The sequence below is a fragment of the Capricornis sumatraensis genome, chromosome 10, assembly GCF_032405125.1.
Source record: "Capricornis sumatraensis isolate serow.1 chromosome 10, serow.2, whole genome shotgun sequence".
NCBI lineage: Eukaryota > Metazoa > Chordata > Mammalia > Artiodactyla > Bovidae > Capricornis > Capricornis sumatraensis.
The window spans coordinates 98,362,526-98,431,289 of NC_091078.1; the positions used below are offsets into that span (position 1 = coordinate 98,362,526).

Genomic DNA, 68,764 nt, shown 5'->3' on the forward strand with positions numbered 1-68,764 from the left:
CAGAAAACACATAAAGGACCACGATAAAGATACCAAACCGTACATCTAAGGCGGGTACGTCTTACTCTTTTGGATTCCCATGGATGCTACAAACTGGGAAGGCTGGTGACGAATTGCAGGCTCCTCTTGGGACCAAAGGCCATCATCTCTGAAGGCCAGCTCTCCCTGTGACAGACGGGCAAGTTCAAGGCTGCCCAATCCTGAATGACAAAATTAACTCCTTGAGTCTATGTTCCAGCCACTTGAAAATTGCCAGTGATCGAAAGAACAAAGTCTCTTACCAGCGACTAATCCCAGTTCAAGTGCTCTGGAAAAGGCCATGATCAAAATCACACTAGGAAGAGGAAATCAGACCTCCATTAGCAAAACAAAGCAAATAAAATCCCTTTGAGTTAACACCACAGGCCACTAGGGAGAGAAATCCTAGAGCACCACTTTCCTCCCCCCACCCCTTTCTTTTTAAATGGTTGATTTATATAACAACCCAAAGAAAGATGATGAGAATGAAGTCCAACTAATTTCCAGCTCTTTCCAATATGTATCCTCACATGCATATAATTTTAAGTGTCTTCTGCCTTCTATATCACATATTTTTCCCTGCACCTAGTTTTCATAGTAATTTTAAATGGCTGGATGACATTCAATGTCATTGACGAATCACATTTCACAAACTATTTCATTTACACCAGTCATTTAAAAGATGTTCAAGGTTAAAAAACATTTCCCATTATTCTTAACGGTTTCCAAATATTGAAAACCTGTCTATAACTTCAACCTTCTCAGAAGTATATTTTAAATTTCGTTGTAATGTTGACCTGTTCTTACAGAAGAGGAGGAAACCACTAGTCATGTCATAGGCAGAGCCAGTAACCTGACTGAAGATGTTAAAAGCCAGTAAAAAAGGTAGATGCAACTTTAAGTTCCAGGTCTTTTGGAAAAACGCAGCACTGTTGGCAGCTCTTTAAAGTTTGAATGAGATGAAATAGAACAATGCAGAGGTACAGAACACGTTTCCTAAGCTGGCAAACTCTAGTAATAAAAAGTTCACACTCAAGATCGGTATTCATACCTGTAAAAGAAGCGCTCCATCTTCCTCTGGTCTGTGGCCCCTAACAATTTAGAAGAAAAAAAATATTAACCCGGCTTTAATTCACAGTCATTGCCAAAACACCCAAAGGAAAATGTTAATTTCTTGACGTGAAAAAGAGCATTTTAAAAGAAAAATATCCCAGGTGAGAAATATGCTTTCCCCCAAAGTTCTTAGAAGCAGAAGTCGGGCCGTCCGGCGAAACTAGGGGCCTCCTCACGGGTCTGTCCTAACAAACGCTTGGACTATAATCTTCAGGGAGATTCGCCTTCCTCAGTCGCAAGCCCCGGGGTTGTGGGGACAACCCTCCGGTGGGCGGGGAGGCGGCGGCTCGTTCGCATTACAATGCTTAAACACTCCGGGGTGGAGGTGAGAGGCTGCGAGGCGGCCAAACAAAGAGAGAATGGAAAAGGCCATTCTTGTAAAACTGTTGCTAATTAGCCCTAATGTCTGTATCATTAGTTTCGGGTTAAAAATATCAGATTTGCTGTTCAAAAAAAAAGGGCCAACCAATTTCTGTATCGAGGTGGTGGGAAAGTATTGCTTTAATCAAGAAAACTGAAACACCAAGTTTGGGTCTCCTAAGGAATTGATGTTTTATAAGTTTTATTTCCCGAAATTTGCTTCCATTTTTGGTTTTCCCAGGAAAGGTGTGTTGAGCCCGTGCTCGAGAAGGGTGTGTCTCCGGGGGTGGGAGGGAAAGGTGAGGACTCAGGGAAAGTTAGGGTTAGGACAGAAGTTCAGGGTCAGGAAGGGGTTCCTGCCCCCGCTGGAGTGAATGGGTGTAAATTCCAGGCGCACCTGAATTGCAAGCGAGGCTGGAAGGAAGCACAGCCGGCGCCAGGCGGGTGGGTGGGCTAGGGGAGGCGGGCAGCGAGGCGGACGGGGCCTGCGCCTTCCTGGTGGACAGAAGGCCGGGGCGCAGCCGCTAGCGGTCTACACAAGGGGTGCCAGGCCTGCTCCAGGAAAAGGATGTAGAAACACGGCCGTCTAGCCTGGGAGGGCATTTCAGCTTTGCCACTGGGTTTCATTGCATTTTAGCAGTCTCCCAGGGCTCAATGTGCAGTCTCTTCCATCCCCTTAGTCTGCCCTGTCCTCCCTCCCCACCACGACCGGAATTAACCCGATTTAGCTGTGTCCTGTATTACCCTAAAAGTATTTATTTGGTAATTTCAGTAAGCTCCAGACGCTGCTGCTGGAGAGGCCTGTCCCTGAGCCCTGAGGCCTCTTGAAACAGAACAGGACTCTTTGGGGCCCTCCCAGGTATAAAAAGTCCCTCCGTGTCCCTTGTCTCCTGTTAGTCACACAGGAGCAGGCTCAAGCAGTTAATGATTAGGACAATAGAGTCACAGAATCTTTAGTTCCTCCCTGAAGGAGGCAGATAAGTGGTGCACATTCCTGAGCTGTGCTGCAGATACCAAAATTGCCACCAAAGGGAAAAGGCTAACTGCACGATGACCAGACTATAGCCATGACGTAAGCTGCTCCATCTTGAGCAGCACTGATTCTCTGAAAGTGAAAGTGGCTCAGTCGTGTCAGACTCTTTGTGACCCCATAGTCTATACAGTCCATGCACTTCTCCAGGCCAGAATACTGGAGTGAGTAGCAGTACCCTTCTCCAGGGGATCTTCCCAACCCAGGGATTGAACCCAGGTCACCCACATTACAGGTGGATTCTTTACCAGCTGAGCTACCAGGGAAGCCCTATGTCTGGCCAGCACGATCCCAAGAATTGGCCTCAAGAGAATGGGGAAAAAAAACTGACCCTGGAGTTGAAGATTAACTGGGCTTGAAACAATCAATATGATGCTGACACAACCTGCTACTTGGCTCCAACAGACCTTAGCCCACAATACTTCCCTATTTCAAAGTGGATGAGGGTTTATTAACCTACTTTCTTGAATTTCCTCTGGGAGTGGGTCCATGGTTGAAGGAATCCTTAAATTGGAATTTTATCTTCTAGTCAAGGGGATCATAATTGGCATGATGAGTCTTTGCAAAATGATTACTTAAAATGTTACTAAAGAGATGCATCTTTTGGAGTCTCAGTGAGCATGTGAGGGAAGCAGAGAATATTTCTTATACCATGTCAGATCCTTCCACTCTAACAATTCTTTGTTGCTCATGTACATGAAATTACAGAAGACTTCTTCACCCTTTTCCCCTGGACATGGAAGGAAAATCTGACAGTGGGGGTTGTCACTGAGGAATTAAGACGCTAACTAGGGACTGTCAGCAACTCAGCATTCCAAGTCTATTTCTTGTTCTTTCTTTCTTTTCTTGGGCTGCACTGAGTAGCTTTTGGGCCTTAGTTCCTGATCAGAGATCAATCCTGTGCCCCAACAGTAGGAGTATGAAGTTCTAACCACTGGACCATCAGGGAACTCCTCCAAATCTATTTCTTCATTTTTCACTATGCCTGACTTCTACCATTAGCTTGGCTTAGCTTGCTGCAGATAGAGAAAGCTGTTGATGCATATCAAAATTGAAGATTAGTTTTTCTATAGGTCTCACTTCTATTCCCTACTCTCCAGTACTAGCTGACCAAAGATTTGTTCCAACCGCAAGCAAGACCTGGTGGCTACCTGGAACCTTGTGACGGGGACAGTCATCTCTGGATATAAAAGACTGCCCCTTTCCCTGCACATAGCCCCTTCCTTTTTTCCCTGGGTAATCTCTGAGCAAACCTGGGGATTTGGTTCTTTGTGACACGAGTCTCTGTCTCTCCAGGGTTGCTGGCTTCCTTAATAAGGTTATCTTTCCTTTTACGTAACACTTGTCTCTCAGTATTGGACTCTAGAGCAAAGAGCTGCTGAGATGGACTTGGTAACACTTTCACCTAATACCTGAGCGCTCCAGATAATTTAATTTGTTATTAAATACATCCTAAGTCATGAGTGAAAGTGAAAGTGTTAATCGCCCATTTGTGTCCGACTTTTTGCGACCCCATGGACTATAGCCTGCCAGGCTCCTTGGTCCATGGAATTTCCCAGGCAAGAATACTGGAGTGGGTAACCATTCCCTTCTCCAGGAAATCTTCCTGACCCAGGGATTAAACCTGAGTCCCCTGCATTGCAGGCAGATTCTTTACTGTCTGAGCCACCAGGGAAGCCCCTAAAGTCAGGAGTAGTTTCTAAAAATCATCTATGCCCAATTTCTAAAGTGAAAGCCCTGCGCTTACCTAATATTGCCAGGCACACAAATGTGAAACTTTTATCTAGTACTAAAATGGCCCCACTCTTCTGAGGACTTAATGAAATTCAGGTTCTTTTTGTCTTGGTGCAGAAGGAATTCAGTAAGAGGCAAAGTGATGGGTAAGAAGTATAGATTTATTAATATACTTTGTAATGAAGTTGCAGGATAATGGAGCCTGAAAGGATGGTCATGCCCCAGGTCTCAGGTGAGTTCCTGGGATGGGCCACCAAGTGAAAGTGCTTGGCTTTGAGTAGGAAGGAATTCAAGAGTGAGCCATAGTAAAGTGAAAGCAGAAATACACATTCCACAGGCAGAATGCGGTCCATCTCAGAAGGCAAGAGCGGCACTGAATTGTTGGGGTGGTTAGTGGGAGGATTATCTCATCTATTTTGAGGAATTAGACCACTGCCTCCTTTTTGGCTTTCCCTCTCAGAACAGTCATGGTGCCACTGGATGTGTCATTTCGCATATGCTAATATATTTCAATGAGCTCATAACGAGGATGCTGCTGCTGCTGCTGCTAAGTCACTTCAGTTGTGTCTGACTCTGTGCGACCCCAAAGACGGCAGCCCACCAGGCTTCCCTGTCCCTGGGATTCTCCAGGCAAGAATACTGGAGTGGGTTCCCATTTCCTTCTCCAATGTGTGAAAGTGAAAGTGAAAGGGAAGTCACTCAGTCGTGTCTGACTCTTTGCAACCCCATGGACTGCAGCCCACCAGGCTCCTCCGTCCATGGGATTTTCCAGGCAAGAGTACTGGAGTGGGGTGCCATTGCATAATGAGGCTACTGGAAGTCAAATCTTCCACCATCTTGGGCCTAGTCAGCTCTAGCCAGTTTCTGTTGTCTGCAGTTTTTGACAATGGCTGTGTCATTCTTTAAGGACTATGCTCTGCCCCCTTCCCGCGGCAGAACAAATCACAGCATCTGAGACCATTTCAGCATCCCTGTCTACCTGTGTGAACGTGACGAGTCCACAGGTGCTAAAGAAGAGTGGTTATTTGCTTCTACACCAGCGCTTTAATTCTTGGGGGAATTAAATTTTAAATGATTTTTATTGGAAGGCAGGTCCCCATCAGAGCAATGGTGGAATGGGATGCAGCCTGTTTACTTAAAGCTGGTAGTTACTCCACAGTGGCTGACTAATTCCTGCTGGGCTTCAGCTCCCTGTATGGCCTTCCAACTTGTTTCATGTGTCACTCTGAGATGCCGAGGGAATGAGGAACTTGGCCTGAAGCTCTCGAAGCTGGATGTGGAGGAGGGCAGTGCAGAAGAGAAGGCTAACCATCTAACTCAGGAGCTGCCCGGAGGCTTACAGAAAGAACAGTACATTCTTAGCACACCTTGTGCTTCACAGTCTTCAACAGTCCAATGTGCTGAGCAGATAACAGCACTGGCAATGTTAGTCTCATTTTTTGGATGAAACAATGGCTCCCATCTGTGGACTTACAGGTCTTTTCCACAGAGGCTGGGCAGGTCTGTGGCAGAACTGGCAGAGGGACACCACCCCTGCCCTGACACTTCCTTGTTTAAATGGGCTCTTGTGGAACTTTTGGGACTTGGAAATGAATCATCTCTTCATTTTCAGGAGAGAATCAAGGCCCTGAGTCTGGCGATGTTTGCATGACTGGTGTGAGTTCAGCCTGCAGCCCACACAGGATCTCTGCATACCCCAAAACTGGAGCTCACTGAAAAGATCTGTGTTCCCCAGAGGGACAGAGGGCAGAGAAAGTCTAGTGTATGCAGTAGACAGAATCTGGGCTAAGTTTTAAGATAGGAAGAGGATAAGGGGAGGGGAGGGCTGAAGTGTTTGAGTGGCTAGATATTTGGTGTTGGGCTGGGGACCCATAGGCTGTTCATTCAAAAAGTATTTAATGAGGCTACCGTGTTGCTGGTCAAAGGCTGGGCTCTGGGGACACAGTGATGAAAGGTGACCCCACTGCTCAGTGGGGAAGAAAGGACAGTCATGACTGTAGTTGTGCTGCTGTCTCTGGGTGGGGAGTTGATTGACATCTGAGACAGTCACTGGACACCTCTGTTCCGTCACTGCTGAAATTGACAGAGGCCACCCAGCCTCTGGCCAGTAATTACTATGTTAGAGACCCATGGAGGGTCTGGGGTTAGGAGATCCTGGAATGGGGGTTCCCAGTCACTGGCAGCCCACATTCTCTGTCAGCGCCAGATGGCCCTGGTCTCAGGATGGTTCACTACTGCCCTCTTGTCGTCCAACCCAAGTCACTGTGCCGGTGCACAAGGAGGCCAAACAAACCTAAACATGTATTGGGCACGTGAACTTGGGTTCGACAACACTCTGAGTTGTCTTGCATTAAAAACTGGGGCAAAAGAGAGTTGTGTGTGTTTAAAATATACAAGTAAGAATTTGACTTAAAACCAATCAACCAACCAAGAGTAGTCAAAGCAAAATAATAATAATAATAATAATAATCCCAACAGAGATTTCCAGTGTCTGTCTCAGTTTCAAGGAAGAAAACACCTTTGGAGGTAGGATAAGTTTTTAGCTTTAAAAAGTCAATTCAACGTTTCAGTGGTTGAGACCGTTTAGAATGAAACCTTAACTGAAGTGAAGTTGCTCAGTCGTGTCCGACTCTTTGCGACCCCATGGACTGTAGCCTACCAGACTCCTCTGTCCCTGGGGTTCTCCAGGCAGGAATACTGGAGTGGGTTGCCATTTCCTTCTCCAGGAGATCTTCCCAACCCAGGGATCGAATCTGGGTCTCCCTTATTGCAGGCAGACGCTTTACCATCTGAGCCGCCAGGGAAGCTCAAATAGTTAATAAAAAGAATAGCCATTTCTGCAGCACGATGATGAGGTTTAAGGTCAAAGCCTACTTTTTCACAGGACTCCTAGGGACAGTTGTGTGGCCCTTCTGTCATTGTCTCCTCAGGCCAGAAGAACAATGAGCCAGGCTGGGGAACTTCAGCTGAGGGATGTAGAGGCTACCAAGCTCCGCACCCAGAGGCTTCCGATAAAACCCAAGTGACACTCTGGCAGGAGTGGAGCCCTTGCCCGTTCATCAGCAAGTACATGGCTTTCTCTTTTCACCGGTTAAGTTAGCAAATAGCCACTGGAAACCTCTTCTGTATTTGCACAGACCTCTGTGTGGGGTTCAGAAGAATAGGTTCTTGCTCCCAAATCTCTGCAGTCTCAGAGGGGAAGATTGTTCAAATGGGCCAATTTAATGCTATACTGTTGTAGAAATTGGGTAAGAGGGACAGAGAAGGCCTTAGGAGGAGACTCCTTGTGTGTGTGTGTACGTGTGCGGGGTGGAGGGTATATCATATCAATTTCTATATAGACATAAACTATCTCATCAAGAAATGCTTGCTGTGTTTCTACATTTACAGTGAGCTCCCTTGAATGTATATCCTGGTGACTTTTGGGGAATATTTCTAGCCAGTAAACTTCTAACATTGGAATTGTTTGGTTAAAGGGAGAACATTTCCAAATTTATTTTCCAAGAAGGTTGCGCTGGTTTCCTCTCCCTCCCTTTCCTTCCCTTCCCCACATATCCCCAGGTCCTTCACAGCTGGCTGAAACAAGCATCTTGTGCGAGGGTGGTAAGTCGCTTCAGTTGTGTCCGACTCTTTGCGGCCCAATGGACCATAGCCTGCCAGGCCCCTCTGTCCACAGGATTCTCCAGGCAGAACTACTGGAGTGGATTGCCATGCGCTCCTCCAGGGGATCTTCCTGACCCAGGGATTGAACCCAGGTCTCTTACATGTCCTGCATTGACAGGTGAGTACTTAATGACTAGCGCCACCTGGCTTGTACGACCTGCTTCCTGACTGAGGCTCAAACCCACACCCCCTGCAGCAGAAGCACAGTATCTTAACCCCTGGACCGCCAGGGAAATCCCACAACAAGTATCTTAATTTTTGCTGTATCTGTTTGTGAAAATAGTATCCCCTTGTTGTTTGGATTTGCATTGTTGTTTACCGGATGCTTGTATTTCTTTTCCTATGAACTAGCAGGTGGTGCTGAGAGGACATTTGAACTGGAGTTTCCCTCATTTTGTTAACTCTGTTGTTAACTACCAGTTTCCTTGTCTTTCACCAGCCCCTCTCCTTATGCCGATCCCCCACACCAGGGGATCCAGAAACCTAGTCTTCTGGAAATCTCACTTCTGCAACCTCTAGAGCATTGTCTGTCTGTCTGTGCTGGTTTCCTTTTGGCTAAATCTTTTTCCGTCTGCCGCATCTGTGGCTGACACGTTAACCTTTCAGCCTTACTTTCTAAATGAGAAGGTGGGGTGGGCATGGACTAGGTCTTTGAGAAGCTCCAAAGGAAAACAACTTGCGCCCCCTAGCCTGAGCTAGGAAATACAACAAAAAATACTCCCTGCCGACAACAGTGAAGGAAAAAATAAGTGAATCTTAAGTACTCTGCTGCTGCTGCTGCTGCTAAGTCGCTTCAGTTGTGTCCGACTCTGTGCGACCCCATAGACGGCAGCCCACCAAGGCTCCCCCTTCCCTGGGATTCTCCAGGCAAGAACACTGGAGTGGGTTGCTATTTCCTTCTCCACTCTGAGCAGTGCTGAATTCTGGGCAACTTATTCAAGAGAGGTCACAATGTACAAGACAAAATAGTCTTGATGCAGTTACCAGAAACCATGTTAGGGTAGGGGGAATTCTGATTTAGACTTCTAACCATGGCTATGGTTTAGAATTCTCACCAAAATTTTTCTCTTTTCAATCAAATTAGTCAAATAGTTACTCTGCTGAGCACACTAGAGGAGACAGGATCTCCTAGATTGGACTCCTGTTCCTTTCCCACTTCCCGCAGAAAAGATGAGCCCAGTAATGTATTCCAAGCACCATTTTAGTGTTATCAAAAAAACTGCTGATGGGGAAGGAGCCGTCATTTCCTGATGGCCCCCTGACCAGGTCGAGGTCAGTGGCCCCGGACAGACAGACAGATAGATGGGCAGACAGACTCTTTGAAGGGACTTGGGAAGGTGAGCTGGGGTCCCACTTGGTTTCGCAAGACGTGGAGGATCTCATTTTAAAGTGCTTCTTAAGTGGATTTTGTATCAGATTGCATTCAGACATTCTTCACAGCTCTTAATGGTTTTGAAATGGATGAAATGCAAGTGGAGGGACGGAGGGAGGCCAAAGTGCAAAACCCAGGCTGTATCAGAGACCCGTTAAAGTGCTCCAGGGAGAAGATTTCCTGTATGCAAATGACCCTGGGCACTTTGAGTTGCTCCCCACTCTGGAAACTCAGTTGATCCAGGATAGATATCTGAAGTACGGGAACTGTGAATAAATGATATTCTATTAAGCCACTGAATTTGTGAGAGTTTGATACAACAATATAAGATGAATAGGTAAAATTTTTTTAATGAAGTATGTTCTACATTGATAAAAGTCCACAAGTAATTAGGGTTACAGGTTAGTGAATTATTCCAAAGTCAGAACCATGGAACCACAACCCAGGTCAAGAAGAAGAATATTACTAGAACCCCAAAAGTCCACTTCCTGCTTTTTCACAACCACCACTCACTCCCTCTTCCTCAGAGCTTTTACTTTTTAAATTTCTAATCCCAAAGGTTGGATTTCCATGGTTTTGACCTCTTTATAACCATCAGTGTGCATGTATATCTGCTTCTTTTTGCTCTTCTTTGGTGAGAGTAATCCATATTTTTTGTAGAAGCTTGTTCGTATTCAATTGCTGTCTAGTATTCCATTGCAGCACCACTAATTGAAAAGATCATTCCTATAACACTGATCTATCACGTTATTTCATTAGCAATCAGTTGTTCATGTGTTTGTGTGAAGTGTTTTTTTTCTTTTCTAATGCCTTATTCTCTCTTCTTATACCAATATCCTTCTGTCTTTAATACTGTACTTTATGCTTTATAATTAAAAAGTCCTCGATATTCAGCATAGTAAGTTATCTCCCTTCCACACTTCAGCTTATAGCAACTATTCTTGGCCTTTTACATTTCCAATTAAGTTTTAGAACATTTTCTAAATTTCTAAAAATTTCTTCCAGGATCTTGATAAAAGCACACTGATCCTTTAGAATTACTATCTGTGTCATATTGAGTCTTCCAGTCTATGAAGATCTGTTTAGGTGCTGTTTAATTTCTTTAAGAAAATTTTTATTAATAATTTCTATAGAGAGATATTATACAGTTTTGTTGGATCATTCCTAAATATTTATTCTTTTAATGTTAAAGTGAATGGTACCTTTTACTTCCATTTTTGTGGCACTAATTTTTATATTGATCTTGTACCCAATGCTCTTATTTACTTATTATATTAGCTAGCACTGCCATAATACATACAGAGATAAAGGGTCTTAAACAACAGAAATTGATTTCCTCACAATTCTGGAGACTGGAAGTCCAAGATCACGGTATTACGAGGTTTGATTTCTTCTGAGTCCTCTCTTCTTGGCATGCACATGGCCATCTTTTTGCTGTGTCTCCCAGAAATTTTACAAACTAAGAAATCTGACAGATATGAGAGATCAGATCATCAGTGATTATTTCATTATTCTTTTTCATAACACTCAGTTTTTTTTAATTTATCGCATTAACCACAGTTTACCGTTGGATATTTAAATGCTTGTTTGGAGGACACTCTTCCAACAAACTGTGATATTCCAAAGGGCAAGATCCTGTTTAATTCACTACCAAATCCTTAATACCAAACATATTTCCAGGAATATAGTAGGCACTTAATAAATATTTGGTAAATTAATAGATGAATCCCTGTGGAAGAAAATACGTATGTATGAGAGATTTCTTTCAGCTGGTTTTATGATTGTAGTTTCCACTTTCGGTAATGATAGAAAAGGTAAATCAGATCTGCAGAAAACAAGTAGAAAGTTGGACAAAACAATTTTGAAAAACTGGCTTAATAATCGGTAGATCACTTGGATTCAATAACTAGTGCAGCCTTCCTGAACCCAGGGCGTTGAGCTCAGGCAGGACTGAGTGACTGTGTCAAGGTCAACTTAGTATACCATTTAAAATGGTAGCTTAATTAAAATGCCAATAAATAGAAAATGTTCCATATAGAAAACAGTCCCTCAGAAATCAAACTATTTTCGAGTTCTTATGTATATATTAGACGAAGGTGTTTTGCTGTTTTAGGGTGAAGGGTATGAGGAACTGTCGCCATGAAGGGGCACTGAGAGAGGTTGTCTTGGACATGACAACTGCTTATTAAGTGACTATCACATCGTCCCAATGTTGGATATCAGGAAAACATATTTGCCAAATTAGTAAAATCTCTAGACAGAACCTAAACTGACATATGTTTTAGGAAATTAATTTCTTAATTAAATTAAGAAAAAAATGTAACGTGAAACCAAGATTTTGGACATCTGTTGCTTCAAATACCCGGGAAGAGGGGTAGGGGAGACCAGCCCTTACATTTCCTTGGTTATATGGCTTTCTTATCCTGCTTTTTGTTTGGTTCCTAGTTTAGCGGGCTAAGAACGCGGCACCCACCCTTGGCCTTCACTGGCCTGTTCTATTTAACACGCTTCAGGATTTCCAATGTCAAAAGGCAAGGCCGACTGGAGGGAGGTGCAGATAATCCCGGGTTGTAGGGCTCAGATTGGCCAGCTTGTCGGCTGCCCCGTGCCAAACCCTCCCCTCCCAAGTCTGTTTTGTCTCATGCCGGGCTGAGTCACATAGAATAGATAGATAGTTTATCAGCACATGTCCTACAGATCATATTATCAGCTTACAAATATAGCCCGTTAGCGCACAGGCGGGCAGGCTCCCGTGGTCGGAGCGTTTCCGGCCGCAGCGTGTGGCTGCTGCGGTGTAAACAGACAGGCTCGGATTCCGCTCAGAGAGCCGCGGCAGGGGTTCAGGTTTGCAGTGTGATCACGGGTAGGTGGGCGTGGGGGGGGGGGGGCGGTCAGTGCGGCGCAGCTCCTGAAACTGGGGGGAACTGTGGGGAAAGCGAGGGAGAGGGTGTGTGGCACCTGCGGACGTCGGGCGGGGGCGGGGGCGGGGGGGGGGGCAGTGCCTCCTTGTTTATGTCTGTTCCTGCTGTGCCAAGGCTTGAATGTGGATGCAGGCAAAAGACTCCGCATCTATCTGCGTTTTACGCACGGCCTGGAATTGAAGGAGAGCCTGTGGGCCGGCCTGTCCAAGGCGCGGGTCTGCTGGCGCCGGCTCCGCACATTCCTGCTCCTGCTTAGTGAGTTACTCCCAGCGGCACCCTTGTGCCCAAGGGTGAACTCAAAGCCTGCTGGTCCAAAGTGCTGTCGAGGGGAGATAAATCATCTTTGTTTGTGCTTCTTAAGTGCCCGGGAGGGGATGATCAAGTGGCTGGGGAAGTCTGTCCTGCAGGAGAGGCTGGGGGTGAGGGTGGGAAAGTGACTGGAAACCCAGAGAACTGTCTAGTTTTGTAAGCAGTTCCACTGTCTTGGTGGCCCTTCTAATGACCAGATCCTCTCTGTTAACTCAGAGGCTGGATGTTCTCCCGAAGAACCTTCTGTTACCATGGCTGATAGAGAAAAATCCCCAGATGCTCACGTATTATATCTCTTGTGCTTATCTTATGTTTAATTGGGAACAATGTCTGTCTTAATTTCTTCTTTTCTTTAAATAACTGACAGCTTTTTGAGCTTTACTAGGTGCCAGGTACTGTCTTAAGCACTTGCCGCAAATGATCACTCGTGATCCTCCCACTAATCCTACAAGCTCAGTGCTGCTGTTACAGCGTGTCCGCATGAGAACACCGGGGTTCAGAGAGGTTAGGTGACCGTCTCAGGATGCAGGACTCCAGCCCTGCAGGCTGACTCTGAGACTGTCCTCTCAATCCTACCTGGAGCCTCTGCCTCCCATGGCCAGATTTTCTAGCCTAAAAAATGACCATAAAATAATGGGTGTCCCCGGGGGGAACGCTGATCAAGGGACATAAAACGTCTTAATTTAGAATTTGGCTGAAATAGTGTGACTGTTGTGACTGGCCTCGCTTGAAGATTTAGCCACTATTTCCCCCACTGTTTCTATCAGAAAACTCACTCTGTGTGCCAACCCTGGGGTCCAGGCCTTATGTGAGGATGGGAAAGAATTTGTGAGCCACTAAAGACCTCAGTCTGCCATATTATTCTCCCACTGTACCTTGGTCCCACTGGAAGTTCCTGTTGGTTATAGTCATTCCCTCGGATCCAGCAAGGCTGATGATAGGTGTTTTCTGCACACAGAGGATACACCTGGTTAAACGCTATGGAAAGCCTGATGCCGGTCAGTGCAAGGGAGGGTCCCTCGGGGCTCTGAGGGGCAGGTAGGGAGGAGGCAAGCCAGCCCTCTCTCCCTGTGTCTGGTCCAGGTGACCCCTGACACCTTCTCCCTCCTCCCCTGTTTGGTACTGTCCCCCCTCGCAGCCTCTCAGAGGCAGCATCAAGACTGGCTTGGAACCTGAATTGTGGAGGTGGTTGAGTCTCCTCCCAGACTCCCCCAGACCCCCTCCACTCTAAATTCTCTGAGAGGAAGCCCTGCCGCCTTCCAGCCCAGTCTGTCATTTGACGAAGAGTGAGAAGACTGGGTGACCGGTAAGCCTCCCTTCCCACCTGGAACCCTGGCCTATGACTCTAAATGGAGACTAGAGTTCTGGGCCACAGGACATGTTCTTCCATCACCCCTTGGCTTGGGATAGCGGACGGTTCTGTAAAGTGGTTTTGATATACCTGACTTGGGGAGGGAGCATGGAAAACCATTCAACTAAACCCAGAAGAATAGTCCTTTCCGCTCTCTCACAGTCCCTGTGGGACTATCCACCCTCCTCCCAAACATCCTTCAGGGCAGCCGTCCCCTTCTGGCTCCCACAGCAGCTCCTTCAGTCTCTGTTGTCGAGTCCACACGCCGCACTGAAATGTATCTCTTTAAACATCTGTTCATCCCTCCAGATTGAGAGCTCAGAGGCAAGGACGTCCATCTTTCTACATTTAATGAGTGTCCCTAAATGTCAGTTATTTAGGGTTCCTGGGAATCAACGAGCAGAAATATACACCAAGTAAACAGGCTGCATACCCAGGGTTTCTGTGTTGAGATTCAGAAGCCGGAGCCTGGCGCCTGTAGCCCTCTCTAGTTCCTGCGTCTGTTACTGTGTCTGTGAGTTAGCGTCAAGGGCTGACTTGAAGGGTCAGGCTCTGAGCCCCAATCTGGAGCCCCTTGGGTGGCAGCTCCTGTCAGTAAACCATGTTTCTGTCAGTCGACGGGCAGATAAAGTATAGTTGAACAAATGGTCGAATGATTCAACTTGTACGATATGCTGTGGAGTAAGTAAGGAACAGTCAGAGACAGAACAGCAGGGGGCGGTGCCTTAGACAAAGAGGCCAGGCTAAGGGGAGAACAGCAGAAGCTGAGTCCAGGGGCGTAGGGGTGGGGGGAGTTGTTTGGACGGGGGAAATGTCTAGGCAGAGGGAGCCGCGTGTGCCGTCTGAGGGGGTCGAAGCAGGGGGTGGACAGGCTCTGAGGAGCAGAGCAGTGGGGGCGAGTGGGGGGTCTGGCTGAGGGGAGGTCACGCCAGGGTCTTATTGGGCCCTGTGAGGAGCTGGGGTCTCCCTCTCAGCCTTCTCTGGAGGACTTGGGCCAGGTGGCAGCATGCTCTGGTTCTCCTCAGATGGTGATGCTCACCACTGTGTATCAAATGGATTGGACGCGGGTGAGTAGGAAGTCAGGAGACCAGCTGTGCGGCTTTTGCACAACTGGGGCCAGATGCGGCATGGATTGGTGGTGAGAAACGCACGCCCTCTAAGACCTACAGGGTAGATTGGATGTGTGTGTGTTTGTGTGTGTGTGTGCACGTCTTCATAGTGGGTGATCAGGGTGAGGAAACAGCATAAAGAAATGACCTCCAGATAAATATGAAGTCATTGTCAAGCTGGGGAATTAAGGCAGCCAGGGATGGGTAGATTCTAGATGAGTAAGTCTGGAGGGAATTGTGTTTCTTTTGAGATATGTGTGAGACGTGGATATGTCAAGGAAGCATAGGCACCAGATGTCACTATAAATTAAGACTGATTTTTATAAGTGCCTCCTTTTTACTATTTTACCATTCATTTATTGCTGTATAAAAATGATCTCAACATTTAAAAGGATAAACATTTGTTTTCCCATACTTTTGAAGGGTCCAAAACCAGGAGTGCCTTAGCTGAATGATTCTGGCTCAGGGTCTCTCATGAAGTCTAGATTTTGGCCAGGGCTACAGTCATCTGGAGGCTTGACGAAGACTTGAGGATTTGCTGCTAAGACAGCTTCCACTCACGTGGCTATTGGCAGGAGTCCTCAGTTTCTCTCACGAAATTTCTAACACAGAATTTCTCCATAGGGCTGCTGAGCACCCTCGGGACATGGTGGCTGGCTTTCCTTAGAGTGAGTGAACTGAGAGAGAGGGTGATAACTCATGTAAGAAGTCACACATCACTTTTACCACATTACAGTCATTAGAAGTGAGTCCATAAGTCCAGCCCAAGGTCAAGAAGAGAGGAATTAAGCTCTAGATTTTTAAAAAGAAGAAAGTCGACGCATTTGTGCGTGTAATTTAGAGCTCTCACATCCACTAAAACTTTGTGTCCAGGAAAAACAAAGCCATTCAGGGAGCAGAGAGGACGCCAATTCAGGGCAGGGGAGCAGGTGGCACTCAGCCAGCAGCCTGGGGGAACGAAAGCTGCTCTCTCTTACTGTTCACGAAAGCTGGGGTTGGCAAAGGACCACCCACAAGCTGGGCACAGGGGCACTGCCAGGGCAACGTGAGCCGTGGAGACCAAACTGGAGTAACGCCCTTTTTTCCCGTTCCCCCTAGACTCTCAGCACCTGTCTACCTGGCCAGCCATATCTCAGTGCTGCCCAGGGCCCACACTGGTTGCCATTCACATGTTTGAGACTCTACTGCTGGCAACTGCCAGGCCCCAAGCAGTCGACTCTCTGCTCGAGAGTTGGTGAGTTAGGGTTAGGGTGTCACTGACCTTCAGCCTGCTGTCCAGCTTGAGATGAGTGGGAGGGGAGGACACACAGGCATCACTGGGGCAGAGAGCGGGGCTGACTGTAGCTGGCCCCCCCTCCCCTGCCCCATGTTCGTGGCCTGCCTTTTCCCCTTGGGTCTGTCGCTCGCTCTGGTCCTGAGAATGTGTCCAGTGGGCAGCAACTGGGCCGAAGCATAGATGTGAGCTCGTTGCTTGGGCAGGCCCATGCCAGACAAGCAGGAAGACCAGGCATTTTCTCTTTTGTTATATAAGTAGTTTCATAAAATATTTACTATCTTGCCCTTTACTAAAAGTTTGCTGATGCTGATCTTGCAGTAAAGCAAATGGTTTTTCCAGGGAAAAAAAAAAAAGATTTGTTTCCACTGTGAATCCAACCTTTGAGCGTCTCTGAAGGTTGACATTGTCCCTCAGGGCCTGAAACACTGGAGGGGAGTGAACCTGTCCACACTTTGTACCTGTGTCCTTTTCTGTTGTAGTGAGGGACACAGTGGATCCCTCCTCTCTCACAGTCCCAAGAATTTTCTTCTCTGGAAGGTGCTCCGTGGTTGTAGACACTGTGGCCAAATCTAGGGAGACTTGTTCTCGTGATTCTGTGCTCACCTTGTGAAGCCAGCTCTCCAGCAGAGCACCGGCATGAGAGTCCTCTTGGAACCACAAATCCTTGCTGTTAAGTTCATTGTGGGCCCAGCCTAAAGCTCTGCCTTCTTATGCTGTCTCAGGAGAGTCTCCTTGGTTGTAGTGTTTTCTCTGAGAGGTTAACGTTTTCTTTGTGTCCAGGGTTTGAGACTGGACCCTGTAGAGGTTAACTTTTCTCTTCTGCTATGGTGTAGTATTGCTTTTGTTTAGTCGCTCAGTCGTGTCTGACTCTTTGCAACCCCGTGGACTGTAGCCTGCCAGGCTCCTCTGTCCATGGGATTCCCCAGGCAAGAATACTGGAATAGGTTACCATTTCCTTCTCCAGGGGATATTCCTGACCTAGGAATAGTGGGTTCTTTACCACTGAGCCACCCGGGAAGCCTTTGGTGTAGTATACTTTGGTGATATTTCTATAGCTCTGCAGAAAGTTCATGCTTAGAAAATTGCATTTTATGTAATTACCTGAAAGAGTGGACTGGATGGAGGTCATGGTACAAAGAAGAGATTAGCTTTGTGAATTTGCCAGGGGACTCTCATTCCCCTCAGGCTGCTAAGCAAGTGGCACCTGCGTCCTGGAATCTGTCTCCTCTCTGGCTCCCCCATCCCCTCTGTGGCTCCAAATGGCTTTTTATCCCTGGATGGAATGACTCATGGGCTCTTGTCATAAAACCACTTTTCCAGTCTCAGCCCCACCCATGGGGCTATGACCTCCTGGGTTAAGGTCAAACCTGCTCAATTGTCTAGGGGCCCCTGGACTTCAGCCCTGTCCTGCACAGGATGCCAGCAGCTGGGCTGGACCTGGGACTCGGGAGCTGGTGTTCCTCCGCTTCCCAGGATCTCTGCTTGTTACAGTGTAGATCCCCAGCATACACAGTCACCACTTACTGTTCTTAGAGTCTCTAGTTTTCATTATGCACATTTGTAAGCAGAACATCTGACAGGCAAAACTTTGACTTAAATCCTGGCACATTCTGAACCCCCTTAGTTGAAGGATAGCACCTCTTTTTCTGCTTGGCAGAAAATGAAAATAATGAACATGGTTAGATGACAGTCAGGATAGACTCTTTCCCACCAAAATACTGAGACTAATGTTGGTTTAGTGAAAAGTGTTAGTCACTCAGTTGTATCCAACTCTTTGTGACCACATGAACTGTAGCCCACCAAGCTCCTCTGTTCATGGACTTCTCCAAACAAGAATAATGGAGTGGGTTGGCCATTCTCTTCTCCAAGGGATCTTCCTAACCCAGGGACTGAATCTGGGTCTCCCACATCGCAGGCAGATTCTTTACTGTCCCAGCCACCAGGTTTACAACTATTTAAAAATGTAACACAAAGGCATCAAGAAGAGGCAATCTCTGTAATTCAGGGACTTTAATTACATATCTCTAAATGCATAGAAATTAATGTACAGATCTGGTTACTTTTTGTGGATTTACTGACCTAAGAAAATTAAAGAAATACCACAAAAGAATCGGAGCCACGACTGGCTGATCTAGAACACACACCCTGGACAGGAAGCGAGTCTTCCAGCTTTAGTGATTCTTGGATGACTGGCTGTCTACACTACTCAAAAGCAGTTCACTTTATTTTGCCCTTGTGGTTTGCTTTTATTTGTAGACTTGGATGATGTGCAGAGATTTCCTCAAAGAAACTAGGCCGCCTGATTCTTTCTCTTTTAACAAGTATTCTCCATTACTGGCTATAGTCTTTAATTTCTTATTTTCAAGCTGATGCTTGGCATTCCTTTATGAAAGCTTTTTTGTCAAAAGTCAAAGCCTTAAGACGTTTGCAGCTTAGGGGAATTCCCTAGTGGTCTAGCGGTTAGGATTCTGTGCTTTCACTGCAGAAGATGTGGGTTCAATCCCTGGTTGGGGAACTAAGATACCACAAGCCACAAGGTGTGGCTTAAAAAAAAAAAAAAAGTGCTCCTGAGCTAAAGGTAACAGAGTAAGGAAAGCGGTGAAAGGAAGATTAAATGCAGAGATTTCTGGTTTGGAGTAAGATGGAACAGGCAGATTCTTTACTGTCTGAGTCAGCAGGGAAGCCCAAGATGAGCAAGCACACTTAACCCATCCCTCCCCCTAAACGCAGCTTTAAAACCAGGACATACGGCACAGAACAGCAATATGAAGTCCCTGAAAAGTAAACAGTTGCAAGAGAAGAAGGGAAGGACACCAGGATTCAAAGTAGCACAGAACCTATGGTCTCTCCCCCATTTTTCCCCCTCAAGTATTCCCCAGCCTGGACTCAAGGTAGCCTGAAACCCAGAATTGAAGACAAAGTACTTAGTTTTTCTCCAGGAGTGAGAATGGGGCTCCCAGTGCTCAGAGACTGGGGGGTAAATCCCTCTCTTTTACCTTTTTCTTTTCTCCACTCTCTCATGCCTCAGCCTGCATAGGATTGTGTAGCAGGAGCTGTGAAGGGCGTTGGGGAGAAGATGGGTGGTGGAGGACGTCAGTCACCCAGACCATGAGAGAGAGGATCCTTCCTCTCTGATCGGAGAAACTGCGGTCCCCAGAGGGTGGAGGGAACTCTCACTGAGTTTTCGCCCTCACTGTCCTCCTGCTGCTTGAACCTGCAGTCATAGGACATGCACGGTGAAGCAGGGCAGCTGAAGTCTCAGGTCTCCAACCAGAGGACTGAAAAGTAAGCCCCAGGAATCTGGAAGGACCAGAGAGATCACCAAGAGGGAGGGGCTCTGGAGAACAACTCTGAAAGGTTGCTTATGAACTCCTGGGCTCATCCCCGAGCTGCACCTCTTCGGATCTGACCCTAAACAGCATGTCCAAGTCTGTTAGAACCGACCACCAGGATGGACCATCACACCGTCCCAGGTGGCCACTAGGTGGCACCCGTGGAGCAGCTGAATAGTGCTGCCAAGTCAAGAGGGCTCTGTTGCGTGAATCCCAACCTCAGGGAGCTGGTTGGAATTCGAGGTCTGAACCCAACCAAACTGATCACCTGCTGTGTGAGTTATCACCTTATTGCCTCTCAGCTCAGAGTGCATCCTTCAGTGTGAGAATTCTGTGGTGTACGATGGAATTCCTCTAAGTATTTGTCCTCTGACGTGAACATCATGTTAACCTTTCTCCAGAGAGGACACTGCAGGGACCGTGTAGTAGGAAGAGGTTTCCTGGTTTTCTCGTGGTGGGTGGCCTACAAGACGAGAGGAAGTTTTTTTTTTTTTTTGCAAATCATACATCTGGCAAAGGACCAGTATCTGGAATATGTAAAGAACTGCCACAACTCAACAATAAAAAGACAAACAGCCCAATTTAAAAAATTGAGCAGAGAATCTGAATAGCCATTTCTCCCGAGAAGGTATACAAATGGCCAATAAGCACATAAAAAGATGTTCAGCATCATTAGCTACCAGGGAAATGCAAACCACAAGACTCCCTTCACACCCACTGCAATGGCTGTGATACAAGGGGAGATGCTAACCATGTCAGCGAGTATGTGGAGCTACTGGGACCCTGAGACACTGCAGATGGGAATGTGAAATGGTGCAAGTGTTTTGGAAAACAGCCTGGCAGTTCCTGAAAAAGTTAAACATAGAATTGACATATGACTCTCCAGTTCTACTCCTAGGTATTTACCCAAGAGAACTGAAAACATATGTCCACACAAAAACTTGCACCATTTGCACCTTTGTGAAAAATTCCCTTTAGGTAAAAGAGTTTGAAGGGAGACAAAAGACAGTCCCAGATGTCAAAAAGGAAAGAAGGGAATCAGTTGAGGTCAGTATTTTCAGCTCTTCAGACTAAACTCACGGACCTCAAATGTTCAGCTGCACAAACTTAAGCCAATTCTCCCACTCATATTGGCAAGCCATTTGTGGAGAGCACAAACTTGAGGCAGAAGAGGAAATATTTGGTTTCGTATCCTCACACTGCTATTTAAAAGTGTCTGGAATTGGAACAGAGAGTATTCACAGCCATACTATTTGCCAGCTGATGCTCTGTGTATTTTGCAGATCAGGAAATGGATTTAGCCAGATTTCAATGCTGTAGGTAGGGGAAGTTTAAAACAATATCTAGAAACTTGTGTTACTTCAATAAGGGAGAAAGTACACCTTAATGGGATGAATATTGAAATGTACTTTTGATCTTTCTTTCTTTTTTTTTTTTTACAGTGAGCAAATAATTACTTAAACAGTAAAGATGAGGTGGGAAAATAAAAAGAAGAGAGAAATGTCATTGAGTGGGCTGAGAGTGAGGCAACCTGGGTGCAAATCTTTTATTCACTTTCATTCACTCACTTATTATTTCAATAAATATTTATGGAGAGCCTACTATGTGCCAGGTGCCATGCTTGGTCTCACCAAGAGGTGATGACCAAGATGTACCTGCGTCTGAATTTTCTTGCATTTAGAAAACCACATAAACAGAGATCAGCAGCTTGTGAGGGTTCAGGTCACAGGGAAAATCTGCAGGACAAGTGCCCAGGCTGTGTGGTTACTCCCAGGCAGGAAAGTGCTCAGTGGGGTTTGGTACAATGCTTGGTTTGTTACTTAATGGTGGTTGGTGTTTAGCCTCAGATAACTGGCATGTGTGTTTTAATTAATTCATCAAATTTATCTTTGAGCATATTACAATGTATTTAGAAGGTCAGATTCTAATAAATTTAATAGAATGTGGAACCATGAAGCTTGAGGAATGCCCAGGGGGCTTTGGGAACCCATGTTTCAGCTGAGGGGTAAAGAGATAAGTGTGATGTTCTAGAGGAGATGACCGCAGTTGAGTGCTAAATTTTGACTTACAGACAAGAGTCCTCTCAGACCTTAAGGACATTAGCAACTGCCATTCTGGAAGCAACAGGGCATTTCATCACTAGTGATAAAATTGATTCACTCATATTTTAAAGTTCAAGTTAAAACTGTTTTCTTCTCTGTGTGTATGAAGCTGACATATATGTTTCTTAAACAGGTAATTTCATGCTTCCAAAATGGGACATAAGGTGGTCGTATTCGACATTTCCGTCGTCAGAGCCTTGTGGGAAACTCGTGTCAAGAAGCACAAAGCCTGGCAGAAGAAGGAGGCAGAAAGGCTTGAGAAAAGCGCTCTGGAAAAGTATGTGTTCTCTGTACCTGCTTTGCACTGTCTTCAGCGATTGGGAGGCTGCAGTTATGCTGTGGAGGGGGTCCTCTCCTCTGAGATTTCTGCCTGTCAGTGACATGTGCTCCATGGACTTCAGAGTCTGTTGCCCACAATTAACGTTTGATTCCTATAACAGTAGCACACATAGCTATAAAGACCCACACGGATTGCAGGCACCGTGCTAGCCATGGAAAGAGAGCAGTGACACGATAAATGTCTCCTTAGTAAATTCTGAGAAGACTGCTCACCTCACCTCAGCAGGCTGTCTGACGCTCTCCCCCTGTGTGGCCACGTGAGGGCTGCTGTCTGTCCTGCACTCAGCCCTCCCCTGTTGAGCTGAACACTAGATAAGATTCATTGCGTCTATGCCGTGTTTACCTGGATTGGAATGATGTGGTTTGACTGCTATGACACACTCATGAAGTATGAGTAAAAGAGAGTTATTGTGTATGTGAAAACTAAGTTGAATGCTTTGGAAAAACTACGTGTGTGATCAGTCTGAACCACACAATTGAATTAACACTGTGCAAGACGGATACAAGTACAGTGAGCTAGAAAGGGTGCACATTCAGGTGGCTTTGCACATCTGTAATTTTTACTCCTTGTGAAGAAACTCAAAGTAGAAGTCTTGGATGATGTGTTATGGGTGTGGTTTATATAAGAAGGGCAGAGTGGGATTCTGATTGCAGATTCATCCTCAAAGGCAGTCCATGACTGCCGTATCAAGTTGGCAAATGGTGACATATGTTGATGCTTTAGGATAAAATCAAAATGTGTAGGATGTAAATGTCTCTTTATTCTTGGTTCTCCACTTCTCTGAACTATTTCGACCAAACAAATACTTATTCTGATCATGCTGGATAATGAAGCGGCTACTTGTAAACATCAGCGCGAGGGGCTCTGTTACCTCAGTTCATGGTGTTTCATTTTGTGATACAGTATTTGTCCCAACATTTAAATGTTATAAGTAGAGATAAAATAGAGAACATCATTCTACGTGAATGAAATTCAGTCATTTAGAGGGAGAGCTAAAGACGCTATTTGTTAGGCTTTAAGTGAGGAATTTTTCGTCCAGTGAGGCTATTGCCATCTAGGATAAGACTGTGGGCTCATTTCCTAAGGAAAGAGTTTTTATTTGCACATTTACTGATTTGATTAATAGAGTCCTAATGACATTATTTTGTATGTTTATATTGTATTTGAAATTCTACCAAAATTGACTCAAGGGGAAGATTATTCAGTTACATGGGTGATGAAGTATAAAGACAATGACATTTTATTTATGTTAGTTACTCTCAAGGAAGAGAATGGCATTGTAAAAATAGTTTATATTCTCGTCGTGACTTTCCTCTCATTAGGTTTCAAAGGGACTAAGAGATAAACATTTAAAAAAGAAATCCAAAGAAGATTTCGTATTTAAGTATTTTTAAAGTCGCATTTCTGATTTCCTTTTTTTCTCTGTTCTATGTTGACTACCAAGACATGTTAAATAGTCACATCAATTTGTAATTTGTGATATAGGAAAGATGTATTGGGCAGGACTGAATGGGTATCTTTTCATTGCATTGCCAGAATCTAATTTCAGGTTCAGTCTAAGAAATGAAGAAGGAAAAATAAGAAACATTTGTCTGAAAAGTGCTCAGTGACTAGAAGACCTCGCTGTGGCTGTGCTGTTGGCTGTGAAATTTCTGGAGGACTTCTTCTATTAGTTCAACCAGTATCTTGTATCTAGGGTCTGGCCTGAATCCCTGACTACTATTAGAGCTACAGCTACAGGCAAATATTTAAGTTCATGTTTATCAGATGGTATTAAAATATTAAAATTATACTGACAAACTAATAATGAAAAGCAAATCACCCCAAGCCCCTGCTAGTATTTCCCAGAGGAGTCCACTTCTAACTTTTTTCAGCATTTTCTTCTGGTATTAAGTTCCTATCTCTCCATGCGCTGGTATTTTTAAATGTATCTATTTTATTACGTTGTTTGGCCCAGTGGTAAAGAATCTGCCTGCCAGTGCAGGAGATGCAGGAGATGTGGGTTTGATCCCTGGGTTGGGAAGATCCTCTGGAGTTGGAAATGGCAACCCACTCCAGTATTCTTGCTTGGAAAGCTCCATGGACGGAGGAGTCTGGCAGGCTATAGTCCATGGGGTCACAAAGAGTTGGAGATGACTGAGCACGCACGACATTATTTGTAGACTTCATATATAGATCCCGAAGCACCGGCTATTCTCCAGCTCAGCTCCCTGTGACTAAGATCTTCGTAGTAGTGTGCTAGCCAATGCCATCAGCAAGATAGTTTTCTCAAATGCTCCTGTTCTCCTAGATGAATGACAAAGCATGAAACTCCACTGATACCTGAAGTGGTTTCTGAAGAGCAATAAGTCTGATTAAGGGGGAAACATTTGCACATAGTCCTGGGGAACCAGCCCTGCAGAGATAAGGGATCAAGAACTCCAAGCAGCCATAATAGCAAGTGCAAACACCCTCAGGCAGGGGTTTGCCTGGGTGGTTCAGGGAAGAGCCAGGAGGCTAGAGTGCCTGGGCCAGAAAAAGTAAGGGAGGGAGCAGAAGTGGATGAGGTCAGACAGGCAAGGGGAGGGCACAGACCTGCAGGGCCTTAGGCCATAGTGAGACAACTGCTTTGTTGGGTGAAACAAGAAACCAGTGAAAGATATGGCCAGAGGCATGACGTGGTGTGGTTGACACTGTCACAGGTCCACTCAAAATGCTGGATGAATGTAGACTGTCGGGAAGCAGGAGTGTTCCCTGCTTAAAGACGCTGGTGACTTGGACCAGGATGGGAGCAGTTAAGATGGTGAGGAGTGGCCAGATTCTGGTAAAAATGACCTTATTTGCTGATGGGCTTGATGTGAGATATGAAAGAAAGCACAGAGTCAAAGATGACCCTGAGGTTTGGGGTCAGAGCACCTGGGAAGTCTTTTTATTAAAATGGAGTAAGAAGCAAGTTTAGCAGGTAGACATAGGAGTTTGGGTTGGAACTTGTCAAGTTTGGGATGCTTTTTACTTATTCAGGTGGAGATGTTGGGAGGCAAGGAGGCTGGATTCATTGAGGACGCCTTGGCTGGAATGATATAATTGGGCCTCGTCAGCATATAGATGTATTAAATGCCAAGAGGCAAGGATGTCTGCAGACAAGGATGATCTCTATTGCTATCAATTTTCTACAAGTTCACTTCAATCCCTGCCGAGTTGTAAAATAGCTTAGCCTAGTCAATGACAAAGCTGCATACCCCTATAGGATTGGATAAAATCCAGCAGGGCTCTGGCATTCCACATTTCTACCAGTATCTACCAGTCTCTTGCTTTCTTGAGCCTTCCTTTTTTTTTTTTTCTTACAATTGACAGTGTTTGGTAGTTAGGGAAAATCCCTGCCCTCAGAGATGTTCCCACGCCAGACTCTTTGCTCTGTTCCTGCCCCTGCTGACCCCGTGGCTCCTGGGCTTGCCTGAGACCCCAGAGCCGGCTGTGATTCTAGTGCTTTCTCCTTCAGGTACCACTTGAGAGTCTCCATGCTAGGAGTGACCCTCCACTACAGGGTTTTGTCTGTTTGTTCACTCAGCGTTTGTCTGTCTTGGGTCATGTAGAGACCAGGGCTGCAGTTGCAGCCTGTTTCTGAAACAGCCCCCTTTTTAAGCCCGGGACCCCGCCTGCCACCAAGTCTCTGAGTTGGGCTAAGAAGGGCCCAGATGCCTTCCTGAATGTCTTTTGCACTAAGTTCCTATCCAAGGCGGGCTACTTGTTTTGAGACAGTGTCTCTGTGTGATGGATTTGAAGGACAGCCACATCAAACCTTGTTTTGTATCACACAGAAGGTTAACCTATTAAATGCTCCAAGCAGATATAAAATCTCTAAATGGAGAAAGACCCCCCCCCACCACCGGTGCCCAACACTGTTCTAATGACCGTGTGGGCATCAGAAGGGCAGTGAGATGTAGTCCATCGTCATGGAGCTTATGACCAAGCTGGAGGACGAAGAAAACTATAGAGTGATAGGTTAGAGAAGTATTCTGGCCTAGAGAATTCCATGGACTGTATAGTCCATGGGGTCGTAAAGAGTCGGACATGACTGAGGGACTTTCACTTTAGGGAGGTAGAAACGAGAAGGTACTGGGAGTAATGGGGAGGCTGAGGAGTCCTGGGCCAGCTCCAGTGTCTGACTGAAACTGGGGTTTATGAATAACAGGTTCATCTGTAGGAGTGAAGTTTCCCAAGGTGGCTGGTGGTAGACCTTCTAAAGTTATATTTTATAAATTGGGGCTGTCTATATATTTCTATCCATATGCTCCTGTGTGCGTGCTAAGTCGCTTGAATCATGTCTGACTCTGTGCCACCCAATGGACTGCAGCCCTCCAGGCTCCGTGGGATTCTCCAGGCAAGAATACTGGAGTGGGTTGCCATACCCTTCTCCAGGGGATCTTCCCAACCCGGGGATTGAACCCGGGTCTCTTAAGGCAGGTTCTTTACCACTAGCGCCACCTGGGTTGATGGCTCCTGGAAGATCAGCAAATTCCTGCATTTTTAAAAGTTGCATTTAAAAATAAATTGGGGTTGGCACCTTATAATATCAAAAGATATTGTAATTAATCAAAGGAATAGGTAATTTTGGTTAAAATTTCAGCCGTGTAACTCCTGTATTTTTAGTCAGATTTGCTAATAATTCACAACTCTGAAAGTTTAAGATTCCTACCCACTTCCCACCCCCCAGATCCCCTACTGCAGAGGAAACTGGAAAGGAGGGGCGGGGAGAGGGGGCGGAAGGGGAGGGAAGGGCTTGTCTCCTGCTGCTGGGAAACTGCAGGTGATGAGAAGGACTGCGCATGCGCCCAGGTGGCCTGCTCAACTTCTCCAGGCAGGTGACCGCGACCTCTGCCGCCCCGTTTTAGGATAAAGGAGGAGTGGAACTTCGTGGCCGAGTGCAGGAGGAAAGGCATTCCCCAGGCCGAGTACTGCAAGAACGGCTTCGTAGACACCAGCGTGAGGCTGCTGGAACGGATCGAAAGGCGCTCTCTAGCTGTGCAGAGCGCGCTTTCCAAGGAGAGAGACAAACGGAGCAGTGAGTTTGTGTTTGAACTTTCCGGCGATCACTGGAAGGTGAGTCCACGCGCTCCTGTCCCCGCAGCAAGTGGAGGCTGTTGCCGTGCTGCGGCCGACGTCTGGTGCTTAGGCTGAGCTCAGGGCATTGACCTTGGTCCAGCGGGCGCTCTCGTCTTTAGAGAGGTTTTTCTCTGGATGCGGAGGATCCCTTGCCTACTGTAAGCTGAGTTCCTGCATCTTTTCTGCGGTGAAAGACTGTGTAGTCCTGAAAAGAGCAGCGGGATCCCCTTGGGTCTCTGTGAGGGACTGGGACCTCAGCGGCTCCCCAGGCTGGCGCAAGTCTTTAAAATGCCTGATTCTACCATCTTTCCCCACTGACATTAAAAAATAACTCTTTGCCTTTCTTTTTTTTTTAATTTAAAAACCCTGAGCATGTAACCTGCCTAACACTCCTCTGACTTTGCTGACTTGTCACAGAGTGCGGGGCTGCAAAGGAATTTTGCAGTCAGATTTTCTCTAAGATTCTGAGACCAGGGCAGAGATGTCTTCTCTTTCTTTCATCAAGTGTATATGGGTCCTTCCTGCTCCCGCTCCGCCCAGGTTGCTGCTTGACTTGGAGAGGCTGCCTGTGGTCTGACAGTTCCTGGTTGAGGCAGCACCTGGGGTGGGTATGCATGGGGTAAGGGAATGAGCTCAGACTCTCTTCCCTTCAGTGGGACAGGCTTCTCTGGACCTGCCCTACATCTCTCCGTATGCCACTGTTTTGTGGCCGAAAGGCCTCTGGACCGGAAACTGAGTATTTGGGGGTGATCCTTTATTGGCCCCCGTGACGTGAGGCAGTTTACTCCACTTGCACGCATTTCACCTCCTTCTCTGTCAAATGGTGCTGCTGCTTGCCTTGACCCCCTCTGAGGGCCCTGGTGAGGGTTAAATGAGCAGATACTCTGTGACACTGACCCATTAGCGACACATCCCTATAAAAATGGGAGAGACTATGACTGAAACCTCTTCAGTGGCCTTTCTCCTGCATCCCCACCACTGAGATCAGTGCCGCCTTTTCTGGGGCAAGAAGGAGGGCCTGTCTGGATTTCTAATTAAATATCACTGATAAATCATTCTCAGGTACCATCATCAGACCTGACCCCAGACCCCTGGGGAGCCTGCTGAGTCCTCTCGGCTCACAGCACCTTTGGAAAACCACTTTACAGAGCATTTAGTGAGTGCCTGGTGTGGTAAGGGGATAGGAAGAGGGTTAAGAGCCAGGTGGTTCGGGACACTCCAGGGTGAACCCTGTGGACAGTGTCTTCATTACTTACAGTCTTTCCATCCCCTCCACTCTGCTCTCTGAGCTGGCACCCTATCCTCACTGGTACTCGCCCCAGGAGAGACTCTGGGGCCTCCAGCATTCATCAGTATGAATTTCAGTTGCTGTTTTCCCTCCCCAGAGAGATTTGTGTTTCAGTCTTGCCTCTACGTAAGGAGTGAAAAGCTCCATTAAGGGATTTTCACCACGAGTATTAGAGTGCTTATGGCAGCGAGGGAGTTCTGGCCTCTAGCATCACTCCAGGCAGCAGGCCTGGTCCCTGCAGGAGGCCAGCATGGAATGGAGCTTCTGGGGCTTTGGGGACTGGGTGGGGAGAGCTCGCCTGGAGTCCCTTAGAGCTGGCTGTGGGGCTGTGATCTGTGACTAAAGGTACCTATTTGGAGGTGGTACTAGGGGGCTAGTCATTCTTTGCGAGCTGGAAGCACCCAGGCCCTGGGCCCTGCTCTTTCAGGAAGATTTCTCCAACTTTATTCAACATGTCTTCAACAGAAGATTTCACTTCTGCTGTCTGTCAAGTTTTCAGTTTTCAAGAACTCTCTGTTTTGCGAATGCATGCATCCTGTGATGTGGCTTTATTTTTCTACTTTTATAGACATTATAAAATTTAAGATAACTCTTAAATTTTTTTTCCCTGTTTTCATGGGGCTTAAAATTTTTTAAATTTATTTGGTTTTGGTTGCACCGGATCTTCATTGCTGTGAGTTCAGTTCAGTTCAGTTGCTCAGTCGTGTCCGACTCTTCGCGACCCCATGAGTCACAGCGCGCCAGGCCTCCTTGTCCATCACCATCTCCCGGAGTTCACTCAGACTCACGTCCATCGAGTCTGTGATGCTATCCAGCCATCTCATCCTGGGTCGTCCCCTTCTGCTCCTGTCCACAATCCCTCCCAGCATCAGAGTCTTTTCCAATGAGTCAACTCTTCGCATGAGGTGGCCAAAGTACTGGAGCTTCAGCTTTAGCATCATTCCTTCCAAAGAAATCCCAGGGTTGATCTCCTTCAGAATGGACTGGTTGGATCTCCTAGCAGTCCAAGGGACCCTCAAGAGTCTTCTCCAACACCACAGTTCAAACACATCAATTCTTCAGCGCTCAGCCTTCTTCACAGTCCAACTCTCACATCCATACATGACCACAGAAAAAACCATAGCCTTGACTAGACGGACCTTAGTTGGCAAAGTAATGTCTTTGCTTTTGAATATACTATCTAGGTTGGTCATAACTTTTCTTCCAAGGAGTAAGCATCTTTTAATTTCATGGCTGCAGTCACCATCTGCAGTGATTTTGGACCCCTCAAAAATAAAGTCTGACACTGTTTCTACTGTTTCCCCATCTATTTCCCATGAAGTGATGGGACCAGATGCCATGATCTTCGTTTTCTGAATGTTGAGCTTTAAGCCAACTTTTTCACTCTCCTCTTTCACTTTCATCAAGAGGCTTTTTAGTTCCTCTTTACTTTCTGCCCTAAGGGTGGTGTCTTCTGCATATCTGAGGTTATTGATATTTCTCCCGGCAATCTTGATTCCAGCTTGTGTTTCTTCCAGTCCAGCGTTTCTCATGATGTACTCTGCATAGAAGTTAAATAAGCAGGGTGATAATATACAGCCTTGACTTACTCTTTTTCCAATTTGGAACCAGTCTGTTGTTCCATGTCTAGTTCTAACTGTTGCTTCCTGATCTGCATACAGGTTTCTCAAGAGGCAGGTCAGGTGGTCTGGTATTCCCATCTCTTTCAGAATTTTCCACAGTTTATTGTGATCCACATAGTCAAAGGCTTTGGCATAGTCAATCAAGCAGAAATAGATGTTTTTCTGGAACTCTCTTGCTTTTTCCATGATCCAGCGGATGTTGGCAATTTGATCTCTGGTTCTTCTGCCTTTTCAAAAACCAGCTTGAACATCTGGAAATTCACAGTTCACGTATTGCTGAAGCCTGGCTTGGAGAATTTTAAGCATTACTTTACTAGCGTGTGAGATGAGTGCAATTGTGCAGTAGTTTGAGCATTCTTTGGCATTGCCTTTCTTTGGGATTGGAATGAAAACTGACCTTTTCCAGTCCTGTGGCCACTGCTGAGTCTTCCAAATTTGCTGGCATATTGAGTGCAGCACTTTCACAGCATCATCTTTTAGGATTTGAAATAGCTCAACTGAAATTCCATCATCTCCACTAGCTTTGGTCGTAGTGTGGCTTCCTAAGGCCCACTTGACTTCACATTCCAGGATGTCTGGCTCTAGGTGAGTGATCACACCATCGTGATTATCCGGGTCGTGAAGATCTTTTTTGTGCAGTTCTTCTGTGTATTCTTGCCACCTCTTAATATCTTCTGTTTCTGTTAGGTCCCTAAGAAGTTCAGGTTGTGTCTTTTTGTTCCTGCTGCTGACCTAAGACTGAGCAGGTCAGGAGGCGCTGGGTTACCATCTTTCAGCTTTCTAGCTACTAAGACTTTGTTGCTACTGCGTCTGTTCTCTTTCTCTTTGCCCTCTTGTAAGGTTTATGCTTTCAAAAAGGAATTCTTTTACTGTCTTTTTTCATAGAGAGGAGCAAAAGTATATGTGTGTGTTCCACCTGCCATCTTTGCTCTGTTCCTTTTATTTTTATTTAATGTGCTATCTTAAGATTTTCCCCATGTTATTAAAAATGGTTATGGATATAATTTTAGAAGGCATTGTAACTTTTGCAAGCGTGCTGTTATTGGAAGAGCGATATGAGAGAAGTTATTTATGAGGCACTTGACCATTGAAACTTCAAGAAAGAGAGTGCTGTTATGACCTGGGGTCGGCTCCCTGATGCCCCAGCTCCTGTCTTGTCTGAGCTGCAGAAGGAAACCATCTGGTCTGGGGTGGGTGGCATTTGGATCAGGATGAGGAGGTGCTGAGATGGATTTGCCAGGCCTGGGTGCTGGGGTCAGTCACGCAGGGCCCTATGCTGGGAAGGGCCCCGGGCTTGATTTAACGCTCTGCCATCTCCGTCTTGAAATTCTTAATAATTTTTAGAAGGGGCCTGCATTTTCATTTTGCCCTAGTTCCCGAAACTACGTAGCTGGAACGTACCCTAAGTAACCCATTTAAATGTCTTTGGATTTCAGTGTTCCTCTTTGATTTATTTTTAATAATTAATTACTGTTTTGGCTGTGCCGAGTCCTCACTGCTCCTCGGGCTCTTTTCTAGGTACGGTGAGCAGGGGCTGCTCTCCGGTTGCAGTGCATGGGCTTCTCGTTGCAGTGGCTTCTCTTGTTGCAGAGTGTGGGCTCTGGGGTGCGCAGGCTTCAGTGGTCATGGCTTCCGGGCTCTGGAGCACAGGCTCAATAGTGGTGGTGCGTGGGCTTAGTTGCTGCACGTCATGTGGGATCTTCCTGGATCAGGGATCGATCCCCTTGTCTCTTGTATTGACAGACAGATTCCTTACCACTGAGCTACCAGGGAAGCCCTCAGTTTTCTTCTTAATGGGCCTGAATCATGCCCACTTTGCCTATCTTGCACTGTTATGTGAAACCATATTAAAGATGAAAGGACTTCTGTAAGTTACAAGCTTAATCCACATATTCAATAGCAGTGATCCTAAAGCCCATTGCAAGTACAGATACCAAGCAAAGGGTCACTGTGGACACTCTGATTGCTGCCTCCACCCCGCCCCACCTCTCCCCTGTACATTCCTGCCCCACTTTGCTGATGGTGCGCTGTGGTCAGCTCTGTAAGGTCAGGGGACATGCATGTCTCTCAATGCTCAGCACACTTTTGTTGAAGTAGGGGCTTGTAAGCCCATGAACTGAAATTCTTCAGCTGGCCAAATAGCCCCCTCTAAGGTCTAAGGCATTTCTCAGTACCTTTACGATTTTATCCCAGAACACTTGAGGCAGGGAAGATCCTGGATACAGCTGAGTTGCTCTGTGTCACTTCAGAAGTGAGGGCCAGAAAAGGCGTGCCCTTGAGATGTGGCTCAGCATCCACGTCTCCCCACTGTCCTTCTCAGCTCTTATCCTGTTAAATATTCATAAAAATATTTAGAAACTTGGCACAGCAAATATTGTCTTTATCAAATATTTAAAAAAGTAACTATTAGTAGTACAGAGGAAGGGAAATGGAGCACACATTTTAAAATCCAAGTTGTGGCCAGATTTTATTTTTAGATGATGTTAAATCCATATGTTGTAAATAAATAATTTGTATGTGGCTTGGGGTGGGAGACTGGTTGTCAATGTCCACCTGGCATTTGATTTTAATAATATGAATTCATGGCTCATCTGCTACTGGGGAGTTTCTGACAGCCACAGCATCTTGCTTTCTCTTTGGAGTGGCTGCAGAGCTGGCGTGCGTGCATGCTTGCTAAGTCAGTTTAGGCGAATGCTGTCACCTGTGCTCACTCTCCTCTGGGTTTTGGAACAAGTGTATGTTTTCTTTGGCTTCATGCATTCTGCCTCTGAACTCCTACACGGTGATGAGCTAGTTCTGACTGGTGGGTTCCTTTCTATTCTAGGAGTTCCCAGATTCTTTGAAGGAGCAGACGCATCTGAAAGAATGGCACATCAGCAATACTCTGATTCAAATCATTCCTAAGTATATCGAACTGTTTCAAGCCATGAGGATTCTGGATCTGCCAAAAAACCAGATCTCCCGTCTTCCAGCTGAAATTGGTATGTTCCTCAGCTGGAACCTTCCGGCCCTTTGTCTGGGAAGCAGGTGACACGGAGAACTCTTCCTTCTGCTGCTGCCCCAGGACGTCGCTGGGCGGGGCTGTTTCATGTCTCTCCAGAGCTGCTGGTTCACGTGTCCCCTCTGGTGGTGATGCCAGGATCTCCCTGCGTAACTCAGCAGTGCTGACATCTGCCACTTCCTTAGAAATGGCAAGTCTCATGAGTGAGCAGTGCTGTGTTTAGAAACTTTTTGTTTTTTTTTTCTTTTGGCTTTAGAAATACGAACATGCAATAATGTATTTATTATAAATATAAGATTGAATATATTGCTGCCACATATGAGTCCATTGATGAGCTTAGTTTAGCTTATGGTTTTATTTTGGTCCAGATTCTTTATTTTCAATCATTCCGTTGTTCACTCGCTTCACCGTAAGTGAAGTCCATGATAATGATCGGCACTGCTTCTCTTTCTCTCGTGTGTGAAGCACATGGCTGTTCTGGGCACATAGTCGTTATGATTCTTCTAAGACACTCAAGTCTTTCTGGAGACATATCATCCCCATAAACCTCTGTCATGAGCAGGGCAAAATAATTAAACATTCTAGAAAGACGTAAAATGTAAAGTCAACTCTCTCAGCAAAAATTATTTCCTGGTATCAAAATTATACACATATCCAATGTTCTTCTAGAGCTCTACATTGTAGCTGTAAATATATGTTAAAATATATGCCCATTAAATATATTTACATGTATGCTTATGTTAACCTATATGCACACTAAACATACTTCCGTAGAAGAGCTTACACCGTGTTCTCCAGCCTAAGCCTTCTTTTCCCTTATCATACCTTGAAGATGGGGATGGACTCTAGGGTCAGGCTGATTGGGTCTTTCACTTACTGAAAGGTCACCTTAGGCAGGTCACTCACTGGTTTTCAGTTTCTCTGTTTGTAAAATGGTGATAATAATAATATCTACTTTTCAAGGTTGTTGTAAGGATTAAGTAATTAATACAAAGGAAGCATTTACAACAGATAAACCCTCAACATTTGCTAGCCACCACCACTATCATCAGGCTTCCCTGGCGGCTCAGCTGTTAAAGAATCTGCCTGCAATACAGGAGACCTAGGTTCCATCCCTGGATTGGGAGGATCCCCTGGAGAAGGGAATGGCTACCCACTCCAGTATTCTGGCTTGGAGAATTCTGTGAACTGTATAGTCCATGGGGTCACAAAGAGTCAGACACGACTGACTGAGTGACTCACTTCACCACTCTTATCATCATCATCATTATTATCTTTACATAAATGTTATTTTTCAATATCAGAATATCCTATCCTTCCTCATTCTCCCTAATGGCTGAGTGATGATTATGGTATGCTGTATTTAACTTGTTCTTTAAATATTTTACATTTAAACTAATTTATTGGATACTAGATCTAAGATTCTGAAGACACAATTCTAGTCTGAGTAACTTGGGCAAATACTTTCATTTTTTTGCATCTTAGTATCCTCCTTTGTAGGACAAGGGGTCAGACTAGGTGATTTTTTAATAATATTTGCCACCTTTAAAATTCCCTAGTTGAGTGTTTTTGCATGTCAAAAACACTGTGGGAGGGGAGGGGAAAGAAATCTCAGAAACTTTACACATTCTATTCTGGATATAAGTCATACATAAATATCTTATCCAACTTGTAACTTTGAGTCTGGCTCAGATGGTAAAGCGTCTGTCTACAATGTGAGAGACCCGGGTTCTATCCCTGGGTTGGGAAGATTACCTGGAGAAGGAAATGGTAACCCATTCCAGTACTCTTGCCTTGAAAATCCCATGGACGGAGGAGCTTGGTGCAGGCTACTATCCATGGGGTCTCAAAGAGTCGGGCATGACTGAGCGACTTCACTTCACTCACAAGTCAACTGAATATAATTCAGCCAGATATACCTGTGACTTCGGCAGAGTCACAAAAATTCTCCTCATGTGGCTGAGAAATATATCAGATTCTTGTGATGGATAAGTATAAAATTTTTATCATTACATAGGGCATTCATAAGAAAAGTAAGGGTCAAATAATAAAAAGAGAGTCTTGGAATCATTTAGGCGATGTAACTAGCCCTTGTTTTTTCTAGGGAGTTATTTTCTGTTGCTTGCTTGCTTCTTAGATGCTAGTTGAGTTATTAACTTGGAGTATTTGGAATATATCTTCTTTTCAAACACAACTATTGTGGACATTTAGGACAAATCATTCCAAATGTGCTGAAAAGAACTAAACATATACTAATTCAAGACATGGTCTTTTCCTGGTGGAGTAGGTATAACTCCTTACACACTAGAGATAAATTAAAAAAAAAAAAAATCAACAGAATGTGATAGGCCAGAAAGAGGGGTGAAGGGTTGTGTGTTTTTCTGTTTTGTTTTTGTTTTTTTGTTTTTTAGCTTTTTTATGTTGAATGGCTATCTTTTGTAAAGGAGGTGGAACTGGATCTCTTACAGAGCTGTTTTAGAGAATAACTGAGCATTGTCTGAGCAGAGTGGGCGAGGGGAAGTGGTCACCAAATGGGGTATCGTGTTTCTCATTATCAGGACAATTATTTCTGACATTTGACATCAAGGAATTAAACATGACAGTTAGTGGTCCTCTTAACTCTGAGGAATTATCATTAAATGGGTTTAAAATAGCTAATTATTGAAATTGTTTAAAACTGTTTACTCAACTAATTTAAAGTATGTAAATTCCTTAATGCTTTCTTTGGACTCTAGAAGCTAGAAGCCTCTGGACAACAAATTGTACCCCAATTGGATTATATTTTGCTCACTGGCAATTAAGTCTGAGGGCCCTGGGAGGATGGGCTATATAAGTAGGGAGATTTCATTTCAGCTGGAAAAGATCCTGGAACATTGCAGGAAAGGATAGACTCATTAGCTATTTAGAAATATAATATGCTGGAGCTATGATGCCTGTCTTAGTCCATTCAGACTGCTTTAAAAAAAACAGACTGGATGGTTTATAAAAAAAATAATTTTTTTTGCTCACAGTTCTGGAGTCTGAGATTGGAGTGCCAGCATGGTGGACGGAGGGCCTTTTTCTGGGTTGCACACTTCTTCCTGAATCCTCATGTGGTCAAAGGGGCCAGGGAGCTCTGTGGGATCTTTTCTACAAGACCATTGATCCCTCATGGACCTCCACCCTCATGATCTTACCCAACCGTAATTAGCTCCCAAAGACCCCACCTACTAATAATAACATCACTTTTGGGCATTAGGATTTCAACATATGCATTTTCAGACCATAGCAGTGCCTTAAAGGTTTTATTTTGGTTTTTGTGACTTGGGACCCTTGTCACACGGAAAAACTGTTTTTTCCTGGAACTTCACGTGGCTCATGGTGCTTGATGACAATGCTGTTCACTCTCTCTGATGGGGACTACTGGGTTCATCTCAGATGAATAATGCCAAGTTCTTATTTGTTGAGAGAGGAAAAGTAGTGTTTGTATAATGAGATCAGGCATCATGAAAATGTGGCAAAGAGAACAACAATGTGAATACAAACACATACAATTTCTTTATGTCTGTAAATTATTAAAATGGTATATCTGAGGTAGACTTTCCAAAGCTACTACTTTTTCTCTGCACTAGCTGGAAGGAACTTATATACAGTTTTCTCTCCAGTTACCTCATCTTCTCTTTGCATCCCCTTGTGATAAATGCATGTACGGTTGGTATAAATATGTCCTTAATGTACTGGAGCAAAGGGCTCCACCAACCAGATCAGGTAACTCTTTAATAGACAAATTTACTCTCCTGAATCTGGAGACTAGACAACTTAGAACATTCACACTATCTGTGCCAATCTTAACTTTCCTTATTTAAACTAAAGAAGGTTTGTGCAGTGTGACCCTGTCTTACAGAAGCTGGGCCTGTGGAGAGCATTCATCTGATCACACGCTCCCCAGCCCTCCCCATAAGAGAAACAGTCTTATATTAGCCCCTGAATCTGTCCTGCTATATTGACACCAAAACCTGATTGTACGGTTGCAGTTGCAGTGTATACCAGGTAGGTAAGTTAGAAGGGCCACTGATTTTCACAACATCATCATCATCTTCTAACACTGAGACCACAAAAATTGACTCAGAAGTGGCCCTACCGCCAATATACTTTGTTTGTTTCCCTTTCTCAGTTATAAAATGGCAAGAAATTTTGTATTTTGAGTGTCTGCTCTGCAAAAGTAAACAATACTTTTGGTTTTCTAACTTTTAAAATTAGATTAAGAATGTTAAAGTAATGCTTTAGAGCATGTGTGACATGATTTTTGGAATATTAAATATATTTACTCTTGTTCTGGTTTCTGATTTGAAACTGGTCATATGTTTAGTCAGTCAAGACAGAAGTGGGATGTGGTGTTTCTCCATCAATCTGTTATTGCCTAATATTCTTAGTGTGTTCGCTTCCTGCCTGTGAAAGGGATTTAGGCTTTTTAAAAGCACACGTATTATTTAGGAAGCACAATACGTCATAATTAATAAATGCAAATATGAAGTGAAAGATAAATGAATTCCATGCAGCCTATGAACAGTCTCCTTGTTGAAGTCATTTACAGTGTACATTGAGCTTTGTGTGTATTTCAGTACTTAGCTTGCCTCCAATCAGAGTCTGCCCCTAGAAACTGGACCACTTCAAAGCCACTGCCTGTTACTTCATCATATGATTTCAGAGAGGTTTGCACTCTGTGGGTTTTGGGCCCTGACTCAGTCTATGTGGAGGAAAAATCCCCCACATCCCCCTTGCCTATAGTTTCACAAAGGATTAAATAGATAAAAAACAAGCAAAAAATGCTCTGATCTATGACCAAAATGCTCAAGATAAAAGATGAGCAGACATTTAATCAGAGTGCTTAGGAAACAAACACAAAATTATGTTTCATGCCTTCGCCACCATCATTTATACAAATGTTTTACATCTTCGTTTTGCTTTTTGTCCTTAAAAGACCTTAATGAACATGCAACCATGCCTGTTGATTTTTTCTGATAACAGGTTGTTTGAAGAACCTCAAGGAACTCAACGTGAGTTTCAACCGTCTGAAGAGCATTCCTCCAGAACTGGGAGACTGTGAAAATCTAGAGAAACTGGATTGTTCTGGAAATCTAGAATTAACCGAGCTCCCTTTTGAAGTAAGAAAGAAACATTTTTGCATGGTGATTCACTTTTACTTGGTTTATGACATGGAATGGTCTATAATATGGGGGAAAAGTTTTAGAAGATAAAATCCATCTTTACTTAAGTCACATTTTCATGACATTTTAATCACCCTAAACCAGCTAATGTAAAGTCTTTAGAAATATGCTTATACTTGGGTACAACCCAAATTTAATTTCAGAGCTGCTATCAAAAGAAAACTAGGCAAAATAAATCCTATTTTAATGCAAGGTATTTTTATTTAATGTCTATTTAATATGTGATGCCTGATGTCCATAGTGCAGATCCCAACTTGTTTACCCATAATGGAGAAAAAAATTGGAAACAATTGGAAATAATGTGGATACAATTTTTAAAAATTTAAATGCAGATAAGTAAAACAGTCCAGAGATATGATTCGAGAAGTCCATTAGTTTAAACATATCCATTTGTTTCTTTTTCATCTGTATTCATTGGGGAAGTGATTTTAAATTATTTTCTGATAAAACGGAACAGATGAAAGCCAACAGTTTTTGTTGTTAAAATAAAACTCAACAAGCTTCTTGTGCTTGAAGAGCAATAAGGATCTCACAAATCCTGCTGCTAATGAATAGGCTAAAAATAGTGTCGCTGGTGAGGCTCTGACAAGGCCCTGGCCACTGACTCTGTCTAGTCCTGGAAGGCATATTCTTCTTCTTTCCTGGAAACTTCTGGGTGAGAGGAAGTGGCTGCTTCCACTCTTAGCACCTATGTGACCTGGGACATGCCGAGGGATGGTCCTGGTGAGGGGGCACAGCCAGGGCTCAAGATTCTCCCACAAGCTTCTTGTTCCCCAGTCCTCCCATCTTTACAGAGAGGCCCAGTCCTCTCCCAGATGTGCAGGCTGGCAGCAAGCCAACTCACCTTTGACCTCTCTTGCTCCCGTGCCCCATGTCCACTCCATGAATAAGTCCTGTTGGGTGTGCCCTTCCGAATAACAGTGGAGATTTCTGATCGTTTGCCGTGGCTCTTTACCAATTCAAGTGTGAGTCTCCTGAAGATTTGCCAAAACCCATTGAGACAGGCTTCGCTAGGTCTCACGACTCTTTGAGGCTTACACTTTGTCTTCTCTGGCTTTGTACATGCTGTTCCCCACCTGAGTTTCCTCCCCAACCTTTCTGCCTGTCAAGGAACCTCAGGACCCAATTCAAACACTCTATTCTCTGTGACTCTTTCCGGACCCCTGACTCTCACCTCACTCCTTTCTCTGTGTTACTGAGTGTTGCAAATTGAAAACTTCTTCACACTAGTTCTTACTACATAAATTTGCCTTGCTCATTTATGAAAATATAAACACCTCAAGGGCAGCCACTATGAGCTATTCATCTTATCACCCCTAGAAGGTAGCACGTGAATAACACACAGTAAGTGTTCACAATATATATTATATTTATCTGTTTTGCATATGTTCATATAAATGCCTTTGGGAAGAGACGTCAATCTAAAATTAATTGCCACTGTTAGAAACTAATTAGACACAACATTGTAATAAGTCAATGCTACCCCAATAAAAATTTTAAAAAATAAATTAAAAAATTAAAAAGTAATTAGAATATTCTGTTATTCCTTCCTAGTTAAGTAATTTGAAGCAAGTTTCATTCGTAGATATCTCAGCAAACAAGTTTGCCAGTGTCCCGATCTGTGTCCTGCGGATGTCTAATTTGCAGTGGTTGGATATCAGCAACAATAACCTGAATGACCTGCCACAAGACATAGACAGGTAGCTACTTACGTTCTGAAGATGTGGTACATGAACTAGTCACTGACATTTTAAACATGCCCAACACATGAGTGTTTTCCAAGATCAACTGATTTTCCAGAGTTTCTTGGTTCTGAGAAATTAGTTTGGTTCTTTATAGAGTAAGACAGTTGTCAGTCTACATCGTACAGATACATGTACAGCTGACGCTTGAACAATGAGGGACTTAATCTGCGTATAATTTCTTGCTGGTCTCTGTACCAAGGGCTCCTCTGCATCTGCACATTCAACCAACCACAGGCCCATGCAATACTGTAATATTTACTGTTGAAAATATCTGCACATGAGTGGACTCACGTAGTTCAGACCTATGTTGTTCAAGGGTCAACTGTATATATATATGTATATATATATACATATACAGTTTAAACACAATATATATACACATACATATATATGTGTATGCGTGTGTGTATATATATATATATATATATATACACACACACAATTTGAACACATCTTTGTTTTACTTTAGTCCTCAGTACAATGGAAGTTTAGCTTTCCCTTACTTCCCAGGAGTAGAAAAGTAAATTCATTATGTATGGAATAGAAACATATCATTCTATATAGGCTATCAGGATACTTTTTATCAGTTTAATTTATTGCTTTATTATACATAACGTTTCAAACAAAATTGATATGCTTAGTAAGGTTTTCAAATTCTCTCCTTGTAGCTATTTCATTTTTTAAAAAATAACTATTATACAGAGTCATATAAGATAGATTCATTCATTTATTCAATCAGCCAATATTACTAGGCTTCCGTATGGCAGGCCCAGGAAGTGGGCTGAGTTTAAGTGTGAATGAAACAAACTTTCTGGCCTCCTGGACTCCATAGTGTTCATCATAAAGTAGCATAGTAAGCTGTTGGGACACAGGAACTGAAAATTGCTTGGTCCTGAATGCCATCTCATGACCTTTCTCTACTCCTGGGACATGTGATGTATATGGATGCTTTCCTGGTTTATGAGACTAAGTGGGAATTGTTTTAGTTTGATACACAAGGGGAACTTTGTGAAATATTTTGTGGGGTCAGTCAAAATTTTGCAGATGAGTGAAATAAAAAGTTAGAGAGGTAGGCATTGAGCTAGAAGAAAATGGAAAACAGAGAATAACATATTTGGACCATATTTTGCTCATTTCCTTCTCACTCTGCAGGTTTATTTATATTTTAAAGTTAAAGTATGATGAGAGAATAGTAACTGTATTCTCATAAGAGGAAATATTTTACCAAAATATGTTTACTCTCACTACAGCTCTGATATGATTTCTTTCCCATATCTACCTGTGGGAACAGAGCAGATACTAGATACACTGATACACTGATTTTATAAGTTCCATCATGGCCTACTATATATTGTGTAATTGGCTTATCCTGCTGCTATATCTGTATCTTCCATTGCCAATTAATTCAGTAAAAACTTAAAAAACAAAAAACCCAAATCGTGTCACCCAGTATAGCTTTATTTAAATCGTGTAGCCAGTTTATTCTTATAAGGGTGATATATAAAAAATAAACTAAGTAGGGATTTCCTACTAGAATTTATCTGTAATTCACTTTTCTTGGCTGTGAGGCTAAGTCCTTGAGTTCTAATCCCTTTCACGTCTTCTTAGGCTAGAAGGACTGAAGACCTTTCTCCTGTACAAGAACAAGCTCACCTACCTTCCTTATGCCTTGCTTAACCTAAAGAAGCTCACCTTGTTAGTCGTCAGTGGGGACCACTTGGTGGAACTCCCAACAGCCCTCTGTGACTCCTCCACACCTTTAAAGTGAGTAGACAGCCCAGTAGAGACCCATTCAGACACAAGGTAAGAGCGAGGAGCCCCTGGAGCCTGGGCCTCCGTCTCAGGAACCATGTTCGATGGTTCTCCTATTCTGAGAACAAGAAATTCTGGTGCTTTCATATGGAATTTTGAAGTCTTTGGCCAATGGCATGGGGAGGTATAGCTCAAGGGGTTTCTGGATAAATGCTACCTGCTGGCTGAAGGCACAGAGGGATATGTGCCCAGGGCACAAATACACACACACATAGATAAATACATATAAAATCATAAGTAACATATAAAAAGGAATCTGGATTAAGCCACAAATTAAATATAGGAAGGAAGCTATAAAATGAATGAGAATTGCCAAGTTAATGATGATAACAATGATAGATACATGATGATGTATTTAACACCTGTCCATCTTGAGACCCCATTCAAATGAGGGGAAAAAAATGTATAGACCCACAATGATGAAAGAAGCAGCTAAGGCCCTCACAGAATGAGAGGTCCCAATACATTTCTGGGAGATACTCAGCAGAGGCACACTGGTGGCTGATGGAAATGGGATGAAATAGGCCAAAGCTCAGAGGGCAAACCGAGAGACGAGCCATATCCTGGAGGACTCCAAAAATGCGTGGTAGTCAGATTCCAGGTATGGAAGGTATAGGCTGAGTCGTGGTGCTAAAAACAGAAGGAGCAAGAAGAAAGCTTCATACAAACGGGTGATCCCCTGCCTTCCAGATCTCTTCCTTGATTTCACTGGGCAGATCACTCAGCCCACTGATCGAAAGTGTGAGGTTTGCTTTAGGGAGGCCCTGAGGGAATGACCCTGGACTTTTGTGTTTGGAGATTCCCCAGGGGACTGATTTGCTCCTTTAGTGGTCAGCCACAGCGGGGCTGTCCACTGGGCAAACACTGTCTGCATATAAAGATGCCCAGACAACATTTTGCTGTCTCATTTTCAAAATACGAAGGTGTCTGTAAGACTTACCAGATAATTGTTACAAACATATAAATGTTATAAACTGGTTTTCAATTCTAGAATCAAACTGCAAAAAAGATAGAAAAGTTAAATGTGGTTACAGATTGGAACATGGATGGTGTTGACATTAACAATGTAAAACTACACAATGTCTGTGATGTGCTTTGAAATGCTTCAAAAAATCAGATGGCTTGATGGGTGGCTAGAGGAGTGGGTTGATCGGTGGATGGGTATGTGATAAAGCGAGTACAGTAAAATGTTAAATGTGGAACCTAGGAGTGGGCCCAGGGGTGTTCATTGTAACATTTTTCAACTTTGTTGAATGTTTGAAAAAGTTGCATAATAAAATGTTGAAAAAAGAAAAGTATAGATAAAAATTGGGGATATAGAGGGAGTCGAATATAAGGGGAGGATACATTAAAGTATTATAAAAGTACATTAAAGTATTTTTCCATGGTAAAAGATAATTCCAAATAGATTCAGTAAAAACAGTGATTGACCAATGACAAATTTCTTTGAGATGGGAGAGGAGTGAAGGGGTAGGGCTGCTTTACATAAAAAAGTATCATTGTGCTATTCAAATTTTAAGATATGTACAGTGATTACTTTGATAAAAAATGAAGGATGATAAAATATAGTTATATGTCTTATTTTTAGATTAAAAAAAGTGATAAAAATTCAATGAAAGAAATTGCAAATGAAAAGTTAAATGGATCTATGTATATAAGAAGTAAAGCCTTTTTGCTTTCCCCATATTTAGCTATGAAATAAAGTTAAAAGGAAAATTAACTGGGATGTATATATATATGAAGCTAGCAGCTATGTGGCTGATATCATATATATACACATATATGTGTATTTGTAATATAGGTATGTAACATCTCTTCTACAAACCAGATAATTCCAAAGATAGTAGACTAAATTCCCTAAGACTTAGTAGGGCCTACAATTGCAACCAAAGACTGTTTGAAAGATTTCCTATTTTGAATACATATATTTGTAGAATCTTTCACATCAAAAGATCTTTCAAAATTGTGAAGAAATTAGGTCAAATGCCATTTTGGCTTGTCTCCTTTAGCTTCTTTTTTTTTTTTTTGTCACAGTAGTCCATACTTTAACTATTTCTTTGATGGGGATTTCATCTGAGTCCTTTTCAACATAGCCACAACATTTTAAGAGTTTGCTGTCACTAATTGGGAGTAATATCAAACATAGTAAGGCATCATATCTGATGGAGAGGTTAAGTGTTATTGTTCACCTCATGCCCACTGTCCTCTGTCTGTGGCTAAGTACCTCTCATTTTCCCAACAAGCTTCTGCACAGTCTGGTGTAAACTGAATCCAGTAATCCTACTGGATTACCAAATGGTGAAATTCCACCGGTGACACTGTTATTATGTGGTCAGCTGTGACTTCCAAGAAGAAGTGAGAAACTGGGATTTAGTGCCACAAAGGTTGACTTCTGAGATTTTTGCACAATTACAAATGCACAGGTGAAAGTGGTGGTATTTTCCATATTCTCTTGAATAGATTTGTAAGTCTTATGGACAATCCTCTTGAGAATACCCAGTGTCAAGATGGCGATGAAATGGTGGAGAGTGAACGAGATCGCCAACATTTTGATAAAGAATTTATGAAAGCCTATATTGAAGATCTTAAAGAAAGAGGTAGGTTATTCATATTTAAAATTATTTAACATGAGTGTATAGAATTCCAATCACTCATGCAACACATTTATTGCTGTAAACCAAACTAAAGAAAACTTGATCGGTTAGGGTCAGGTTACTTTGTAGATTATTTTCTGCTTACCAAAAAAGAAAAAGAGAGAGATACCTTTTCTTTCATTAAATAATCGAAATTTCCTACTGTGTTAGCCTGCTTAATACATCCTCAACCATGTGACAGAGAAGCTGGGAAACATGCACTTAAAATGTGAAGGTTGCATTACTAACTTTCCATGGGATCGTAATGAAATGATATTGATAAAATAGTATTTTAATTAATAGAACAGAGGTTTCCATGTCAAAATCCATTTACATTTAACTTTTAAAAAAGTCATCTCTTATATAAATCGAAGTACACCTGTAGAATATCACAAAAGGGAAAAACAAAATGACAGATTAGTGTGTGTATGGTAAGTCACAGTCGTGTCCGACTCTTCTGCGACCCTACGTACTGCAGCCCTCCAGGCTCCTCTGCCCATGGGGATTCTCCAGGCAAGAATACTAGAGTGGGTTGCCATGCCCTCTTCCAGAGGATCTTCCTAACCCAGGGACCGAACCCACATCCCTTACATTTCCACTAGCAGGCTGGTTCTTTATCACTAGAGCCACCTGGCAGATTAGGAAGTAGATGCATTTAGTTTTGGTTTCGCATAACTAAATGACACAGAGGAACAGGGCAGTCACAGTACCTCAGGAAAGGGCAGAAGTGTTTTTCCCAGTGGCTGTTTCCAAAGTGTTCCAGAAGCCTTCGAACGCCTTCCTCTTTTCAGAAACATAGACTCAAGGAAAGGCATCAGTTAGTCTTTGTTCCGAGGATGAGATGGCTGGATGGCATCACCAACTCGGTGGATGTGAGTCTGAGTGAACTCCGGGAGATGGTGATGGACAGGGAGGCCTGGCGTGCTGCGATTCATGGGGTCACAAAGAGTCGGACACGACTGAGCGACTGAACTGAACTGAGTCTTTGTTCTTCTTTTTTGCTGCCTCTTCTTTTTTTTTCCTTTTCTGAGTGTAGGTCCCCACAAGTTATCTCTTAATTTTTCCAGTTCTCTCTTTTTTTGTTTTGGTAAGCTGGATATAGACCTGAATGAAAGATGTTGTGCATGTGAATTTAGGGAGGATGTAGCCCTGGCCCCGTGACTCTGAAGACAAGCACTTGGGGACAGGTTCCCTCAATCACTGTCAGAAAGTATTATACGTGTGAGCTTACTGCTACCTTGTTAGTAGGTATCTGAAGATGATAAGTCACATTCAGATATTCAGCTATCTCACGATATTAATGAAAAGTACCATTTATTGGCAAAGTAAAATTTTTCCAGTTAAAATAAGAAAAGTTCTATACAGTTACCTCTCATGTGTTTGTCCATCCTTAATCCTGAATCCTGAAGTGTTATGAAATAAATTAGAAATTTATATTAAACATGAAACTGAAATACCAGAACCATTTATTTTGTCAAAATTTATCTTAGGGTTGTATAATTTTCCTCTTACAGAAAACTTTCTTGTATTTTATTCGTTTGTTCATAATTCTGTTATACTGCTATTATATAAAAATGTAAGAATGGATTAAAGAAAATAGGTATTAATCTTTCCATCTATGTGGCCAGGAATAAAAATGGTTTGATTTTAAAAGTTAACTTCAGTGATAATAGATTTTGACTCCATTTGTTTATTTCTAAATAATTATCATAATTCTATCCTTCTTATGGGCTTCCTGGTGGCTCAGTGGTAAAAGAATCTGCCTGCAATGCAGGACATGCAGAAGATGTGGGTTCGAATCCCTGGGTCAGGAAGATCCCCTGGAGAAGAAAATGGCAACCCACTCCAGGATTCTTCCCAGGGATAGCTCATGGACAGAGGAGCCTGGTGGGCTGCAGTCCATAGGGTCGCAAAGAGTCAAACATGAATGAGCAACTGGGCATGCATGCTCACACTCACACATCCTTCATATATTCATATTAGGTTGAACTAAATGATATTGCCAATATTCAGCTGTGTTTGACCTACGAAAATGGTGATTTCTTAATTGATCAACCTAGATGTGGTTGGACATATGCTTTGAATTTTTTTAAGTTTCCTTCTTCTTCATCGAGCTGTCTTCTCTCTTTTCTCTCCTTCCCTTTCAGACTAATGTCTGAGTTAGAGAGTTCATCACTGTAAGGAGAAGACAGATTTAATGGACTTCCTTGGCAGCCCAGTGGTTAAGACTGCCTTCCAATGCAGGGGATTCGGGTTCAATCCCTGGTTAGGGAACTAAGATCCCACATGCCACAGGGTGCAGCCAAAATAAATACATAAATAAATTTGTTTTAAAAAGTAGATTTAGTGAGTCTGTGAGGATGTCCAACCTTGTACGATTCAAGAATGTTGAAGAAGTGAGGCCTCTCCCTGGTCCTCACACTTTAGTGAACATGAGAATCAGCTACAGGCTCCGCTCTCAGAAATTTTGAGTCATCAGGTCTGGGGTGGGGCCTGAGAATGTGCGTTTCTCAGAAGTTCCCAGGTGATACTGATGCTTTGAGTGTGAGAACCATTGGTATAGACCAGCCTTTGAAAAAATTTGGCTGTGAAGAGAGAAAGAGTGTGCAGTAACCAGTGGGAAGAGCAGAAATGATAAAATAATTATTAATAAGATGGTGCTTGGTTTAGGAATAGCCCAGACTTCTCTTATAAACCATATCCCTTCTACCTGGCATCTATAGTTCTTAGCTATATATTTCTATTTTACCAACTTTTATTATTTTAGGCTCATACAGTTTCCGGTATGATGTAGCTTGTGTAAGGTGGTTGTAAAGATTGCAAAAGAATGAGAATTAATAATAAGTTAATCTTCAGGGCTTCCCTAGTGGTCCAGTGGTTAAGAATCTGCCTTCCAAGGCAGAGGACACAGGTTTGATATCTGGTTGAGGAACTAGATCCTATATGACACAAAGCAACTAAACTTGCGTGCTCCAACAAAGACACAGTCCAGAAAAAAAAGAAAAAAATATATAAATTTAAAAATTAAAAATCAATCTCAAATAATGCATTCTTCTATCTTAGGTCTAAATATCTCTAAAGCATGACTACACATTTGTCGTGATTGACTTAATGGTGATAAATAAATGCATTTATCTCTATACTTGGAGTATGAAATGGCAATAATTTGAATTTTGATGTAGTTACACTTCATAATAAGATATGGAGTGGATGAGTATATTTTTTTCTTTTTGTTGCAGAATCTATTCCCAGCTATACCACCAAAGTATCTTTCAGCCTTCAGCTTTGATGCCATCCATCAGAAGACTACAGAATTTTCCTGACCTGTGGAGCTGTAAATCTTCCTGTTGTGGGTTGTCATAGAGGAATAATAGCTTGGGCTTAAAGGCAAAGTCTAGAAACCACTGTCATAGTTGTTAGGAAAAATGATTTTCAAATTTCAAATATGTGAATACCTCTCTCTGTGGACTGGAGAATCGATAAATGGGTTTATATATTGATATTTAAAGGTTCATTTGCATTTACTTGTTTCCAAATAATACACATTTAATGTTTTAAATTATCACTTAAAAGACCAAATTTTGAAGTTGACTGCATTGTTTTTGGAGATCCAGGGATAAAGGGGTGTTGAAAAGAGTATTTACATTGAATTAGTCAGATGAGAGTTTATTTTGTTATTTTGAAAGAGTTTTAATGCATCATTTCTTTTACTGAGGACGGTTTTCCTTGGGTTTATATACATTGTTATTTTCGTATGTTTTAAGTTGTATTTTACCAAGTTTAGGCTTTCAGGAAAGACTTTAGGTATAATCTGGGCCTTGAAGGTAGAAAGACGGGCTGGACTGTCTGCCCAGGCACTGGGCTCAGATGGTGCCCTGGTGGCTCTAGTGGAGGACGTGTGGGCCTGGCTGGTCAAGGGAAGCCTGGTGGGGCCTCCATGGATGGTCAGCCTGCCACGAGTGGGCCTCCTGGGGGTCCCAGGATGCATGCCGGAGCACAGAGCAGAGGCATTGCCTCTGGGGACCCGTCCTCCAAGATGGTCATATAAGGTAGCGGGAAGGACTCGTCCACACTGATGAGGAGTCAGTCCCCCGCAAGGCTTCCCTGCAGGTGCCTCAGGAAGACTTTGCTCACGGGTGAGCCACTGCGGTCCAGAGAGCGCAGAGGAGACTGAGTTTACATGGGCAAAGAAGGAGTTCATTAGAGGGCTTTGAACTTTGATATCACATTGTAGGATTTGGAGAAATTATACAAATATCTATTTTTATACTATTATCTTGAGCTAAAATAAACAAGATTGTGAATATGTTGAAGATACGTTTAAACAAGTAACTTTCGTGACTAAGATGGAAAAATTGCATATATTCATATATGTTTATATCAGTCCACCCCTCTGTGGTCTAGCTGAGCCCTGTCCAGTAGAACTTGCTGCTGTGAGGGAAGGGCTCTGTGTCTGTGCTGTCTAATTTAGTAACTGACAGATGTATGTGCTTCTTGAGCTCTTGAACAATGTCTGGTGTGACTGAAGAACGAATTTTTAATTACACTTAAATTTAAATAGCTAAAAGTAAAAAGCTGTACCATATTGGACAGCACAAGTCAGGTCAGTTGGGTTTTTCAGAAGTTAATCAGGACTAGAAGTGAGCAATTTTTATGTCTTTATCTGAAAAACCAAAGGGGTTAATACTGACACTCAATATTTTGTCTTCATAGGTTTAATCATACTTCTAAATATTTTATTCTCGACAGATATAGAGCAGGCAGAACAATCTAAAGCCACATAGTAACGGTTCCTTAGAGCACTGCTTCAACTTAAAGGCAAACTCTGAGAGGTAGGTTAAGAGATGGAAAGAGTAGGAGAGCCTCTTTTCTCAGTTAAGTGAGAAGTCACTTTAATTGAACCTCAAACAGTTGTGTTTTTATTTATACACTTTACAAATAAAATGCAAATTTATCAGTTGTACTATGTGAATGATTTTGGGATTTTATTTCATGCCACAGCATATGTTACATAACAGCCAAATGGAAAATGTATCTCAAAAGGGGGGAAACGAGGGCTTTTACATAAATTGACTGTCCATACCTCATGTAAAATTTATTTCAATAAAACCAGTCTTTTGTGCAAAAAAACCCCTTATATCGATGTTACATAAAAATAACTGAAAAAGTACTGAATACATTGATATGTAATTATTTCATATTATATAACATCCCATAATGTTTATTATGTTTAATAACATAATTAGAGAAATATAGCTTAAATATGAGGCTTGTAGAAATGCTCTTTACTCATATAAATGTAAAAATGCAGAAAGATTCTAAAGTAGATTAACCATCTTAATGGAAATAAGAGAGATCTGAACATTTTACATGATGCATATGGATTGATTCATAATTTGGGAAAGTAATTTATGTAGAATATAGATATGAATATTAAAGCAATATGAAGGAAAGAAAATATAATTCTTAGGAGAAAAATGTTCTGGTTCCAAAAGCTTATTATGATACCCATTTTTCATATGTTGAAAGTAAAGGGGTAAAGACACTTCGGTGAAATCATTGAGTAGTGCATTTTAATTAATAACAAGACCTACACTAGATTTCTTGACTTTAGCTGCCTAGAACAACCATTTGACATGCTTGCCAAGCACCAGTTTAGGGTAACTCAGGACTGTGAGGAGCAATCTCTGGAAATCAGTTACTGTCTTTCCCTCCTATTCTTTCCTGCCTTGATACATCTCCCTACTTTTGAGTGGAAAGAAAATTTGGATACCTTTGGTGATTTTTTTTTTCAATTGAAGTGTAGTTGATGTATGAGGTTGTGTTAGTTACAGGTATACAGCAAAGTGATTCAGTTATACATATATTCATTCTGTTTCAGATTCTTTATAGCTTGTTACAGAATATTGAGTAGAGTTCCTATGCTCTGCGGTAGGTTATCTATTTTATAGTGTCTGTATGTTAACCCCAAGCTGCTAATTTACCCCTCCCCCCACATTTCCCCTTTGGTAACTGAAAGTTTGTTTTTGAAACCAGTGTGGTCTGTTTCTGTTTTACGAAGAAGTGCATTTGTATTATTTTTTAAAATTAGATTCCACATACGAGTGATATACGTGAAATTTGTCTTTCTGTCTGACTTAGTTCTCTTAGTGTGATCATCCCCAGGTCCATCCATGTTGCTGCAGATGGATGGCATTTTTTCATTCTTTTGTTATGGCTGAGTAATACTTCATTGTATACACATACCACATCTTTATACTTTCCTCTGTCAATGGGCATTTAGACTGTTTCCATGTCTTGGGTATTGTAAATAGTGCTGCAGTGAGCATTGGGGTGCATGTGTCTTTTAGAAGTATGTTTTACGTCAGATATATGTCCAGGAATGGGATTGCTGGATCATATGGTAGCTCTATTTTTAATTTTTTAAGGAAACAGCATACTGTTATCCAGCTTTCCTGGTGGTTCAGTGGTAAAGAATCTGCCTGCCAATGCAGGAGACGTGGGTTCAGTCCCAGGGTTGGGAAGATCCCCTAGAGAAGGAAATGGCAACCCACTCCAGTACTCTTGCCGGGAAACTCCCATGGACAGAGGGGCCTGGCGGACTACAGTCCATGGGGTCACAAAGGGTCGAACATGACTGAGCGACCGAACACACATACTGTTCTCCACAGTGGCTGTACCAATTTACATTCCCATCAACACTGTAGGAGGGTTCCCTTTTCTCCACACACTCTCCAGCATTTATTGTTTGTAGATTTTTTGATGATGTCACACTTTCTGACCTTTGTGATGTGGTACCTCATTGAAGTTTTGACTTGATTTCTCTGATAATTAGTGATGTTGAACACACTTTGTCATGTGCTTTTGGCCGTCTGTGTGTCTTCTTAGTTATTGTTCTGTGGTGTCCATAGGTTTAAATGCTTATTTTATGGTATGTACATTGGTTTTATTTCTAAAAATTAGGAAATTATATCTAGGCTTTAAAATTTGAAATGGTGTCAAACTTCAGCATTTGTAGGCAACTCAAATATCTCTGCTTAGAGTCTCCAGCTGTGTCATCAGAATGAAAAATTGAGATGCTTCTGTCATTTTATTGCAGTGTAATATAAATTACAGGAGAAGCAAATTACAGTTGAGTAGGCCTTAACTCATAATTCTTAGGAAAGAAAGCAGCAGAACCCTGGTACTGGGACCGAAGAAGATACGGTGTTACACAGATGAACTAGCCTTGACTGTGAAACTCACCAGGGGGACAGAGAGGACCCAAGGCTGAACCTGCACCAGTAGAGGTGTGGCTTTGAGGGGAGGAGGGACACTTCTGGGGTTAGGATTTCAGTCTTACTAATCAGCTGCTGCACCACAATCTATTTTCACTTGTAACTGGTCAACCCCGGGTAGCTCCTGTAACTCAGGTACTAGTGATGAATTGGTCCAAAATAGATCTGGTTCTCATTGAGAGCACGTTTATTCTTGTGACTTTCTGAATATATTTGGTAACCTCCTGAAGGGACCAATAGTCAACACTGGAACTCAAGGAGCCGGGATTGCAAGACCAGCTCTTTTACAAATGCACTGTACTGTCCTGAGAAAAATCACTTCACTTTGGGGGAGTCTTATTTTCCCCACCTGCAAAAAATAGAGGTGGAAAAGACAATCTTTAAGCCTGATCCCACTTTAAGATTTGATGATTTACTTTCCACTAGGAACCTCCTTTTTAAAAATAATTTTAATTAAAAATGTTTGATTTTGTGCTTTATTTTTGGCTGTGCTAGGTCTTTGTTGCTGTCAGGCTTTTTCTCTAGTTGTGGTGAGCCGGGGCTGCTCTCTAGTTGTGGCATGCAGATTTCTTGTTGTGGTGGCTTTTCTTGTTGTAGAACATGGGCTCTCGGGCACACAAACTTCAGAAGCTATGGCATGTGGGTGCAGTAGTTGTGGCTCCTGGGCACAGGCTCAATAGTTGTGGCACAGGAGTTTTAGTTGCTATGAGGCGTATGGGATCTTCCCAGACCAGGGAGGGAACCAGTGTGTCCTGAGTTGGCAGGTGGATTATTTACCACTGAGCCATCAGGGAAGGCCTGAACCCTTTTTATGGTAATGATCCAGCATACCTTCCCCGCCTTACTGGTCACCCAGCATCCAGGTGTGTATGGGCTGTGGGACTCCCTCATTTCTCTTACACGCTTGTTTCTTAGGCATGTGTGTTCTCTGTCTTGTCCTGCTATTTATTTTAAGTCTAATGGCAACTTGTCTAATACAGGTATGTAGACTGTGCTCAAGTCTGTGAAAGATTTACCCACACATTTGGGTTGTGTTCCCAGTAGTTATCTCTGTGCTGAGTTCTTACAAATATTATTTCTGATATTGCCTTGGAAAATTAAACTTTCATCATAAAAAAATGCATTGTCTAGAAATGCAAATCAAAAATACTATAAGATATCACCTTACACCATTGATATGGTGATTACATATTAAGAAAGAAACAAAATAAATGAAATAAATGTTGGCTAGAATGTGAAGAAATTGGAATCCTTATGTTGGGATTGTAAAATGGTACAGTTACGGAACAGTTTGGAGGTTCCTCAAAAAATTAAAATAGAATTATCATATGATCTTGCAGTTCCATTTCAGAGTATATATCCAAAAGAGTTGCAAGCAGAGTCTCAAGAGATATTTGTGCACCCAAGTTCACAGAAGCACTAGTTCCAGCATCCAAGAGATGGAAGCAACCCACATGTCTATCAACAGATGACTGGATAAACAAAATATGGTACATACATAGAGTGGAAAATGATTCAGCCCCAGTAAGGAAGTGAAGTCCTGTCACACACTACAACATGGGTGAACCTTGAGGGAATTATGCTAAGTGAAATGAACCAGTTACAAGAAGACAAACACCATATAATTCCACATATATGAGGTATATGTAGTCTAAAGTAGTCAAATTTAAAGAAATGGACAGAAGAATGTTGGTTAGCAGGGCCTAGGGGGAAGGAAAAAGGGGGAGTTGTTGTTTAATGGCTACAAATCTTCAGTTTTGCAAAGTGAAGTAGTTGTAGAGATTGCCCCAGAGGGAGCAGCCTGCAGGCTGGGGCTGGACCAGACCAACCCTGTGCTTGCAGGAACTACTGACACTGATGGGGGGGCAGACGGATGGAGAAGGGGACGAGGGTAAGGGAAAAGGAGCATTTGCTGTAAATGACTTTTGCTTTCATTTTAGCCATGTAAATGGGAGGATTCCTATTTCTACATTTAAAAGAAGATGTGAGAATGAGTCTTAAGATAGTTCTCATTAATCAGAACAGCAAACTTGTACAAAAACAATTGGATTTCAGAATCTAGCTGAGAATCCACACACAGGCTTCCACCCTTGGTCCTTCAGAGCAGGGTTCCCCCCTCCCCCCACCACCCTGATGATTTTGATTGTGCAACCCTGTCGATGAGAAACTGAACACACACACCAAATGGGTGTGTATTTATTTATCGCATCACTATCCCATTCTGCTAATAACATACATTACAAAACATGTGACAAGAAATAGTAAAGCACAAAGAATAAGTTAAATGGACCTTGGAAGGATAACTGCCGACCTTGGCGGAGCTTCCTGCCTCACCCCTCAGCTGTGTGTTAGCTCCTCAGTGGAGACCTCTGACTTAGAACCTGGATTTTCAGGCAAATGCTTTGAACAGCAAACACCTCCACAGACTGACAATAGAGGGTCTGTGCGAAATTTTCTGATGAGAGGGCCCCCGGGTTGCATGAGATTTCCAAATGGTTCCATGAGCCATAAACGCCTCAGTCTCAGTTCTGCAGAGAATGAATGAAATTGCAGTATTTTTGTTTTTTTTTTCATTGAGGTGAGCTTTACATTAAATTAACCGTTTCAAAGTGAACAGTGCAGGCGCATTTGGTACATTCACAGTATTATACAGCCATCACCTCTAAAATATTTTGGTCACCCCCCCCCAAAAAAAAACCATACAGATTATATAGTTGTCCACCATTTCTCCTTTCCCTGTGCTTTGATTGGCATCCCTAAATCTACTTCCTGTCTCTAGATTTACCTAATCTGAATATTTTGCGTCAGTGGGATTATACAGTAGATGACTGTGTGTCTGATTTTATAAACTCACTGATCAACTTTTCGAGGCTCAGATAGTGACTTGTACCACAATTACAGTTACGATGATGATTATAATTACAATTAAAATTAGGATGAAACAGCAGCAGCGCATGCGTGTGCTCCTGGGATGCTGGGCTGGGTGGGAATAGAAGCTCTGATCGCAGGAGGAATCCTGGTCTCTTCTCTCCCTCTGGAAGCTGGTGTTCGTTCTTGGGCTCCACGAAGTAGGGAGGCTCTCAGCTGGGGTGGGCTCAGGAAACCACGATCTGGGTAATACCTTCTTTTTCTTCACTGCGTCCCCCCTGGCGCTTCCACTCGTGGGCGGCATTTTAGCGGTGATCCCAAGGGAGGGCGAGCTTATTGTGGGAAATGGCAGGGCTATTGGTGACTGCACGGCCAGACCTACGTGATTCTGGACACAAACGCCCTGCAGACATGCCTCGCAGTTGTCACTGTTATGTGGCCCTTTGAGAGCAATGTCTTTAATCATAGGACTCTTCACGAACTTAATTCCTTCTCTATAGCATTTCTTCAGAATTTGCAACACCAGGTTGTTCAGGATCCTTGAGATGTTCTCTTCTGTGAACTCGGGAACCTCAAACGAAGGCTGGGCGCACTTCTGACATCTCTGGGCAAAGACTCTCATCTTCACCTGCCCCCTGGATTCCCCCTCACTCCAGTGCATGTGGAAAAGGACCTGAACTTGGGCAGAGGCCCAGTTTCGAGAGCACAAGGAGCACTGGAACCTATGGAGACAGAAGACAAGACCCATAACCTGGCTCAGTATGACCAAGCTGTGGGCTGTGTGGGAAGGACACGCAGAGACGTGATTTGATAGGGGTTGTGGGTTAGCGGGGAAGAAATCCCGAGCCCCATGTTCCTATCTCCATTGTGCCACCGACACAGAGTGTGACCCACGGGTATGTCTGCCATGAAAACAGCAAATCACAAACCCTTGGAGCTGGAAGGGACTTTGGGCAAATTCCAAGTCCACTGTAATCATTTTAGAGATGAGGCACACCCTGGCAACGTGTCATGCCTGGAGACCCAGCAGGTGGAAGAGCCAGGACTGGAGCTCCAGTCTCTTGACCCCCAAATCAAGGCTTCCTCACATGTAGATGTAAGTGGATCAGAGACTATGTGTGCAAGAGCCCCAGGAACCCTGAACTGAAATCCGCAAATAGATACAAGTGGATGTGGATAAATGCTGCAGTCTAAATGTTTGTGTACCCCCCAAATTCCCACGTTGGGATCCTAACACCCAAGGTGATGGTGTTAGAAAGTGAAGCCTTTGGGAGGTGATTAGGATGTCTGAGATTAGTGCTCCTACAGAAGCAAGCCCGCAGAGCACCTCAGCTCCTTCTGCCATGTAAGGACACAACAAGAAGCCTGTGGCCCAGAAGAGAAGCTGGCACCTTGATCTTGGACTTCCAGCCTCCAGACTGTAAGGAGTGAGCTGAGACTCTGCTGTGATGCTCCTGGCCTGGGAAAACATACACCACCAGGAGAGAAGAGCTCTGCTTCCTCTGCCTGGACCCTCTCCCGGAAAAGGGATTGAGCACAACCCCAGTTCCGGGATAGAGTCCCAGGCCCCCACCCCCAACCCTTGAGGTTCCACTCTCCCAACTGGAAAAGAGAGGGCTAGACTTTGAATGACCTCAGAAGGTCCTACTTTTAAAAGACTCCATCAGACTTCTACAGTGTTGCAATGGATAGAAATCTGCCTGCCAGTGCAGGGGTCATGGGTTCAATCCCTGGTTGGGGAAGATCCCACATGCCTCAGAGTATCTCAAGCCTGTCGCCACCACTACTGAGTCCATGTGCTGCAACTTCTGAAGCCCACGTGCCTACAGCGTGTGCTCTGCAACAAGAGAACCCACTGCGGTGAGAAGCCTGTACAAGAGCAGTGAAGACCAGCACAGGCAAAAATAAATCAATAGACAAAATAAAAAGACTCCATCAGCTCGGAGTAGAGAGGGGCAAGGTTTGCTGTGTGTTGCTCAGCTCCTCACCGCCCTCCGCCCCTTCTCTGAGGGGGTCTTAGCGCACAGAGTCTCTCCCCCGCAGACTCTGTGTTGGATCCCAGGTGTCCCCAAAGCAGGGGACATGTGCCCTAAGCCTTGCTCATCCAGCTTTTGTGCAGTTGAGGGCAAGAGCCTCCCTTCCTCCCCTTCTCTTTTCCTCACTGCTTCTCACCCTCTCCGCTCACAGCTTCTTTTTTCTCTCTCTGGGCATTAGCTCAGTCTTGCTTTCATCTTGCAGTCCAGTGTAATAAGGAAAAAACATTTAATGAACCTGAAGCATCTTGGATGATGGGCACCTTCCTGTAATCTCCAATTTACAAGCATGAGCAGAAGAAAAGTAATGAGAGTATGAAGTAAGAAGAAATGAGCAAGAATTTTCTGGAATATTACCATCACACTCCCTACTCACCAGGCGAAGGTCCATTGCTGGTATTGTGCCCACCCTGGCTTCAGGATGTTAGGAAGAAGGCTTTTGTCCCGTGTGAGTTGCCATGTGTGCCACGGCTTCACCTCCCGAATTAATTCCTGGAACATTCGCTTCCACAGCTTCATGTCCAGATCCATCTCTGCCGTCGCAGTGAGCTGGGTGTGGCAGTGTCTCCCGGCTCTGACGGATCTGGGGTGCAACGTGAGGTCTCCTACTTCAGAAGAGCTCCGATCCACTCTCTCCTTATGTTCCTGGACTGGGCTCCTGAACCAGGTCTTTGCCTCAGGGACAAAGGTCAGCTGACTCTGGCTCAGTTTCAAGTACAGGTCATGGCTCCACAGGGGATTTTAAAAGACGTGGAATGTGTGGCTTCATCCAGCGAAATATTACCAAAGAAGTGCCCCAGACTCCCTCGGGAGGGGCGAGTCTCAGCCTGGCTCTGCTGTTTGCCCACCTTTAACTGGGAACACACCTTGCTATCTCCAAAGCCCTACTCGTGGTGGAGACAGGCTCAGTTGCCCTTTCTCATTCTAACATTTGAAAGTCCTTATCAACTGGGCTGCTGTCCTCAGAATCCGGGAGGAGAGACACAAAGCAAGACACGGCCATCCAGGGCCCTCCTTCGAACGCCTGTCCCTCTGCGTCTTTGCTCTTGTTCTTTACTTCCTCGCTTGTGCCAAGCCTCTGTGGGACAGTCTTTCACAGACGCTAAGCTGTCCAAGCCTACTCTTCCACCCACTGGAGACAAAAGCTCTTGCAGTTCCTGTGCCCTGGAGATGAGGCTGCAAGGTCCCCACGTGGGTGGGAGGGCATGGCCACACACTGAAGTGCTTCATCCTCTACTTTCTTCAGGAGAGGCTTGGGGCCCTCTGAGACCCAAGGTACCTGACTACAGAGCTCCCCACCTGCTCTGGCTTGTATATGGAGACCCTCAAAGCGGGCAAAAATACTGGAGTGGGTTACCACTCCCTTCTCTAGGGGATCTTCCTGACCCAAGGATAGAACCCAGGTCTTCTGCATTGCAGGCGGATTCCTTACTATCTGAGCAACCAGGGAAGCCCCTTTGTTCTCTCTTGGAGCATCTTTATTTGTGTTTTGAGTTTTATTTTTCCACAACTCTGTTAACATTGCAAAAAAAAGTGAAAAAGCAAACAACCATGATTTTTTATTTATTTGGCTTCACTAGGTCTCAGCTGGGGCATGTGGGATCCAATTCCCTGACCAGGGATCAAACACAGGCCCCCTGCATTGGGAGAATGGAGTCTTAGCCTCTGGACCACCAGGGAAGTCCCCTATTATTTTTTAATGTTATCATTAAATCATCTAACACAGCCCTCTGTGTTAAAGAAATTAAACAAGGAGTCCATTAGAACGAGGTGGTCATGGTGCCCTAGAAAGCAAACTGAAACCTCAGCCAGAAGTAACACACTGGAATCCGAGAAAATGAAACTTAAGAACGACCAGTCACAAGCAGCCAAGTAGACTTTGTCATATTAGGCCACCACACAAGCTATAGCCAATCAGATAATTTCCTTGTTTAGCTACTGTGTCTTCTCTATAAAAGCCCCCAGCCCGTGTCCATGGAGCATACCCAGCCTTCTTCAGTTTAGTACTGCCTGTTTCCAGCTGATATGTGCTCAAAATCTTGAAAATGTTAATGTGCCTCAGTTTATCTTTTAACATGTCTCTTCCCCAGTAGTATGCATGTGAGATTCATCCATGTCATGCCACGTCGCCATAATTTTTTGATTCTCAATCTTACATATTCCATTGGATGAAATTTGCAGTGCATTTGGCCACACCAGTGTTTGCTTATTACAAATAATGGGAATGTGTGTATTCTTCAGGTATGTTTTCTCGTGCCTTTCCATTGGTATTTGGTCAGGGTGTTCTCTTGCTCTGTACATCCTCTCCCCATCCGGTGCCTGCTTCACCTGCGCTCTGCTGACGCGACTGAACTTCCTACATTGTTGTCTCCACTCCAGCTGCTGGTCGCTCTTATCAAAGGCCTGATGAGGGGTGCGCCTCGCCATTGGTTTCCCTGGTAATTAATGAGCCCACCTGATGATCAGCCTTCCCCCTGGGAGCAAAGACTGTCGCCACCTTCTGCCCGCCTTCCACCACACTCGGTGGGGTGTTGCTCCCGGATCCTGCTTCAGACAGGTAAGCTCCCCCATCCATTAAACTGCTGGTGTCTCTGTTCCCGACTCCAGGCTCTTTCTTTGGTATTGAGGTGGGGCAAGCACAGGCCTTGTAGGCCTGTGGGGTGCAGCCCTCCAGTTGGGTAGATACACCAATTTTTTTTTTTTTTTTGGAAAGTTTATGAGTGTTTCAATTGCTCTAATCCTCACCAGCACTTGGAATTGTGCAACCACCAGTCCAGGGGCACGGCCACCAGCCTGAGTCTGCGTTTCTCATCTCACTGGACTTGGCCCCAGGGGGTCGTGATGGGGCAGCTTTATTAAGTCAGGACATGTTTCTCTGGAGCCAGGGCAAACCGTCTCTCCCCCAGGGAGTCCTCCTAGGGCAGCAGAAGAGTTAATAAACAAATAATCAATAATATAAGACTAATTCTAAGGTATAAGGAAACTACATAGTGTTGTAGTAGGGATCTGGGTCTTGCAAGGGGTCTGGGTCTTACAAGGGGTCTGGGTCTCCCTGGAGAGGGTGTGGTCAGTCCAGGGATAGCAGAGATGGTCACCAGGGGCCACGGGGCCAGGAGGCTTTCTGAGTGCCTGAACCATGTGGAGCCTTGCCCTGTGGCTGCAGCTCAGTGTGTGACCCTGGGCTTCAAGAGGAAGTCTGGGTGCCAGCGCAGAACAGGCCACACAAGCTGTGTGGGACTCCTGGATCTGTGTGGAGAGGGCTCTGGAAAAGGTCATCAGCAGACCCAGGCTACAAATGGGCAGCCCAGACCGCCTGCACTCAGGCCCACCCTGCCCTCCACCCCAACCAGCGCTGGAAATGGCAGACCGCCTTTCTCCTGCTGTGTTCTTCCAGCTCCCCCTACTGAGAAAGCTTACCGTCACTCCCTCTAAAGGAATTCCAGCTGAGAGCATGCACTGATCGCTGCCGGTGCATTTTGAGCTGGGAGGCAGTAAGCTGATGACTGACGCAAACTATACAAATGTATAACAGGACCCCATCGAAGCCGCTGACGGGAAAAGGGGCTGATCTGAATCACTGTAGCAGACAGTGTTTTGCCTGGAAGTTATAAGGCTAAAGATGAAAGGAGTTGGAACGAGCATACTCTGTAATTGGTAAACGTGTTTTCTAGAGGGCTGCAATTCCAAAACTGCCTCACAGGTGCGCTGAGACAGAACAAAGAAGCAGATGGATGATAGCAGGTGGTTTGTACCGCAGGAGAGGGAAGTTACACCCCAGGAGGGAAGGCTGGAGTGGACCCTGAGGACGGCTTAGATCGAATGCAGCTCAGTGCCGCACTCAGCTGGGTAGATACAGAGACAAGGTGAGCACATCTGTGCACGTGACTTACACGCGTTGCCTTTACCTTTGGTGCCTCACTCTGTTGAGTCGGGCCAGCAGCAACAAGAGCACTCGGTGTTAAGGCTGGTTTCTGGCTCTCATTGTCCAGTAAAAGGAAGGAAGACTTCTTGGTAAAATAGCTGATTGTAGGCTTCGGGCAGGAAACATACAAGATCAGCCTGTAGCGTCTTGTGGTACCAGAAAATAAGGAAGTTCTCAAAAAAACAAACAGATGCGGGCATGCCAAAAGGATGTGGGAACCAACTTGAAACCAATCCCAGCTGGCCTAAGCTGGGGCTAACATTTCTCTAATGGGCCAGACACTGTGCCAAGGTTTTTAAAAAAAATATCGAATCCTCTCTACAGCCCTGGGAGGTTATTACTCCCATTTTAGAGACGAGAAAACTGAGGTCCAGAGAGGTGAATGGAAAATGCCTCTCCTGGAGCCCAGGTGCACTGTTGGAAGCTGAAGGCTGCCATTTGTCTCATGGCTTGTTGGAGTGGCCCCCAGGTTCCAGGTGACTGGCCCATCTGAGACCATCCCTTCCCAACCGTGACATCATTTTTCCCTTGGGCTGTTCTCCCCGCAGCCTGAAAAGGCCCTGCTGTGGGTAAGGAAGCAGGAAACCAGGCTGCTTCCTTGTTCCTGCCTGGCCTGAGGGTGGGGGTGGGGCATCTGTCTGTGTGGCTTCCAGGGGGTGGTGGGCTTTCCCTGCAGAGCATCTGGGTAGCAGCTGCTCCCCAAGCAGCAAACGCTCTTCACAGTGTTGTAGCCACGCGTTCCGGGAAACAAACTCACTCAGAAGGACAATGCAGATAGTGGAGTGCAGTTTATTACACCAGCGGGCCCAAGGCAGAGTCTCCTCTTAGCCAAAGACCCCAACCAGCTTTTGTGAAAATCATTTATACCCCATGTGTACGTGTCTGAACCCACCACTCCAAATTCCTTGAGACTTACATAAACCAAGGAAAATACAATCCCAGTAACCCCATCATTCACATGCTATGTGCTCATGTGCGCAAACAGTCAAACAATTAGCCAATAATCAATAAACCCGAGGTTACATTCCGATTGATACAGAAAAATCTATGGCCTGTCTGGAGGAAGGGGTGATTAGTGTATGTTTTCTCTTAGGCGATGAGTAACCTAGATACGATCTTCAAGGTTCCCCTGTCTGGAGGGGGTCGTATCCTTCTGTTATTGTTTTGATAGCACTAAACAGTTCAGAGTCTATTGGAAAGGTGGCCGAGCATGGTCAGCATGAACAGGCCTGAGATGGAGTCCAGGCCCTATGAATTCCTTCTTCAACAGAACCCGGACATCTGTGCTTCCTCCTCCCCCTTGCTTCTAGAGGACCGGCCAGCCTTCTCCCCTTGTCCTTCCCTTCCTCGGCTGTGACAAGCCTTAAAGGATTCCGAGGAAGGTTCACCAGGGCAGTTTCTCTTCTAAGACCTTTATGTGGAGGGCAGCAGCTCTGGTGTGTATCTCATTGACGCCTCCCAGCTTCAACTCAGTCCACTGTCTCAGCCCCCCACTCCCCATCCCCACCTCCCTGGAGCCCAGGATGCCTTGGTTCCCAACCAGCCAATGTTAGCCACAGCTAACCTGACCTGCCTCTTGAGAAACCTATGTGCAGGTCAGGAAGCAACAGTTAGAACTGGACATGGAACAACAGACTGGTTCCAAATAGGAAAAGGAGTACGTCAAGGCTGAATATTGTCACCCTGCTTATTTAACTTATACGCAGAGTACATCATGAGGAACACTGGACTGGAAGAAGCACAAGCTGGAATCAAGATTGCCGGGAGAAATATCAATAACCTCAGATATGCAGATGACACCACCCTTATGGCAGAAAGTGAAGAAGAACTAAAAAGCTTCTTGATGAAAGTGAAAGAGGAGAGTGAAAAAGTTGGCTTAAAGCTCAACATTCAGAAAACGAAGATCGTGGCATCTGGTCCTATCACCTCATGGCAAATAGATGGGGAAACAGTGGAAACAGTGTCAGACTTTATTTTTCTGGGCTCCAAAATCACTGCAGATGGTGACTGCAGCCATGAAATTAAAAGACGCTTACTCCTTGGAAGGAAAGTTATGACCAACCTAGATAGCATATTGAAAAGCAGAGATATTACTTTGCCAACAAAGGTCCATCTAGTCAAGGGTATGGTTTTTCCAGTGGTCATGTATGGATGTGAGAGTTGGACTGTGGAGAAGGCTGAGCACTAAAGAATTGATGCTTTTGAACTGTGGTGTTGGAGAAGACTCTTGAGAGTCCCTTGGACTGCAAGGAGATCCAACCAGTCCATTCTAAAGGAGATCAGTCCTGGGTGTTCATTAGAAGGACTGATGCTGAAGCTGAAACTCCAATACTTTGGCCACCTCATGTGAAGAGTTGACTCATTGGAAAAGACCCTGATGCTGGGAGGGATTGGGGGCAGGAGGAAAATGGGATGACAGAGGATGAGATGGCTGGATGGCATCACCGACTCAATGGACATGAGTTTGAGTGAACTCTGGGAGTTGGTGATGGACAGGGAGGCCTGGCGTGCTGCGATTCATGGGGTCACAAACAGTCAGACACGACTGAGCGACTGAACTGAACTGAACACACTGCAAGCGGCCAGCATCACAGCAGTGAACCCTGACACAAAACTTTGTGGAAGATGATGTAGGAAGAACCACTTTACAAGTGTGACAGCCAACATGCGTGGGAGCAAAGGTGCCAGTCAGCATGAGTGGGTTCTGTAAAGAGGCTGGACACAGGGAGGGTGTGGCTTGCTGGCTTCCTAGGGGACAGGTACCTCCAGTAGTCCTCTCCTCTGAGGGTGCCCCCTCCTCACCTTAGGAGCCATGTGAGTCCTCAGAGCCGCACCCCTCCCCCACTAGGCTCAGCCTGACCTTAGCACCCGTTAGTGATTGACATTAAGGCCATGGTGGACCCTCGCTGCCAGCAGCAGGAAGGACAGGAAGGAGCTGTGGGGACATGCTGCGCGGCACGGCTCCCTGCTTCCCGCCAGTTTTCCTTCTTTGCCCTGCACCCCATTCCTGCTCATGCTTGCTTGGAGAGCTCTGCTTCCCTCCCCAGTGGACAGTGTCTTGCAGCCCTTGTGACTGGTCTGGGCGGGCCCAGAGCGTGGCTGGAACCCAGGGGATCAAAGCCTGGAGCCCAGCCAGCAAACCTGGTCGTCACCCTCCAGGCTGCCTGCCTCTGACTCAGCCAGCTTGCAGTCCTGAACTCTGCTCCCAGCTTCCCAGATCCCTGTTTCAGCTGAGCACAGGACTGAGGTCGGCTGATCAAGAATTTAATCCACAGAAAGAAGGGAGGAAGGCTGGCTTCCAGGGGGCTGGCATGGGCTCTGGAGAGCAGGGGTCTGGCTGGGGAGGAAGCATGACCTTGGGCCAGGCCTGGGGGTCATGGAGACTCTTTCCAGTCAGGAGCTTGCTCAGCAGCCCCCGAGGGCATGGAACAGTTGGCCCCTCTGCCCCAGGGTGGCAGGTTCTTGCCCCGCTGCACTCTGAGGCAGGCAGGGTGGGGGCAGGAGGTGAGACAGACTGTAAAGCTGGAGGTATCAGCCCTTGCTGGGAACATTCCGCTCAATGATTCAGTTGTTTCCTTATTCCTCCTGTGGACTGCTTTGATGTCCCAGCTTCATATGATGTTCACAGCTCATTGTGATCAACAGCAGTGTGCTGGGACCTCCAGAGTGTGGAGGCTCAGTGCCAGTGTGGGAGGAAGGTGGATACTGCCAGGACATTCAGGCCCTTCTTGGCACTGCCTTCCCAGCAGGGACACAGAGTTTCCTAGGGGATCTGGGGGTGGGGGTGGGGTGGGGTGAGGAGAGCACACAGCCCCTGGGATCTGAGGCAGCCTAGAGGGGCTTTGGCATCACCTTGCTCCCAGGCCTCGGCGTCCTCATCTGTGAAATGGGCAGAATGATGGGGGGACCCACCTTGCAAGAATGGCTGAGGATCCGAGTTGGGCACACACAGTGCCGGTGCTGTGCTCAGGGGTTGGGCGGCGTCTGCCAAGCATGCTTGTTTCTTTTTCTCTCCCTCTCCCGCATCCTGCTCTCCCTTCACTTCTTCTCCAGAACCTGTGCCCAGCTCAGCTCCATCACACTGCAACTCAAGTAACCACAACTTTTGTCCATTTGCAAATATTCCTCCCCTTCCTCGCCCCTGGACTTTCCCAGTGGCTCAGATGGTAAAGAATCTGCCTGCAATGCAGAAGACCCAGGAGACATGGGTTTGATCCCTGGATCAGAAAGATCCCCTGGAGGAGGAAATGACTACCCACTCCAGTATTCCTGCCTGGAGAATCCCATGGACAGAGGAGCCTGGTGGGCTACAGTCCATGGGGTCGCAAAGAGTTGGACATGACTCAAATGTCTTAGCAAGTTCTTCTCTCCGCCTTCTCTCTTCAGCCACTGTCACAGGTTGCCATCTGAGGGAAAGAGTTGTTTTTCTGTTTTAACCTTTTTATTTTGTCTTGGAGTATAGCAGCTTAACAAACAATGTTGTGATTGTTTCAAATTCAGTGATGGCCATCCACATTGATAATATGAAATCAGTCACCTTGGGAATTGGCAAATGCTACAAATCAGGGCTTAGTAGACAGTTGTGTTTTAGTGATTGTCTAGAGTTAGACTTGTGGCAACCCACTCCAGTCCTCTTGCCTGGAAAATCCCAGGGACGGAGGAGCCTGGTAGGCTGCAGTCCATGGGGTCGCTAAGAGTCGGACACGACTGAGAGACTTCACTTTCACTTTTCACTTTCACGCATTGGAGAAGGAAATGGCAACCCACTCCAGTGTTCTTGCCTGGAGAATCCCAGGGACGGGGGAGCCTGGTGGGCTGCCGTCTATGGGGTCGCACAGAGTCGGACACGACTGAAGTGACTTCGCAGCAGCAGCAGCAGCGTTAGACTTAAGAAAGTGGCAGAGAAAAGCCCCATAATGCAGATTAAACTAATGCATGTGTCTTCTCTATGGTTATAACATTGTAAACAGCACAAAAAATTGAGAAAATATTTTTCCAGCACTGGAAAATGCTTATATATCTGATTCAGGAAAGATGTTGCTCACATCATTGACAAATAATTGAAGTTCTGTCATGCGTCTAGTCATTTCTCTTTCATCTTGCTCTTTAACATAAAAGAAATGTATCAAACAACTACCCTCCCAGAGCCAGTTAGTAAGTACTTTGTAGCCCAGCCCTGGTTATGGGGCGCACTGTGCTTCAACTCATACTGCCCAATGGGTCTCCAAGGGGGGGGTTGTACCTGTTTATATGTTCACTGGTGGGGTTTTAAACAAAATTCAGTTGTGCTTTGTAGTCATATCTCAGGACCAGCAGTTTCCTAGAAACTAAGCCCATGACTGAGCAAACTAGCTGACCCAGACTGGTGAGAATTACCCGCAATAGATTCCATAAGCAAAAGGTACTTCCTAGGGCCACTTGCTGATGTGGTGTCTGGGAAGGGTGGTGGGCCGTAGGAAGGAAGAGGCGACGCAGGTGCAGCTGCTCGGCTTCCTGGAGGGGGCTGCACTCGGCTGGCCCTGAGAATTTTTTATTTAATTTTAATCTTTTTTAGTTATAATTCCCCCATTTAATATTTGTTTATTTTTAATTGGAGGATAATGGCTTTACAAGATGGTGTTGGTTTCTGCCATACATCAACATGAATCAGTCATAGGTATACATCTCTCTCTTGAACCTCCCTCCCGCCTCCCACCCCATCCCACCCCTCTGGGTTGGCTCCGAGAATCTGAGTGGGGAAGGGAGCCCGCAGGCATCAGGGCAGGGGCAGCCCGTGAGCACTGCGGGGCAGAGTCCAGCTGGAGCATCTTCCCACAGACGGTGGCAGAGGGCGCGGAGCGGGGAGCAGCTCCCCTGGCCATGGTGTCCCCCCTGTCTGGGGCTCCTGTCCTGTGTGCATCGGCCACCTGGCCCACCGGGGAGAAAGCCCCAGCAAGGCTGTCCCTGGGGCAGAAGCCCCGGGTGAGGAAGCTGTGCTCTCCTCCTCAAGGCTTCTTGAGTTTAATTCATTGGTTTAATTCTCACGTCTTATGGATCACTGCCCAAATCTGATCTCAATAAATCCTTTAGTGCCCTGAAGTCTGTGGTCAACACAGAGCACCCTGTAAAACAATGAGTAAACATTGTTCAGAAATGCACAGAAACCCTTTGGGGGCTTGTGAATGTGCCCATTGTTCTCCCTGCAGCCAGGGTGGACATTTCCTTCTGTCTCGCTCTGGGAGAGGCCATGATGTGGTCAACAGTCATTACCAAGCAGGGTTAGTCCTGAATCTCCCAGAGGCAGGCTCTGTGCTAGGTATGGACCGTGCGGAGAAACACTTCAACCCCGCTGAGTCCCTGTGCAAGGAAGGCACCCACATGCATGGAACAGCACGGTGAGCCAAAGGCTTGAATGGGAGACAGTCTGCACTCCACTGTTGCAGGCGAGGGTAGGGCGGGGGCAGAACGGTCAGGGGGAGCTCAAGGGGGCCATTAGGGAAGTTGTCCCAGACTCCCAACGTGTAAGAATGAGCCATCGACACGATACCGAGTGTTTCATGAGCCCCTGATGCCAGACACTGTTTCGGGTAATTAGGCATCAGCATTATCCGGGAGAAAATGGATCCATGGTCCAAAAAATAGTTTTAAATAAAGCTCCACACCTCTCTGCCTTTGGCCCTTGTCGGATCAGCATACTCTGGGCAGCTGCAAGTCAGGGAGCTTCCTCACTCACAATCCACCTGGAGGTCCAAGGGTCTGTCAGTACGATGGTGCCCAGGATGGAACTTCTGGTCCAGCTACTCCCAGTCTGTTCCGCCTGCTCCCAGTCTGTCCCATCCATGGTCTTCCCCATTTCAGTTAATGCAAGTTCATCCTTTAGCTTCTCAGGCCAGGCACCTCGGTGTTGTCCTCTTCCACTCCTGATCTTCACACTCCATATCCCCTGGAGATAAGCAAATCCCATCATGTCCACGTGTAAATCACACCTAGAGTTCAACTTGTCTGGCCACTTCCCTGCTGCTGCACCCCAGATGAAGCTGTCTCATCTCTCTCCCTGATTATTGATGGTAACTGCCTGCTCACTTACTTGTCTGTTGTCTTCGGGGGCTGGGACCAGGTCTGACTGACACTTGTGACCCCAGCCCTTGACAAGCGCCCGGACCACAGTAAATGCTCCTTCAACTGAAGGAGACAGCTCCCCTCTTCCCTTAGTGCAAGGAGTCAGGAAGCCAGATTCTACCTAGACCTACCAGGGCAGGTACAGGGCTCTGGGGTTAGAGACCCCATTTGTAAAATAGCATCAAAGGAAACATTCAGCTCCGAGAATGTCTGATTTTCTTTTTTTTTTTTTTTTTTTTTTGGTCAGGTTATTTCATAGGAGCAACTGTGTGCCAGAATATTTCCAAATATCCTGGAAATTGCTCACTTCCCTGACTCTTTCTTCCATTTCCAAATAGCCATCAAGTTCTGCTTTGTGTAGCAGGTCCCCAGGCTTTGCTACCAGTTCTCCATTCTACGAGTCATCTGCCACCTTTAAGCCCTCATCTTGGCCTCTGGCATCCATGCAGCATCCCGCTGCTGCTTTCTCATCAAGGTGCCTCTTCCCAGATGACCAGGGAAGGACGGTTCAGAACTAGCTGACCCTGGACTCACTCTCAGTCCCTGGTACTCTCCACGGCCCCTGCAAAGCACATCACCTGTCCTTAGTCACCAACGTAGTGATCCTCTGTTCCTGGGGAAGTGGCCAAGTGGTCACGTGGACCCTGGGAAAGCTCCCCTTGTAGCTCAGAGAGCTCTGGAGGCATCAGAGAGAAGATGTGTGAGGTAGGGCCTGAGAGTCAGGAAATAGCTGGTTAGGAGACAGATTAGAAATGCCAAGGTGAGCCACAGAAGCTGCTGGGGGTGCCTGAGAATTCATAAGTGAATTCAATGAGGTTGCCAGATATAAGGATAATGTTCAAAAACAGGTTGTATTTGTAATACTCGCAATTATTAGGAAATGAATAAGATTCAGAAAGTTAAAAAAAAAAAAGGATGATCTCGCTAACATAAATGTTGACTGAAAGGAATCAGAAAAGAAAGAATACATCCTGTGTGATTTACATAAAGCTCAAACACAGGCAAAGAAGGAAATGGCAACCCACTCTAGGACTATTGCCTGGAAAATCCCATGGACAGAGGAGCCTGGCAGGCTGCTATCTATGGGGTCACAAAGAGTTGGACACGACTGAGTGACTTCACTTCACTTCAAACGCAGGCAAAAGT

General features: G+C 44.7%; 3 protein-coding genes across 4 annotated transcripts in view; 1 reads left to right on the forward strand and 2 right to left on the reverse strand.

The window, feature by feature from the left end:
- Positions 1–1,089, reverse strand: part of CRIPTO (cripto, EGF-CFC family member) — a 3,546-nt gene extending 2,457 nt beyond the window's left edge. Inside the window, exons 1-3 of the mRNA XM_068983171.1 lie at positions 1,070–1,089; positions 282–334; positions 66–200 (exon numbers count right to left, since the gene is read on the reverse strand). Of these exons, the coding sequence (XP_068839272.1) occupies positions 66–200; positions 282–334; positions 1,070–1,089 (208 nt within the window). The remainder of the gene's footprint in view (positions 1–65; positions 201–281; positions 335–1,069) is intronic.
- Positions 1,090–21,842: 20,753 nt separating this feature from the next.
- LRRC2 (leucine rich repeat containing 2) lies at positions 21,843–48,614 on the forward strand. Its single transcript, XM_068981800.1, has 8 exons — positions 21,843–21,967; positions 26,902–27,109; positions 32,847–33,003; positions 38,031–38,167; positions 39,785–39,930; positions 41,584–41,739; positions 44,248–44,384; positions 47,660–48,614. The coding sequence occupies exons 1-8, from the start codon at positions 21,843–21,845 to the stop codon at positions 47,707–47,709; spliced, it is 1,116 nt and encodes a 371-aa protein (XP_068837901.1). The 3' UTR covers positions 47,710–48,614.
- Positions 48,615–54,062: 5,448 nt separating this feature from the next.
- RTP3 (receptor transporter protein 3) lies at positions 54,063–57,159 on the reverse strand. Of its 2 annotated transcripts, XM_068981801.1 has the most exons (3): positions 56,975–57,147; positions 54,960–55,287; positions 54,063–54,791 (listed from the first exon to the last, which is right to left on the reverse strand). In XM_068981801.1, exons 1-3 carry the CDS (start codon positions 57,127–57,129, stop codon positions 54,570–54,572), a joined length of 705 nt encoding a protein of 234 aa, XP_068837902.1. In that variant the 5' UTR covers positions 57,130–57,147; the 3' UTR covers positions 54,063–54,569. The 2 variants fall into 2 exon arrangements, with proteins under 2 accessions (XP_068837902.1, XP_068837903.1); XM_068981802.1 differs by having other exon boundaries at positions 54,063–55,287; positions 56,975–57,159.
- Positions 57,160–68,764: the final 11,605 nt, after the last annotated feature.

Coding starts and splice junctions, on each gene's coding strand:
- LRRC2 (XM_068981800.1), top strand. CDS start 21,843: ATGGGACATAAGGTGGTCGTATTCGACATTTCCGTCGTCAGAGCCTTG. Junction 39,931..41,583: donor CTGCCACAAGACATAGACAG/GTAGCTACTTAC, acceptor ACGTCTTCTTAG/GCTAGAAGGACTGAAGACCT. Junction 44,385..47,659: donor TGAAGATCTTAAAGAAAGAG/GTAGGTTATTCA, acceptor TTTTTGTTGCAG/AATCTATTCCCAGCTATACC.
- RTP3 (XM_068981802.1), bottom strand. CDS start 57,129: ATGGATCTGGACATGAAGCTGTGGAAGCGAATGTTCCAGGAATTAATT. Junction 55,288..56,974: donor CAGCAATGGACCTTCGCCTG/GTGAGTAGGGAG, acceptor CTGTCTCCATAG/GTTCCAGTGCTCCTTGTGCT.